The sequence below is a fragment of the Schistocerca gregaria genome, unplaced genomic scaffold, assembly GCF_023897955.1.
Source record: "Schistocerca gregaria isolate iqSchGreg1 unplaced genomic scaffold, iqSchGreg1.2 ptg000481l, whole genome shotgun sequence".
In the NCBI taxonomy this organism is placed as follows: Eukaryota; Metazoa; Arthropoda; class Insecta; order Orthoptera; family Acrididae; genus Schistocerca; species Schistocerca gregaria.
Window position 1 is genome coordinate 652384 of NW_026061891.1, and position 72089 is coordinate 724472.

Sequence of the window (72089 nt, forward strand, 5' to 3'; positions counted from 1 at the left end):
AATGTCGCAATTAACTGTCAAATTTGCGTCGGATTTGAAAACAAGACTGACCAAGAGCGAACATCCGGTGACCGAGGCACCAATAGACCCTTATAGATAGTTACGCTACACATCAATGTACTGAATCACGACGCTATTTGTGTGTTCCGTCGTCTATACCAGGATCTGACGGTGAGAATTAGCTGAGAGTTTTGAGTCGGAGACAAGAAACTTGACAGCCAAATTGTACATCCATCTGGTATGAAGCAGCGTTAGACCCTCGGAGATAAGTCGGCTAGTGACCAATGTATAGAATCGCGACGCAATTTCTGTGTTGCATCGTCATTAGGATGGTGGGAATGTCGCAATTAACTGTCAAATTTGCGTCGGATTCCCGAAACTTTACTCGTAGGACAACGTTCATGTGGTGACCCAGGCAGTAATAGATGCTTGGAGATAAATCTGCTGGTAGACGATGTACTGAAAACCATCGCAGTATGTGTTCTATCGTAATTGAGAGGATGAGAGAAAATAAAATTAACTGTCTGTTTTGCGTCGGATTTGAAAACTAGATGACAAAACGCGACCATCGGGTGACCGAGGCACCAATAGACCCTTGTAGATAGTTACGCTGGACATCGATCTATTGAATCGCGACGCTATTTGTCTGTTCCATCGTCAATACCAGGATCTGACGGTAAGAATTAACTGTGAGTTATGAGGGAGAAAACAAACTTGACTGCCAAAGAGTACGTCCATCTGGTATGAGGCAGCGATAGACCCTCGGAGATAAGTCGGCTAGTGACCAATGTATTTAATCGCGACGCAATTTCTGTGTTGCAACGTCGTTAGGATGGTGGGAATGTCGCAATTAATTGTCAAATTTGCGTCGGATTTGAAAACTAGACTGACCAAGAGCGAACATCCGGTGACCGAGGCACCAATAGACCCTTATAGATAGTTACGCTACACATCAATGTACTGAATCACGACGCTATTTGTGTGTTCCGTCGTCCATACCAGGATCTGACGGTGAGAATTAGCTGAGAGTTTTGAGTCGGAGACAAGAAACTTGACAGCCAAATTATACATCCATCTGGTAAGAAGCAGCGTTAGACCCTCGGAGATAAGTCGGCTAGTGACCAATGTATTGAATCGCGACGCAATTTCTGTGTTGCATCGTCATTAGGATGCTGGGAATGTCGCAATTAACTGTCAAATTTGCGTCGGATTCCCGAAACTTTACTCGTAGGACAACGTTCATGTGGTGACCCAGGCTGTAATAGATGCTTGGAGATAAATCTGCTGGTAGACGATGTACTGAAAACCATCGCAGTATGTGTTCTATCGTCATTGAGAGGATGAGAGAAAATAAAATTAACTGTCACTTTTTGCGTCGGATTTGAAAACTAGATGACAAAACGCGACCATCCGGTGACCGAGGCACTAATAGACCCTTGTAGATAGTTGCGCTGGACATCGATCTATTGAATCGCGACGCTATTTGTGTGTTCCATCGTTAATACCAGGATCTGACGGTAAGAATTAACTGTGAGTTATGAGGGAGAAAACAAACTTGACTGCCAAAGAGTACGTCCATCTGGTATGAGGCAGCGATAGACCCTCGGAGATAAGTCGGCTAGTGACCAATGTATTTAATCGCGACGCAATTTCTGTGTTGCAACGTCGTTAGGATGGTGGGAATGTCGCAATTAATTGTCAAATTTGCGTCGGATTTGAAAACTAGACTGACCAAGAGCGAACATCCGGTGACCGAGGCACCAATAGACCCTTGTAGATAGTTACGCTAGACATCGATGTACTGAATCGCGACGCTATTTGTGTGTTCCATGGCCGATACCAGGATCTGACAGTAAGAATTAACTGTGAGTTATGAGTCGGAGACAAGAAACTTGACAGCAAAATTGTACATCCATCTGGTATGAGGCAGCGTTAGACCCTCGGAGATAAGTAGGCTAGTGACCAATGTATTGAATCGCGACGCAATTTCTGTGTTGCATCGTCATTAGGATGGTGCTAATGTCGCAATTAACTGTCAAATTTGCGTCGGATTCCCGAAACTTTACTCGTAGGACAACGATCATGTGGTGACCCAGGCATGCTCGGAGATAAATCTGCTGGAAGACAATGTTCTGAAAACCATCGCAGTATTTGTGTTCCATCGTAATTGAGAGTATGGGAGGAATAAAATTAACTGCCAATCTTGCGTCGGATTTTTAAACTAGACTGACAAAACGCGACCATCCGGTGACCGAGGCACAAATAGACCCTTGTAGATAGTTACGCTGGACATCGATCTATTGAATCGCGACGCCATTTGTGTGTTCCATCGTCAATACCAGGATCTGACGGTAAGAATTAACTGTGAGTTATGAGAGGGAGAAAACAAACTTGACTGCCAAAGAGTACGTCCATCTGGTATGAGGCAGCGATAGACCCTCGGAGATAAGTCGACTAGTGACCAATGTATTGAATCGCGACGCAATTTCTGTGTTGCATCGTCATTAGGATGGTGGGAATGTCGCAATTAACTGTCAAATTTGTGTCGGATTCCCGAAACTTTACTCGTAGGACAACGTTCATGTGGTGACCCAGGCAGTAATAAATGCTTGGAGATAAATCTGCTGGTAGACGATGTACTGAAAACCATCGCAGTATGTGTTCTATCGTCATTGAGAGGATGAGAGAAAATAAAATTAACTGTCAGTTTTGCGTCGGATTTGAAAACTAGATGACAAAACGCGACCATCCGGTGACCGAGGCACCAACAGACCCTTGTAGATAGTTACGCTGGTCATCGATCTATTGAATCGCGATGCTATTTGTGTGTTCCACCGTTAATCCCAGGATCTGACGGTAAGAATTAACTGTGAGATATGAGGGAGAAAACAAACTTGACTGCCAAAGAGTACGTCCATCTGGTATGAGGCAGCGATAGACCCTTGGAGATAAGTCGGCTAGTGACCAATGTATTTAATCGCGACGCAATTTCTGTGTTGCAACGTCGTTAGGATGGTGGGAATGTCGCAATTAATTGTCAAATTTGCGTCGGATTTGAAAACTAGACTGACAAAGAGAGAAAATCCGGTGACCGAGGCACCAATGGACCCTTGTAGATAGTTACGCTAGACATCGATGTACTGAATCGCGACGCTATTTGTGTGTTCCATGGTCGATACCAGGATCTGACGGTAGGAATTAACTGTGAGTTATGAGTCGGAGACAAGAAACTTGACAGCCAAATTGTACATCCATCTGGTATGAGGCAGCGTTAGACCCTCGGAGATAAGTAGGCTAGTGACCAATGTATGGAATCGCGACGCAATTTCTGTGTTGCATCGTCATTAGGATCGAGCGAATGTCGCAATTAACTGTCAAATTTGCGTCGGATTCCCGAAACTATACTCGTAGGACAACGATCATGTGGTGACCAAGGCATGCTCGGAGATAAATCTGCTGGAAGACGATGTTCTGAAAAACATCGCAGTATGTGTGTTCCATCGTAATTGAGAGTATGAGAGGAAAATATTAACTGCCAATCTTGCGTCGGATATGTAAACTAGACAGACAAAACGCGACAATCCGGTGACCGAGGCACCAATAGACCCTTGTAGATAGTTACGCTATACATCGATCTATTGAATCGCGACGCCATTTGTGTGTTACATTGTCAATACCAAGATCTGACAATAAGAATTAACTGTGAGTTATGAGAGGGAGAAAACTTGACTGCCAAAGAGTACGTCCATCTGGTATGAGGCAGCGTTAGACCCTCGGAGATAAGTCGGCTAGTGACCAATGTATTGAATCGCGACGCAATTTCTGTGATGCAACGTCGTTAGGATGGTGGGAATGTCGCAATTAACTGTCAAATTTGCGTCGGATTTGAAAACAAGACTGACCAAGAGCGAACATCCGGTGACCGAGGCACCAATAGACCCTTATAGATAGTTACGCTACACATCAATGTACTGAATCACGACGCTATTTGTGTGTTCCGTCGTCTATACCAGGATCTGACGGTGAGAATTAGCTGAGAGTTTTGAGTCGGAGACAAGAAACTTGACAGCCAAATTGTACATCCATCTGGTATGAAGCAGCGTTTGACCCTCGGAGATAAGTCGGCTAGTGACCAATGTATAGAATCGCGACGCAATTTCTGTGTTGCATCGTCATTAGGATGGTGGGAATGTCGCAATTAACTGTCAAATTTGCGTCGGATTCCCGAAACTTTACTCGTAGGACAACGTTCATGTGGTGACCCAGGCAGTAATAGATGCTTGGAGATAAATCTGCTGGTAGACGATGTACTGAAAACCATCGCAGTATGTGTTCTATCGTCATTGAGAGGATGAGAGAAAATAAAATTAACTGTCTGTTTTGCGTCGGATTTGAAAACTAGATGACAAAACGCGACCATCGGGTGACCGAGGCACCAATAGACCCTTGTAGATAGTTACGCTGGACATCGATCTATTGAATCGCGACGCTATTTGTCTGTTCCATCGTCAATACCAGGATCTGACGGTAAGAATTAACTGTGAGTTATGAGGGAGAAAACAAACTTGACTGCCAAAGAGTACGTCCATCTGGTATGAGGCAGCGATAGACCCTCGGAGATAAGTCGGCTAGTGACCAATGTATTTAATCGCGACGCAATTTCTGTGTTGCAACGTCGTTAGGATGGTGGGAATGTCGCAATTAATTGTCAAATTTGCGTCGGATTTGAAAACTAGACTGACAAAGAGAGAACATCCGGTGACCGAGGCACCAATAGACCCTTGTAGATAGTTACGCTAGACATCGATGTACTGAATCGCGACGCTATTTGTGTGTTCCATAGTCGATACCAGGATCTGACGGTAAGAATTAACTGTGAGTTATGAGTCGGAGACAAGAAACTTGACTGCAAAATTGTACATCCATCTGGTATGAGGCAGCGTTAGACCCTCGGAGATAAGTAGGCTAGTGACCAATGTATTGAATCGCGACGTTATTTCTGTGTTGCATCGTCATTAGGATGGTGCGAATGTCGCAATTAACTGTCAAATTTGCGTCGGATTCCCGAAACTTTACTCGTAGGACAACGATCATGTGGTGATCCAGGCATGCTCGGAGATAAATCTGCTGGAAGACAATGTTCTGAAAACCATCGCAGTATTTGTGTTCCATCGTAATTGAGAGTATGGGAGGAATAAAATTAACTGCCAATCTTGCATCGGATTTGTAAACTAGACTGACAAAACGCGACCATCCGGTGACCAAGGCACCAACAGACCCTTGTAGATAGTTACGCTGGACATCGATCTATTGAATCGCGATGCTATTTGTGTGTTCCACCGTTAATCCCAGGATCTGACGGTAAGAATTAACTGTGAGATATGAGGGAGAAAACAAACTTGACTGCCAAAGAGTACGTCCATCTGGTATGAGGCAGCGATAGACCCTCGGAGATAAGTCGGCAAGTGACCAATGTATTTAATCGCGACGCAATTTCTGTGTTGCAACGTCGTTAGGATGGTGGGAATGTCGCAATTAATTGTCAAATTTGCGTCGGATTTGAAAACTAGACTGACAAAGAGAGAACATCCGGTGACCGAGGCACCAATAGACCCTTGTAGATAGTCACGCTAGACATCGATGTACTGAATCGCGACGCTATTTGTGTGTTCCATGGTCGATACCAGGATCTGACGGTAAGAATTAACTGTGAGTTATGAGTCGGAGACAAGAAACTTGACAGCCAAATTGTACATCCATCTGGTATGAGGCAGCGGTAGACCCTCGGAGATAAGTCGGCTAGTGACCAATGTATTGAATCGCGACGCAATTTCTGTGTTGCATCGTCATTAGGATCGTGCGAATGTCGCAATTAACTGTCAAATTTGCGTCGGATTCCCGAAACTATACTCGTAGGACAACGATCATGTGGTGACCAAGGCATGCTCGGAGATAAATCTGCTGGAAGACGATGTTCTGAAAAACATCGCAGTATGTGTGTTCCATCGTAATTGAGAGTATGGGAGGAAAAATTTTAACTGCCAATCTTGCGTCGGATATGTAAACTAGACTGACAAAACGCGACAATCCGGTGACCGAGGCACCAATAGACCCTTGTAGATAGTTACGCTATACATCGATCTATTGAATCGCGACGCCATTTGTGTGTTCCATCGTCAATACCAAGTTCTGACAATTAGAATTAACTGTGAGTTATGAGAGGGAGAAAACAAACTTGACTGCCAAAGAGTACGTCCATCTGGTATGAGGCAGCGTTAGACCCTCGGAGATAAGTCGGCTAGTGACCAATGTATTGAATCGCGACGCAATTTCTGTGATGCAACGTCGTTAGGATGGTGGGAATGTCGCAATTAACTGTCAAATTTGCGTCGGATTTGAAAACAAGACTGACCAAGAGCGAACATCCGGTGACCGAGGCACCAATAGACCCTTATAGATAGTTACGCTACACATCAATGTACTGAATCACGACGCTATTTGTGTGTTCCGTCGTCCATACCAGGATCTGACGGTGAGAATTAGCTGAGAGTTTTGAGTCGGAGACAAGAAACTTGACAGCCAAATTATACATCCATCTGGTAAGAAGCGGCGTTAGACCCTCGGAGATAAGTCGGCTAGTGACCAATGTATTGAATCGCGACGCAATTTCTGTGTTGCATCGTCATTAGGATGGCGCGAATGTCGCAATTAACTGTCAAATTTGCGTCGGATTCCCGAAACTTTACTCGTAGGACAACGATCATGTGGTGACCCAGGCAGTAATAAATGCTTGGAGATAAATCTGCTGGTAGACGATGTACTGAAAACCATCGCAGTATGTGTTCTATCGTCATTGAGAGGATGAGAGAAAATAAAATTAACTGTCAGTTTTGCGTCGGATTTGAAAACTAGATGACAAAACGCGACCATCCGGTGACCGAGGCACCAATAGACCCTTGTAGATAGTTACGCTGGACATCGATCTATTGAATCGCGACGCTATTTGTGTGTTCCATCGTCAATACCAGGATCTGACGGTAAGAATTAACTGTGAGTTATGAGAGGGAGAAAACAAACTTGACTGCCAAAGAGTACGTCCATCTGGTATGAGGCAGCGATAGACCCTCGGAGATAAGTCGGCTAGTGACCAATATATTTAATCGCGACGCAATTTCTGTGTTGCAACGTCGTTAGGATGGTGGGAATGTCGCAATTAATTGTCAAATTTGCGTCGGATTTGAAAACTAGACTGACAAAGAGAGAACATCCGGTGACCGAGGCACCAATAGACCCTTGTAGATAGTTACGCTAGACATCGATGTACTGAATCGCGACGCTATTTGTGTGTTCCATGGTCGATACCAGGACCTGACGGTAAGAATTAACTGTGAGTTACGAGTCGGAGACAAGAAACTTGACAGCCAAATTGTACATCCATCTGGTATGAGGCAGCGTTAGACCCTCGGAGATAAGTCGGCTAGTGACCAATGTATTGAATCGCGACGCGATTTCTGTGTTGCATCGGCATTAGGATGGTGGGATAGTCGCAATTAACTCTCAAATTTGCGTCGGATCCCCGAAACTTTACTCGTAGGACAACGATCATGTGGTGACCCAGGCAGTAATAGATGCTTGGAGATAAATCTGCTGGAAGACGATGTTCTGGAAACCATCGCAGAATGTGTGTTCCATCGTAATTGAGAGTATGAGAGGAATACAATTAACTGTCAGTTTTGCGTCGGATTTGAAAACTAGACTGACAAAGCGCGACCATCCAGTGACCGAAGCACAAATAGACTCTTCTAGATAGTTACGCTAGACATCAATGTACTGAATCGAGACGCTATTTGTGTGTTCCGTCGTCCATACCAGGATCTGACGGTGAGAATTAGCTGAGAGTTTTGAGTCGGAAACAAGAAACTTGACAGACAAATTATACATCCATCTGGTATGAAACAGCGTTAGACCCTCGGAGATAAGTCGGCTAGTGACCAATGTATTGAATCGCGACGCAATTTCTGTGTTGCATCGTCATTAGGATGATGCGAATGTCGCAATTAACTGTCAAATTTGCGTCGGATTCCCGAAACTTTACTCGTAGGACAACGATCATGTGGTGACCCAGGCATGCTCGGAGATAAATCTGCTGGAAGACAATGTTCTGAAAACCATTGCAGTATGTGTGTTCCATCGTAATTGAGAGTATGGGAGGAATAACATTAACTGCCTATCTTGCGTCGGATTTGTAAACGAGACTGACAAAACGCGACCATCCGGTGACCGAGGCACCAATAGACCCTTGTAGATAGTTACGCTGGCCATCGATCTATTGAATCGCGACGCTATTTGTGTGTTCCATCGTCAATACCATGATCTGACGGTAGGAATTAACTGTGAGTTATGAGAGGGAGAAAACAAACTTGACTGCCAAAGAGTACGTCCATCTGGTATGGGGCAGCGATAGACCCTCGGAGATAAGTCGGCTAGTGACCAATGTATTTAATCGCGACGCAATTTCTGTGTTGCAACGTCGTTAGGATGGTGGGAATGTCGCAATTAATTGTCAAATTTGCGTCGGATTTGAAAACTAGACTAACAAAGAGAGAACATCCGGTGACCGAGGCACCAATAGACCCTTGTAGATAGTTACGCTAGACATCGATGTACTGAATCGCGACGCTATTTGTGTGTTCCATGGTCGATACCATGATCTGACGGTAAGAATTAACTGTGAGTTATGAGTCGGAGACAAGAAACTTGACAGCCAAATTGTACGTCCATCAATTATGAGGCAGCGTTAGACCCTCGGAGATAAGTCGGCTAGTGACCAATGTATTGAATCGCGACGCAATTTCTGTGTTGCATCGTCATTAGGATGGTGGGAATGTCGCAATTAACTGTCAAATTTGCGTCGGATTCCCGAAACTTTACTCGTAGGACAACGATCATGTGGTGACCCAGGCATGCTCGGAGATAAATCTGCTGGAAGACAATGTTCTGAAAACCATCGCTGTATGTGTGTTCCATCGTAATTGAGAGTATGGGAGGAATAAAATTAACTGCCAATCTTGCGTCGGATTTGTAAACTAGACTGACAAAACGCGACCATCCGGTGACCGAGGCACCAGTAGACCCTTGTAGATAGTTACGCTGGACATCGATCTATTGAATCGCGACGCCATTTGTGTGTTCCATCGTCAATACCAGGATATGACGGTAAGAATTAACTGTGAGTTACGAGTCGGAGACAAGAAACTTGACAGCCAAATTGTACATCCATCTGGTATGAGGCAGCGTTAGACCCTCGGAGATAAGTCGGCTAGTGACCAATGTATTGAATCGCGACGCGATTTTTGTGTTGCATCGGCATTAGAATGGTGGGATAGTCGCAATTAACTCTCAAATTTGCGTCGGATCCCCGAAACTTTACTCGTAGGACAACGATCATGTGGTGACCCAGGCAGTAATAGATGCTTGGAGATAAATCTGCTGGAAGACGATGTTCTGGAAACCATCGCAGAATGTGTGTTCCATCGTAATTGAGAGTATGAGAGGAATACAAATAACTGTCAGTTTTGCGTCGGATTTGAAAACTAGACTGACAAAGCGCGACCATCCGGTGACCGAAGCACAAATAGACTCATCTAGATAGTTACGCTAGACATCAATGTACTGAATCGAGACGCTATTTGTGTGTTCCGTCGTCCATACCAGGATCTGGCGGTGAGAATTAGCTGAGAGTTTTGAGTCGGAGACAAGAAACTTGACAGCCAAATTGTACATCCATCTGGTATGAAGCAGCGTTAGACCCTCGGAGATAAGTCGGCTAGTGACCAATGTATTGAATCGCGACGCAATTTCTGTGTTGCATCGTCATTAGGATGGTGGGAATGTCGCAATTAACTGTCAAATTTGCGTCGGATTCCCGAAACTTTACTCGTAGGACAACGTTCATGTGGTGACCCAGGCAGTAATAAATCCTTGGAGATAAATCTGCTGGTAGTCGATGTACTGAAAACCATCGCAGTATGTGTTCTATCGTCATTGAGAGGATGAGAGAAAATAAAATTAACTGTCAGTTTTGCGTCGGATTTGAAAACTAGATGACAAAACGCGACCATCTGGTGACCGAGGCACCAATAGACCCTTGTAGATAGTTACGCTGGACATCGATCTATTAAATCGCGAAGCCATTTGAATGTTCCATCGTCAATACCAGGATCTGACGGTAAGAATTAACTGTGAGTTATGAGGGAGAAAACAAACTTGACTGCCAAAGAGTACGTCCATCTGGTATGAGGCAGCGGTAGACCCTCGGAGTTAAGTCGGCTAGTGACCAATGTATTTAATCGCGACGCAATTTCTGTATTGCAACGTTGTTAGGATGGTGGGAATGTCACAATTAATTGTCAAATTTGCGTCGGATTTGAAAACTAGACTGACAAAGAGAGAACATCCGGTGACCGAGGCACCAATAGACCCTTGTAGATAGTTACGCTAGACATCGATGTACTGAATCGCGACGCTATTTGTGTGTTCCATGGTCGATACCAGGATCTGACGGTAAGAATTAACTGTGAGTTATGAGTCGGAGACAAGAAACTTGACAGCCAAATTGTACATCCATCAATTATGAGGCAGCGTTAGACCCTCGGAGATAAGTCGGCTAGTGACCAATGTATTGAATCGCGACGCGATTTCTGTGTTGCATCGTCATTAGGATGGTGGGAATGTCGCAATTAACTGTCAAATTTGCGTCGGATTCCCGAAACATTACTCGTAGGACAACGATCATGTGGTGACCCAGGCATGCTCGGAGATAAATCTGCTGGAAGACAATGTTATGAAAACCATCGCTGTATGTGTTTTCCATCGTAATTGAGAGTATGGGAGGAATAAAATTAACTGCCAATCTTGCGTCGGATTTGTAAACTAGACTGACAAAACGCGACCATCCGGTGACCGAGGCACCAATAGACCCTTGTAGATAGTTGCGCTGGACATCGATCTATTGAATCGCGACGCCATTTGTGTGTTCCTTCGTCAATACGAGGATATGACGGTAAGTATTAACTGTGAGTTATGAGAGGGAGAAAACAAACTTGACTGCCAAAGAGTACGTCCATCTGGTATGAGGCAGCGATAGACCGTCGGAGATAAGTCGACTAGTGACCAATGTATTGAATCGCGACGCAATTTCTGTGATGCAACGTCGTTAGGATGGTGGGAATGTCGCAATTAACTGTCAAATTTGCGTCGGATTTGAAAACAAGATTGACCAAGAGCGAACATCCGGTGACCGAGGCACCAATAGACCCTTATAGATAGTTACGCTACACATCAATGTACTGAATCGCGACGCTATTTGTGTGTTCCGTCGTCCATACCAGGATCTGACGGTGAGAATTAGCTGAGAGTTTTGAGTCGGAGACAAGAAACTTGACAGCCAAATTGTACATCCAACTGGTATGAAGCAGCGTTAGACCCTCGGAGATAAGTCGGCTAGTGACCAATGTATTGAATCGCGACGCAATTTCTGTGTTGCATCGTCATTAGGATGGTGGGAATGTCGCAATTAACTGTCAAATTTGCGTCTGATTCCCTAACCTTTACTCGTAGGACAACGTTCATGTGGTGACCCAGGCAGTAATAGATGCTTGGAGATAAATCTGCTGGTAGACGATGTACTGAAAACCAACGCAGTATGTGTTCTATCGTCATTGAGAGGATGAGAGAAAATAAAATTAACTGTCAGTTTTGCGTCGGATTTGAAAACTAGATGACAAAACGCGACCATCCGGTGACCGAGGCACCAATAGACCCTTGTAGATAGTTACGCTGGACATCGATCTATTGAATCGCGACGCTATTTGTGTGTTCCATCGTCAATACCAGGATCTGACAGTCAGAATTAACTGTGAGTTATGAGAGGGAGAAAACAAACTTGACTGCCAAAGAGTACGTCCATCTGGTATGAGGCAGCGATAGACCCTCGGAGATAAGTCGGCTAGTGACCAATGTATTTAATCGGTGACGCAATTACTGTGTTGCAACGTCGTTAGGATGGTGGGAATGTCGCACTTAATTGTCAAATTTGCGTCGGATTTGAAAACTAGACTGACAAAGAGAGAACATCCGGTGACCGAGGCACTAATAGACCCTTGTAGATAGTTACGCTAGACATCGATGTACTGAATCGCGACGCTATTTGTGTGTTCCATCGTCAATACCAGGATCTAACGGTAAGTATTAATTGTGAGTTACGAGTCGGAGACAAGAAACTTGACAGCCAAATTGTACATCCATCTGGTATGAGGCAGCGTTAGACCCTCGGAGATAAGTCGGCTAGTGACCAATGTATTGAATCGCGACGCGATTTCTGTGTTGCATCGGCATTAGGATGATGGGAATGTCGCAATTAACTCTCAAATTTGCGTCGGATCCCCGAAACTTTACTCGTAGGACAACGATCATGTGGTGACCCAGGCAGTAATAGATGCTTGGAGATAAATCTGCTGGAAGACGATGGTCTGGAAACCATCGCAGAATGTGTGTTACATCGTAATTGAGAGTATGAGAGGAATACAATTAACTGTCAGTTTTGCGTCGGATTTGAAAACTAGACTGACAATGCGCGACCATCCGGTGACCGAAGCACAAATAGACTCATCTAGATAGTTACGCTAGACATCAATGTACTGAATCGAGACGCTATTTGTGTGTTCCGTCGTCCATACCAGGATCTGGCGGTGAGAATTAGCTGAGAGTTTTGAGTCGGAGACAAGAAACTTGACAGCCAAATTGTACGTCCATCAATTATGAGGCAGCGTTAGACCCTCGGAGATAAGTCGGCTAGTGACCAATGTATTGAATCGCGACGCAATTTCTGTGTTGCATCGTCATTAGGATGGTGCGAATGTCGCAATTAACTGTCAAATTTGCGTCGGATTACAGAAACTTTACTCGTAGAACAACGATCATGTGGTGACCAAGGCATGCTCGGAGATAAATCTGCTGGAAGACGATGTCCTGAAAACCATCGCAGTATGTGTGTTCCATCTTTAATTGAGAGTATGGGAGGAATAATATTAACTGCCAATCTTGCGTCGGATTTGTAAACTAGACTGACAAAACGCGACCATCCGGTGACCGAGGCACCAATAGACCCTTGTAGATAGTTACGCTGGACATCGATCTATTGAATCGCGACGCTATTTGTGTGTTCCATCGTCAATACCGGGATCTGACGGTAAGAATTAACTGTGAGTTATGAGAGGGAGAAAACAAACTTAACTGCCAAAGAGTACGTCCATCTGGTATGAGGCAGCGATAGACCCTCGGAGATAAGTCGGCTAGTGACCAATGTATTGAATCACGACGCAATTTATGTTTTGCAACGTCGTTAGGATGGTGGGAATGTTGCAATTAATTGTCAAATTTGCGTCGGATTTGAAAACTAGACTGACCAAGAGCGAACATCCGGTGACCGAGGCACCAATAGACCCTTATAGATAGTTACGCTACACATCAATGTACTGAATCGCGACGCTATTTGTGTGTTCCGTCGTCAATACCAGGATCTGACGGTGAGAATTAGCTGAGAGTTTTGAGTCGGAGACAAAGAAACTTGACAGCCAAATTATACATCCATCTGGTATGAAGCAGCGTTAGACCCTCGGAGATAAGTCGGCTAGTGACCAATGTATTGAATCGCGACGCAATTTCTGTGTTGCATCGTCATTAGGATGGTGCGAATGTCGCAATTAATTGTCAAATTTGCGTCGGATTCCCGAAACTTTACTCGTAGGACAACGATCATGTGGTGACCAAGGCATGCTCGGAGATAAATCTGCTGGAAGACGATGTTCTGGAAACCATCGCAGTATGTGAGTTCCATCGTAATTGAGAGTATGGGAGGAATAATATTAACTGCCAATCTTGCGTCGGATATGTAAACTAGACTGACAAAACCCGACCATCCGGTGACCGAGGCACCAATAGACCCTTGCAGATAGTTACGCTATACATCGATCTATTGAATCGCGACGCCATTTCTGTGTTCCATCGTCAATACCAAGATCTGACAATAAGAATTTACTGTGAGTTATGAGAGGGAGAAAACAAACTTGACTGCCAAAGAGTACGTCCATCTGGTATGAGGCAGCGATATACCCTCGAAGATAAGTCGGCTAGTGACCAATGTATTGAATCGCGACGCAATTTCTGTGATGCAACGTCGTTAGGATTGTGGGAATGTCGCAATTAACTGTCAAATTTGCGTCGGATTTGAAAACAAGACTGACCAAGAGGGAACATCCGGTGACCGAGGCACCAATAGCCCCTTGTAGATAGTTACGCTATACATCGATCTATTGAATCGCGACGCTATTTGTGTGTTCCATCGTCAATACCAGGATCTGACGGTAAGAATTAACTGTGAGTTTTGAGAGGGAGAAAACAAACTTGACTGCCAAAGAGTACGTCCATCTGGTATGAGGCAGCGATAGACCCTCGGAGATAAGTCGGCTAGTGACCAATGTATTGAATCGCGACGCAATTTTTGTGTTGCAACGTCGTTAGGATCGTGGGAATGTCGCAATTAATTGTCAAATTTGCGTCGGATTTGAAAACTAGACTGACCAAGAGCGAACATCCGGTGACCGAGGCACCAATAGACCCTTATAGATAGTTACGCTACACATCAATGTACTGAATCGCGACGCTATTTGTGTGTTCCGTCCCCAATACCAGGATCTGACGGTGAGAATTAGCTGAGAGTTTTGAGTCGGAGACAAGAAACTTGACAGCCAAATTATACATCCATCTGGTAAGAAGCAGCGTTAGACCCTCGGAGATAAGTCGGCTAGTGACCAATGTATTGAATCGGGACGCAATTTCTGTGTTGCATCGTCATTAGGATGGCGCGAATGTCGCAATTAACTGTCAAATTTGCGTCGGATTCCCGAAACTTTACTCGTAGGACAACGATCATGTGGTGACCCAGGCAGTAATAAATGCTTGGAGATAAATCTGCTGGTAGACGATGTACTGAAAACCATCGCAGTATGTGTTCTATCGTCATTGAGAGGATGAGAGAAAATAAAATTAACTGTCAGTTTTGCGTCGGATTTGAAAACTAGATGACAAAACGCGACCATCCGGTGACCGAGGCACCAATAGACCCTTGTAGATAGTTACGCTGGACATCGATCTATTGAATCGCGACGCTATTTGTGTGTTCCATCGTCAATACCAGGATCTGACGGTAAGAATTAACTGTGAGTTATGAGAGGGAGAAAACAAACTTGACTGCCAAAGAGTACGTCCATCTGGTATGAGGCAGCGATAGACCCTCGGAGATAAGTCGGCTAGTGACCAATATATTTAATCGCGACGCAATTTCTGTGTTGCAACGTCGTTAGGATGGTGGGAATGTCGCAATCAATTGTCAAATTTGCGTCGGATTTGAAAACTAGACTGACAAAGAGAGAACATCCGGTGACCGAGGCACCAATAGACCCTTGTAGATAGTTACGCTAGACGTCGATGTACTGAATCGCGACGCTATTTGTGTGTTCCATGGTCGATACCAGGACCTGACGGTAAGAATTAACTGTGAGTTACGAGTCGGAGACAAGAAACTTGACAGCCAAATTGTACATCCATCTGGTATGAGGCAGCGTTAGACCCTCGGAGATAAGTCGGCTAGTGACCAATGTATTGAATCGCGACGCGATTTCTGTGTTGCATCGGCATTAGGATGGTGGGATAGTCGCAATTAACTCTCAAATTTGCGTCGGATCCCCGAAACTTTCCTCGTAGGACAACGATCATGTGGTGACCCAGGCAGTAATAGATGCTTGGAGATAAATCTGCTGGAAGACGATGTTCTGGAAACCATCGCAGAATGTGTGTTCCATCGTAATTGAGAGTATGAGAGGAATACAATTAACTGTCAGTTTTGCGTCGGATTTGAAAACTAGACTGACAAAGCGCGACCATCCAGTGACCGAAGCACAAATAGACTCATCTAGATAGTTACGCTAGACATCAATGTACTGAATCGAGACGCTATTTGTATGTTCCGTCGTCCATACCAAGATCTGACGGTGAGAATTAGCTGAGAGTTTTGAGTCGGAGACAAGAAACATGACAGACAAATTATACATCCATCTGGTATGAAACAGCGTTAGACCCTCGGAGATAAGTCGGCTAGTGACCAATGTATTGAATCGCGACGCAATTTCTGTGTTGCATCGTCATTAGGATGGTGCGAATGTCGCAATTAACTGTCAAATTTGCGTCGGATTCCCGAAACTTTACTCGTAGGACAACGATCATGAGGTGACCCAGGCATGCTCGGAGATAAATCTGCTGGAAGACAATGTTCTGAAAACCATCGAAGTATGTGTGTTCCATCGTAATTGAGAGTATGGGAGGAATAACATTAGCTGCCTATCTTGCGTCGGATTTGTAAACTAGACTGACAAAACGCGACCATCCGGTGACCGAGGCACCAATAGACCCTTGTAGATAGTTACGCTGGACATCGATCTATTGAATCGCGACGCCATTTGTGTGTTCCATCGTCAATACCAGGATCTGACGGTAAGAATTAACTGTGAGTTATGAGAGGGAGAAAACAAACTTGACTGCCAAAGAGTACGTCCATCTGGTATGAGGCAGCGATAGATCCTCGGAGATAAGTCGGCTAGTGACCAATGTATTTAATCGCGACGCAATTTCTGTGTTGCAACGTCGTTAGGATGGTGGGAATGTCGCAATTAATTGTCAAATTTGCGTCGGATTTGAAAACTAGACTAACAAAGAGAGAACATCCGGTGACCGAGGCACCAATAGACCCTTGTAGATAGTTACGCTAGACATCGATGTACTGAATCGCGACGCTATTTGTGTGTTCCATGGTCGATACCACGATCTGACGGTAAGAATTAACTGTGAGTTATGAGTCGGAGACAAGAAACTTGACAGCCAAATTGTACGTCCATCAATTATGAGGCAGCGTTAGACCCTCGGAGATAAGTCGGCTAGTGACCAATGTATTGAATCGCGACGCAATTTCTGTGTTGCATCGTCATTAGGATGGTGGGCATGTCGCAATTAACTGTCAAATTTGCGTCGGATTCCCGAAACTTTACTCGTAGGACAACGATCATGTGGTGACCCAGGCATGCTCGGAGATAAATCTGCTGGAAGACAATGTTCTGAAAACCATCGCTGTATGTGTGTTCCATCGTAATTGAGAGTATGGGAGGAATAAAATTAACTGCCAATCTTGCGTCGGATTTGTAAACTAGACTGACAAAACGCGACCATCCGGTGACCGAGGCACCAGTAGACCCTTGTAGATAGTTACGCTGGACATCGATCTATTGAATCGCGACGCCATTTGTGTGTTCCATCGTCAATACCGGATATGACGGTAAGAATTAACTGTGAGTTACGAGTCGGAGACAAGAAACTTGACAGCCAAATTGTACTTCCATCTGGTATGAGGCAGCGTTAGACCCTCGGAGATAAGTCGGCTAGTGACCAATGTATTGAATCGCGACGCGATTTTTGTGTTGCATCGGCATTAGAATGGTGGGATAGTCGCAATTAACTCTCAAATTTGCGTCGGATCCCCGAAACTTTACTCGTAGGACAACGATCATGTGGTGACCCAGGCAGTAATAGATGCTTGGAGATAAATCTGCTGGAAGACGATGTTCTGGAAACCATCGCAGAATGTGTGTTCCATCGTAATTGAGAGTATGAGAGGAATACAAATAACTGTCAGTTTTGCGTCGGATTTGAAAACTAGACTGACAAAGCGCGACCATCCGGTGACCGAAGCACAAATAGACTCATCTAGATAGTTACGCTAGACATCAATGTACTGAATCGAGACGCTATTTGTGTGTTCCGTCGTCCATACCAGGATCTGGCGGTGAGAATTAGCTGAGAGTTTTGAGTCGGAGACAAGAAACTTGACAGCCAAATTGTACATCCATCTGGTATGAAGCAGCGTTAGACCCTCGGAGATAAGTCGGCTAGTGACCAATGTATTGAATCGCGACGCAATTTCTGTGTTGCATCGTCATTAGGATGGTGGGAATGTCGCAATTAACTGTCAAATTTGCGTCGGATTCCCGAAACTTTACTCGTAGGACAACGTTCATGTGGTGACCCAGGCAGTAATAAATCCTTGGAGATAAATGTGCTGGTAGTCGATGTACTGAAAACCATCGCAGTATGTGTTCTATCGTCATTGAGAGGATGAGAGAAAATAAAATTAACTGTCAGTTTTGCGTCGGATTTGAAAACTAGATGACAAAACGCGACCATCTGGTGACCGAGGCACCAACAGACCCTTGTAGATAGTTACGCTGGACATCGATCTATTGAATCGCGAAGCCATTTGAATGTTCCATCGTCAATACCAGGATCTGACGGTAAGATTTAACTGTGAGTTATGAGGGAGAAAACAAACTTGACTGCCAAAGAGTACGTCCATCTGGTATGAGGCAGCAATAGACCCTCGGAGATAAGTCGGCTAGTGACCAATGTATTTAATCGGTGACGCAATTTCTATGTTGCAACGTCGTTAGGATGGTGGGAATGTCGCAATTAATTGTCAAATTTGCGTCGGATTTGAAAACTAGACTGACAAAGAGAGAACATCCGGTGACCGAGGCACTAATAGACCCTTGTAGATAGTTACGCTAGACATCGATGTACTGAATCGCGACGCTATTTGTGTGTTCCATCGTCAATACCAGGATCTAACGGTAAGTATTAATTGTGAGTTACGAGTCGGAGACAAGAAACTTGACAGCCAAATTGTACATCCATCTGGTATGAGGCAGCGTTAGACCCTCGGAGATAAGTCGGCTAGTGACCAATGTATTGAATCGCGACGCGATTTCTGTGTTGCATCGTCATTAGGATGGTGCGAATGTCGCAATTAACTGTCAAATTTGCGTCGGATTCCCGAAACTTTACTCGTAGGACAACGATCATGAGGTGACCCAGGCATGCTCGGAGATAAATCTGCTGGAAGACAATGTTCTGAAAACCATCGAAGTATGTGTGTTCCATCGTAATTGAGAGTATGGGAGGAATAACATTAGCTGCCTATCTTGCGTCGGATTTGTAAACTAGACTGACAAAACGCGACCATCCGGTGACCGAGGCACCAATAGACCCTTGTAGATAGTTACGCTGGACATCGATCTATTGAATCGCTACGCCATTTGTGTGTTCCATCGTCAATACCAGGATCTGACGGTAAGAATTAACTGTGAGTTATGAGAGGGAGAAAACAAACTTGACTGCCAAAGAGTACGTCCATCTGGTATGAGGCAGCGATAGATCCTCGGAGATAAGTCGACTAGTGACCAATGTATTTAATCGCGACGCAATTTCTGTGTTGCAACGTCGTTAGGATGGTGGGAATGTCGCAATTAACTGTCAAATTTGCGTCGGATTTGAAAACAAGACTGACAAAGAGCGAACATCCGGTGACCGAGTTACCAATATACCCTTATGGATAGTTACGCTAGACATCAATGTACTGAATCGCGACGCTATTTGTGTGTTCCGTCGTCCATACCAGGATCTGACGGTGAGAATTAGCTGAGAGTTTTGAGTCGGAGACAAGAAACTTGACAGCTAAATTATACATCCATCTGGTATGAAGCAGCGTTAGACCCTCGGAGATAAGTCGGCTAGTGACCAATGTATTTAATCGCGACGCAATTTCTGTGTTGCATCGTCATTAGGATGGTGGGAATGTCGCAATTAACTGTCAAATTTGCGTCGGATTCCCGAAACTTTACTCGTAGAACAACGATCATGTGGTGACCAAGGCATGCTCGGAGATAAATCTGCTGGAAGACGATGTTCTGAAAACCATCGCAGTATGTGTGTTCCATCGTAATTGAGAGTATTGGAGGAATAATATCAACTGCCAATCTTGCGTCGGATATGTAAACTAGACTGACAAAACGCGACCATCCGGTGACCGTGGCACCAATAGACCCTTGTATATAGTTACGCTATACATCGATCTATTGAATCGCGACGCCAATTGTGTGTTCCATCGTCAATACCAAGATCTGACAATAAGAATTAACTGTGAGTTATGAGAGAGAGAAAACAAACTTGACTGCCAAAGAGTACGTCCATCTGGTATGAGGCAGCGATAGACCCTCGGAGATAAGTCGGCTAGTGACCAATGTATTGAATCGCGACGCAATTTCTGTGATGCAATGTCGTTAGGATGGTGGGAATGTCGCAATTAACTGTCAAATTTGCGTCGGATTTGAAAACAAGACTGACCAAGAGCGAACATCCGGTGACCGAGGCACCAATAGACCCTTATAGATAGTTACGCTACACATCAATGTACTGAATCGCGACGCTATTTGTGTGTTCCGTCGTCCATACCAGGATCTGACGGTAAGAATTAGCTGATAGTTTTGAGTCGGAGACAAGAAACTTGACAGCCAAATTGTACATCCATCTGGTATGAAGCAGCGTTAGACCCTCGGAGATAAGTCGGCTAGTGACCAATGTATTGAATCGCGACGCAATTTTTGTGTTGCATCGTCATTAGGATGGTGGGAATGTCGCAATTAACTGACAAATTTGCGTCGGATTCCCGAAACTTTACTCGTAGGACAACGTTCATGTGGTGACCCAGGCAGTAATAGATGCTTGGAGATAAATCTGCTGGTAGACGATGTACTGAAAACCATCGCAGTATGTGTTCTATCGTCATTGAGAGGATGAGAGAAAATAAAATTAACTGTCAGTTTTGCGTCGGATTTGAAAACTACATGACAAAACGCGACCATCCGGTGACCGAGGCACCAATAGACCCTTGTAGATAGTTACGCTATACATCGATCTATTGAATCGCGACGCCATTTGTGTGTTCCATCGTCAATACCAAGATCTGACAATAAGAATTAACTGTGAGTTATGAGAGGGAGAAAACAAACTTGACTGCCAAAGAGTACGTCCATCTGGTATGAGGCAGCGATAGACCCTCGGAGATAAGTCGGCTAGTGACCAATGTATTTAATCGCGACGCAATTTCTGTGTTGCAACGTCGTTAGGATGGTGGGAATGTCGCAATTAATTGTCAAATTTGCGTCGGATTTGAAAACTAGACTAACAAAGAGAGAACATCCGGTGACCGAGGCACCAATAGACCCTTGTAGATAGTTACGCTAGACATCGATGTACTGAATCGCGACGCTATTTGTGTGTTCCATGGTCGATACCACGATCTGACGGTAAGAATTAACTGTGAGTTATGAGTCGGAGACAAGAAACTTGACAGCCAAATTGTACGTCCATCAATTATGAGGCAGCGTTAGACCCTCGGAGATAAGTCGGCTAGTGACCAATGTATTGAATCGCGACGCAATTTCTGTGTTGCATCGTCATTAGGATGGTGGGCATGTCGCAATTAACTGTCAAATTTGCGTCGGATTCCCGAAACTTTACTCGTAGGACAACGATCATGTGGTGACCCAGGCATGCTCGGAGATAAATCTGCTGGAAGACAATGTTCTGAAAACCATCGCTGTATGTGTGTTCCATCGTAATTGAGAGTATGGGAGGAATAAAATTAACTGCCAATCTTGCGTCGGATTTGTAAACTAGACTGACAAAACGCGACCATCCGGTGACCGAGGCACCAGTAGACCCTTGTAGATAGTTACGCTGGACATCGATCTATTGAATCGCGACGCCATTTGTGTGTTCCATCGTCAATACCGGATATGACGGTAAGAATTAACTGTGAGTTACGAGTCGGAGACAAGAAACTTGACAGCCAAATTGTACTTCCATCTGGTATGAGGCAGCGTTAGACCCTCGGAGATAAGTCGGCTAGTGACCAATGTATTGAATCGCGACGCGATTTTTGTGTTGCATCGGCATTAGAATGGTGGGATAGTCGCAATTAACTCTCAAATTTGCGTCGGATCCCCGAAACTTTACTCGTAGGACAACGATCATGTGGTGACCCAGGCAGTAATAGATGCTTGGAGATAAATCTGCTGGAAGACGATGTTCTGGAAACCATCGCAGAATGTGTGTTCCATCGTAATTGAGAGTATGAGAGGAATACAAATAACTGTCAGTTTTGCGTCGGATTTGAAAACTAGACTGACAAAGCGTGACCATCCGGTGACCGAAGCACAAATAGACTCATCTAGATAGTTACGCTAGACATCAATGTACTGAATCGAGACGCTATTTGTGTGTTCCGTCGTCCATACCAGGATCTGGCGGTGAGAATTAGCTGAGAGTTTTGAGTCGGAGACAAGAAACTTGACAGCCAAATTGTACATCCATCTGGTATGAAGCAGCGTTAGACCCTCGGAGATAAGTCGGCTAGTGACCAATGTATTGAATCGCGACGCAATTTCTGTGTTGCATCGTCATTAGGATGGTGGGAATGTCGCAATTAACTGTCAAATTTGCGTCGGATTCCCGAAACTTTACTCGTAGGACAACGTTCATGTGGTGACCCAGGCAGTAATAAATCCTTGGAGATAAATGTGCTGGTAGTCGATGTACTGAAAACCATCGCAGTATGTGTTCTATCGTCATTGAGAGGATGAGAGAAAATAAAATTAACTGTCAGTTTTGCGTCGGATTTGAAAACTAGATGACAAAACGCGACCATCTGGTGACCGAGGCACCAATAGACCCTTGTAGATAGTTACGCTGGACATCGATCTATTGAATCGCGAAGCCATTTGAATGTTCCATCGTCAATACCAGGATCTGACGGTAAGATTTAACTGTGAGTTATGAGGGAGAAAACAAACTTGACTGCCAAAGAGTACGTCCATCTGGTATGAGGCAGCGATAGACCCTCGGAGATAAGTCGGCTAGTGACCAATGTATTTAATCGGTGACGCAATTTCTATGTTGCAACGTCGTTAGGATGGTGGGAATGTCGCAATTAATTGTCAAATTTGCGTCGGATTTGAAAACTAGACTGACAAAGAGAGAACATCCGGTGACCGAGGCACTAATAGACCCTTGTAGATAGTTACGCTAGACATCGATGTACTGAATCGCGACGCTATTTGTGTGTTCCATCGTCAATACCAGGATCTAACGGTAAGTATTAATTGTGAGTTACGAGTCGGAGACAAGAAACTTGACAGCCAAATTGTACATCCATCTGGTATGAGGCAGCGTTAGACCCTCGGAGATAAGTCGGCTAGTGACCAATGTATTGAATCGCGACGCGATTTCTGTGTTGCATCGGCATTAGGATGGTGGGAATGTCGCAATTAACTCTCAAATTTGCGTCGGATCCCCGAAACTTTACTCGTAGGACAACGATCATGTGGTGACCCAGGCAGTAATAGATGCTTGGAGATAAATCTGCTGGAAGACGATGGTCTGGAAACCATCGCAGAATGTGTGTTACATCGTAATTGAGAGTATGAGAGGAATACAATTAACTGTCAGTTTTGCGTCGGATTTGAAAACTAGACTGACAAAGCGCGACCATCCGGTGACCGAAGCACAAATAGACTCATCTAGATAGTTACGCTAGACATCAATGTACTGAATCGAGACGCTATTTGTGTGTTCCGTCGTCCATACCAGGATCTGGCGGTGAGAATTAGCTGAGAGTTTTGAGTCGGAGACAAGAAACATGACAGCCAAATTGTACATCCATCTGGTATGAAGCAGCGTTAGACCCTTGGAGATAAGTCGGCTAGTGACCAATGTATTGAATTGCGACGCAATTTCTGTGTTGCATCGTCATTAGGATGGTGGGAATGTCGCAATTAACTGTCAAATTTGCGTCGGATTCCCGAAACTTTACTCGTAGGACAACGTTCATGTGGTGACCCAGGCAGTAATAAATCCTTGGAGATAAATCTGCTGGTAGTCGATGTACTGAAAACCATCGCAGTATGTGTGTTCCATCGTAATTGAGAGTATGGGAGGAATAAAATTAACTGCCAATCTTGCGTCGGATTTGTAAACTAGACTGACAAAACGCGACCATCCGGTGACCGAGGCACCAATAGACCCTTGTAGATAGTTACGCTGGACATCGATCTATTGAATCGCGACGCTATTTGTGTGTTCCATCGTCAATACCAGGATCTGACGGTAAGAATTAACTGTGAGTTATGAGAGGGAGAAAACAAACTTGACTGCCAAAGAGTACGTCCATCTGGTATGAGGCAGCGATAGACCCTCGGAGATAAGTCGGCTAGTGACCAATGTATTTAATCGCGACGCAATTTCTGTGTTGCAACGTCGTTAGGATGGTGGGAATGTCGCAATTAATTGTCAAATTTGCGTCGGATTTGAAAACTAGACTGGCAAAGAAGGAACATCCGGTGACCGAGGCATCAATAGACCCTTGTAGATAGTTACGCTAGACATCGATGTACTGAATCGCGACGCTATTTGTGTGTTCCATGGTCGATACCAGGATCTGACGGTAAGAATTAACTGTGAGTTATGAGTCGGAGACAAGAAACTTGACAGCCAAATTGTACATCCATCAATTATGAGGCAGCGTTAGACCCTCGGAGATAAGTCGGCTAGTGACCAATGTATTGAATCGCGACGCGATTTCTGTGTTGCATCGTCATTAGGATGGTGGGAATGTCGCAATTAACTGTCAAATTTGCGTCGGATTCCCGAAACATTACTCGTAGGACAACGATCATGTGGTGACCCAGGCATGCTCGGAGATAAATCTGCTGGAAGACAATGTTCTGAAAACCATCGCTGTATGTGTGTTCCATCGTAATTGAGAGTATGGGAGGAATAAAATTAACTGCCAATCTTGCTTCGGATTTGTAAACTAGACTGACAAAACGCGACCATCCGGTGACCGAGGCACCAATAGACCCTTGTAGATAGTTGCGCTGGACATCGATCTATTGAATCGCGACGCCATTTGTGTGTTCCTTCGTCAATACGAGGATATGACGGTAAGTATTAACTGTGAGTTATGAGAGGGAGAAAACAAACTTGACTGCCAAAGAGTACGTCCATCTGGTATGAGGCAGCGATAGACCGTCGGAGATAAGTCGACTAGTGACCAATGTATTGAATCGCGACGCAATTTCTGTGATGCAACGTCGTTAGGATGGTGGGAATGTCGCAATTAACTGTCAAATTTGCGTCGGATTTGAAAACAAGACTGACAAAGAGCGAACATCCGGTGACCGAGGCACCAATAGACCCTTATAGATAGTTACGCTACACATCAATGTACTGAATCGCGACGCTATTTGTGTGTTCCGTCGTCCATACCAGGATCTGACGGTGAGAATTAGCTGAGAGTTTTGAGTGGGAGACAAGAAACTTGACAGCTAAATTGTACATCCATCTGGTATGAAGCAGCGTTAGACCCTCGGAGATAAGTCGGCTAGTGACCAATGTATTTAATCGCGACGCGATTTCTGTGTTGCATCGTCATTAGGATGGTGGGAATGTCGCAATTAACTGTCAAATTTGCGTCGGATTCCCTAACCTTTACTCGTAGGACAACGTTCATGTGGTGACCCAGGCAGTAATAGATGCTTGGAGATAAATCTGCTGGTAGACGATGTACTGAAAACCAACGCAGTATGTGTTCTATCGTCATTGAGAGGATGAGAGAAAATAAAATTAACTGTCAGTTTTGCGTCGGATTTGAAAACTAGATGACAAAACGCGACCATCCGGTGACCGAGGCACCAATAGACCCTTGTAGATAGTTACGCTGGACATCGATCTATTGAATCGCGACGCTATTTGTGTGTTCCATCGTCAATACCAGGATCTGACAATAAGAATTAACTGTGAGTTATGAGAGGGAGAAAACAAACTTGACTGCCAAAGAGTACGTCCATCTGGTATGAGGCAGCGATAGACCCTCGGAGATAAGTCGGCTAGTGACCAATGTATTTAATCGCGACGCAATTTCTGTGTTGCAACGTCGTTAGGATGGTGGGAATGTCGCAATTAATTGTCAAATTTGCGTCGGATTTGAAAACTAGACTGGCAAAGAAGGAACATCCGGTGACCGAGGCATCAATAGACCCTTGTAGATAGTTACGCTAGACATCGATGTACTGAATCGCGACGCTATTTGTGTGTTCCATGGTCGATACCACGATCTGACGGTAAGAATTAACTGTGAGTTACGAGTCGGAGACAAGAAACTTGACAGCCAAATTGTACATCCATCTGGTATGAGGCAGCGTTAGACCCTCGGAGATAAGTCGGCTAGTGACCAATGTATTGAATCGCGACGCAATTTCTGTGTTGCATCGTCATTAGGATGGTGCGAATGTCGCAATTAACTGTCAAATTTGCGTCGGATTACAGAAACTTTACTCGTAGAACAACGATCATGTGGTGACCAAGGCATTCTCGGAGATAAATCTGCTGGAAGACGATGTTCTGAAAACCATCGCAGTATGTGTGTTCCATCTTTAATTGAGAGTATGGGAGGAATAATATTAACTGCCAATCTTGCGTCGGATTTGTAAACTAGACTGACAAAACGCGACCATCCGGTGACCGAGGCACCAATAGACCCTTGTAGATAGTTACGCTGGACATCGATCTATTGAATCGCGACGCTATTTGTGTGTTCCATCGTCAATATGGGATCTGACGGTAAGAATTAACTGTGAGTTATGAGAGGGAGAAAACAAACTTGACTGCCAAAGTGTACGTCCATCTGGTATGAGGCAGCGATAGACCCTCGGAGATAAGTCGGCTAGTGACCAATGTATTGAATCGCGACGCAATTTCTGTGTTGCATTGTCATTAGGATGGTGCGAATGTCGCAATTAATTGTCAAATTTGCGTCGGATTCCCGAAACTTTACTCGTAGGACAACGATCAGGTGGTGACCAAGGCATGCTCGGAGATAAATCTGCTGGAAGACGATGTTCTGAAAACCATCGCAGTATGTGTGTTCCATCGTAATTGAGAATATGGGAGGAATAATATTAACTGCCAATCTTGCGTCTGATTTGTAAACTAGACTGACAAAACGCGACCATCCGGTGACCGAGGCACCAATAGACCCTTGTAGATAGTTACTCTATACATCGATCTATTGAATCACGACGCCATTTGTGTGTTCCATCGTCAATACCAGGATCTGACGGTAGGAATTAACTGTGAGTTATGAGAGGGAGAAAACAAACTTGACTGCCAAAGAGTACGTCCATCTGGTATGAGGCAGTGATAGACCGTCGGAGATAAGTCGACTAGTGACCAATGTATTGAATCGCGACGCAATTTCTGTGATGCAACGTCGTTTGCGTCGGATTTGAAAACAAGACTGACAAAGAGCGAACATCCGGTGACCGAGGCACCAATAGACCCTTATAGATAGTTACGCTACACATCAATGTACTGAATCGCGACGCTATTTGTGTGTTCCGTCGTCCATACCAGGATCTGACGGTGAGAATCAGCTGAGAGTTTTGAGTCGGAGACAAGAAACTTGACAGCCAAATTGTACATCCATCTGGTATGAAGCAGCGTTAGACCCTCGGAGATAAGTCGGCTAGTGACCAATGTATTGAATCGCGACGCAATTTCAGTGTTGCATCGTCATTAGGATGGTGGGAATGTCGCAATTAACTGTCAAATTTGCGTCGGATTCCCTAACCTTTACTCGTAGGACAACGTTCATGTGGTGACCCAGGCAGTAATAGATGCTTGGAGATAAATCTGCTGGTAGACGATGTACTGAAAACCATCGCAGTATGTGTTCTATCGTCATTGAGAGGATGAGAGAAAATAAAATTAACTGTCAGTTTTGCGTCGGATTTGAAAACTAGATGACAAAACGCGACCATCCGGTGACCGAGGCACCAATAGACCCTTGTAGATAGTTACGCTGGACATCGATCTATTGAATCGCGACGCTATTTGTGTGTTCCATCGTCAATACCAGGATCTGACAGTAAGAATTAACTGTGAGTTATGAGAGGGAGAAAACAAACTTGACTGCCAAAGAGTACGTCCATCTGGTATGAGGCAGCGATAGACCCTCGGAGATAAGTCGGCTAGTGACCAATGTATTTAATCGCGACGCAATTTCTGTGTTGCAACGTCGTTAGGATCGTGGGAATGTCGCAATTAATTGTCAAATTTGCGTCGGATTTGAAAACTAGACTGACAAAGAGAGAACATCCGGTGACCGAGGCACTAATAGACCCTTGTAGATAGTTACGCTAGACATCGATGTACTGAATCGCGACGCTATTTGTGTGTTCCATGGTCGATACTAGGATCTGACGGTAAGAATTAACTGTGAACTTGACAGCCAAATTGTACATCCATCTGGTATGAGGCAGCGTTAGACCCTCGGAGATAAGTCGGCTAGTGACCAATGTATTGAATCGCGACGCGATTTTTGTGTTGCATCGGCATTAGAATGGTGGGATAGTCGCAATTAACTCTCAAATTTGCGTCGGATCCCCGAAACTTTACTCGTAGGACAACGATCATGTGGTGACCCAGGCAGTAATAGATGCTTGGAGATAAATCTGCTGGAAGACGATGTTCTGGAAACCATCGCAGAATGTGTGTTACATCGTAATTGAGAGTATGAGAGGAATACAATTAACTGTCAGTTTTGCGTCGGATTTGAAAACTAGACTGACAAAGCGCGACCATCCGGTGACCGAAGCACAAATAGACTCATCTAGATAGTTACGCTAGACATCAATGTACTGAATCGAGACGCTATTTGTGTGTTCCGTCGTCCATACCAGGATCTGGCGGTGAGAATTAGCTGAGAGTTTTGAGTCGGAGACAAGAAACTTGACAGCCAAATTGTACATCCATCTGGTATGAAGCAGCGTTAGACCCTCGGAGATAAGTCGGCTAGTGACCAATGTATTGAATCGCGACGCAATTTCTGTGTTGCATCGTCATTAGGATTGTGGGAATGTAGCAATTAACTGTCAAATTTGCGTCGGATTCCCGAAACTTTACTCGTAGGACAACGTTCATGTGGTGACCCTGGCAGTAATAAATCCTTGGAGATAAATCTGCTGGTAGTCGATGTACTGAAAACCATCGCAGTATGTGTTCTATCGTCATTGAGAGGATGAGAGAAAATAAAATTAACTGTCAGTTTTGCGTCGGATTTGAAAACTAGATGACAAAACGCGAACATCCGGTGACCGAGGCACCAATAGACAATTATAGATAGTTACGCTACACATCAATGTACTGAATCACGACGCTATTTGTGTGTTCCGTCGTCCATACCAGGATCTGACGGTAAGAATTAGGTGAGAGTTTTGAGTCGGAGACAAGAAACTTGACAGCCAAATTATACATCCATCTGGTATGAAGCAGCGTTAGACCCTCGGAGATAAGTCGGCTCGTGAACAATGTATTGAATCGCGACGCAATTTCTGTGTTGCATCGTCATTAGGATGGTGCGAATGTCGCAATTAACTGTCAAATTTGCGTCGGATTCCCGAAACTTTACTCGTAGGACAACGATCATGTGGTGACCCAGGCATGCTCGGAGATATATCTGCTGGAAGACAATGTTCTGAAAACCATCGCAGTATCTGTGTTCCATCGTAATTGAGAGTATGGGAGGAATAAAATTAACTGCCAATCTTGCGTCGGATTTGTAAACTAGACTGACAAAACGCGACCATCCGGTGACCGAGGCACCAATAGACCCTTGTAGATAGTTACGCTGGACATCGATGTATTGAATCGGGACGCTATTTGTGTGTTCCATCGTCAATACCAGGATCTGACGGTAAGAATTAACTGTGAGTTATGAGAGGGAGAAAACAAACTTGACTGCCAAAGAGTACGTCCATCTGGTATGAGGCAGCGATAGACCCTCGGTGATAAGTCGGCTAGTGACCAATGTATTGAATCGCGACGCAATTTCTGTGTTGCAACGTCGTTAGGATGGTGGGAATGTCGCAATTAATTTGTCAAATTTGCGTCGGATTTGAAAACTAGACTGGCAAAGAAGGAACATCCGGTGACCGAGGCATCAATAGACCCTTGTAGATAGTTACGCTAGACATCGATGTACTGAATCGCGACGCTATTTGTGTGTTCCATTGTCGATACCAGGATCTGACGGTAAGAATTAACTGTGAGTTACGAGTCGGAGACAAGAAACTTGACAGCCAAATTGTACATCCATCTGGTATGAGGCAGCGTTAGACCCTCGGAGATAAGTCGGCTAGTGACCAATGTATTGAATCGCGACGCAATTTCTGTGTTGCATCGTCATTAGGATGGTGCGAATGTCGCAATTAACTGTCAAATTTGCGTCGGATTACAGAAACTTTACTCGTAGAACAACGATCATGTGGTGACCAAGGCATGCTCGGAGATAAATCTGCTGGAAGACGATGTTCTGAAAACCATCGCAGTATGTGTGTTCCATCTTTAATTGAGAGTATGGGAGGAATAATATTAACTGCCAATCTTGCGTCGGATATGTAAACTAGACTGACAAAACGCGACCATCCGGTGACCGAGGCACCAATAGACCCTTGTAGATAGTTACGCTATACATCGATCTATTGAAACGCGACGCCATTTGTGTGTTCCATCGTCAATACCAAGATCTGACAATAAGAATTAACTGTGAGTTATGAGAGGGAGAAAACAAACTTGACTGCCAAAGAGTGCGTCCATCTGGTATGAGGCAGCGATAGACCCTCGGAGAAAAGTCGGCTAGTGACCAATGTATTGAATCGCGACGCAATTTCTGTGATGCAACGTCGTTAGGATGGTGGGTATGTCGCAATTAACTGTCAAATTTGCGTCGGATTTGAAAACAAGACTGACCAAGAGCGAACATCCGGTGACCGAGGCACCAATAGACCCTTGTAGATAGTTACGCTGGACATCGATCTATTGAATCGCGACGCTATTTGTGTGTTCCATCGTCAATACCAGGATCTGACGGTAAGAATTAACTGTGAGTTATGAGAGGGAGAAAACAAACTTGACTGCCAAAGAGTACGTCCATCTGGTATGAGGCAGCGATAGACCCTCGGAGATAAGTCGGCTAGTGACCAATGTATTTAATCGCGACGCAATTTCTGTGTTGCAACGTCGTTAGGATGGTGGGAATGTCGCAATTAATTGTCAAATTTGCGTCGGATTTGAAAACTAGACTGGCAAACAAGGAACATCCGGTGACCGAGGCACCAATAGACCCTTGTAGATAGTTACGCTAGACATCGATGTACTGAATCGCGTCGCTATTTGTGTGTTCCATGGTCGATACCAGGATCTGACGGTAAGAATTAACTGTGAGTTACGAGTCGGAGACAAGAAACTTGACAGCCAAATTGTACATCCATCTGGTATGAGGCAGCGTTAGACCCTCGGAGATAAGTCGGCTAGTGACCAATGTATTGAATCGCGACGCGATTTCTGTATTGCATCGGCTTTAGGATGGTGGGATATTCGCAATTAACTCTCAAATTTGCGTTGGATCCCCGAAACTTTACTCGTAGGACAACGATCATGTGGTGACCCAGGCAGTAATCGATGCTTGGAGATAAATCTGCTGGAAGACGATGTTCTGGAAACCATCGCAGAATGTGTGTTCCATCGTAATTGAGAGTATGAGAGGAATACAATTAACTGTCAGTTTTGCGTCGGATTTCAAAACTAGACTGACAAAGCGCGACCATCCGGTGACCGAAGCACAAATAGACTCATCTAGATAGTTACGCTAGACATCAATGTACTGCATCGAGACGCTATTTGTGTGTTCCGTCGTCCATACCAGGATCTGACGGTGAGAATTAGCTGAGAGTTTTGAGTCGGAGACAAGAAACTTGACAGCCAAATTGTACATACATCTGGTATGAAGCAGCGTTAGACCCTCGGAGATAAGTCGGTTAGTGACCAATGTATTGAATCGCGACGCAATTTCTGTGTTGCATCGTCATTAGGATGGTGGGAATGTCGCAATTAACTGTCAAATTTGCGTCGGATTCCCGAAACTTTACTCGTAAGACAACGATCATGTGGTGACCAAGGCATGCTCGGAGATAAATCTACTGGAAGACGATGTTCTGAAAACCATCGCAGTATGTGTGTTCCATCGTAATTGAGAGTATGGGAGGAATAATATTAACTGCCAATCTTGCGTCGGATTTGTAAACTAGACTGACAAAACGCGACCACCCGGTGACCGAGGCACCAATAGACCCTTGTAGATAGTTACGCTATACATCGATCTATTGAATCGCGACGCCATTTGTGTGTTCCATCGTCAATACCAAGATCTGACAATAAGAATTAACTGTGAGTTATGAGAGGGAGAAAACAAACTTGACTGCCAAAGAGTACGTCCATCTGGTATGAGGCAGCGTTAGACCCTCGGAGATAAGTCGGCTAGTGACCAATGTTCTTAATCGCGACGCAATTTCTGTGTTGCAACGTCGTTAGGATGGTGGGAATGTCGCAATTAATTGTCAAATTTGCGTCGGATTTTAATACTAGACTGGCAAACAAGGAACATCCGGTGACCGAGGCACCAATAGACCCTTGTAGATAGTTACGCTAGACATCGATGTACTGAATCGCGACGCTATTTGTGTGTTCCATGGTCGATACCAGGATCTGACGGTAAGAATTAACTGTGAGTTACGAGTCTGAGACAAGAAGCTTGACAGAAAAATTGTACATCCATCTGGTATGAAGCAGCGTTAGACCCTCGGAGATAAGTCGGCTAGTGACCAATGTATTGAATCGCGACGCAATTTCTGTGTTGCATCGTCATTAGGATGGTGGGAATGTCGCAATTAACTGTCAAATTTGCGTCGGATTCCCGAAACTTTACTCGTAAGACAACGATCATGTGATGACCAAGGCATGCTCGGAGATAAATCTGCTGGAAGACGATGTTCTGAAAACCATCGCAGTATGTGTGTTCCATCGTAATTGAGAGTATGGGAGGAATAATATTAACTGCCAATCTTGCGTCGGATTTGTAAACTAGACTGACAAAACGCGACCACCCGGTGACCGAGGCACCAATAGACCCTTGTAGATAGTTACGCTATACATCGATCTATTGAATCGCGACGCCATTTGTGTGTTCCATCGTCAATACCAAGATCTGACAATAAGAATTAACTGTGAGTTATGAGAGGGAGAAAACAAACTTGACTGCCAAAGAGTACGTCCATCTGGTATGAGGCAGCGTTAGACCCTCGGAGATAAGTCGGCTAGTGACCAATGTTTTTAATCGCGACGCAATTTCTGTGTTGCAACGTCGTTAGGATGGTGGGAATGTCGCAATTAATTGTCAAATTTGCGTCGGATTTTAATGCTAGACTGGCAAACAAGGAACATCCGGTGACCGAGGCACCAAAAGACCCTTGTAGATAGTTACGCTAGACATCGATGTACTGAATCGCGACGCTATTTGTGTGTTCCATGGTCGATACCAGGATCTGACGGTAAGAATTAACTGTGAGTTACGAGTCGGAGACAAGAAACTTGACAGCCAAATTATACATCCATCTGATATGAAGCAGCGTTAGACCCTCGGAGATAAGTCGGCTAGTGACCAATGTATTGAATCGCGACGCAATTTCTGTGTTGCATCGTCATTAGGATGGTGCGAATGTCGCAATTAACTGTCAAATTTGCGTCGGATTCCCGAAACTTTACTCGTAGGACAACGATCATGTGGTGACCAAGGCATGCTCGGAGATAATTCTGCTGGAAGACGATGTTCTGGAAACCATCGCAGTATGTGAGTTCCATCGTAATTGAGAGTATGGGAGGAATAATATTAACTGCCAATCTTGCGTCGGATATGTAAACTAGACTGACAAAACGCGACCATCCGGTGACCGAGGCACCAATAGACCCTTGTAGATAGCTACTCTATACATCGATCTATTGAATCACGACGCCATTTGTGTGTTCCATCGTCAATACCAGGATCTGATGGTAGGAATTAACTGTGAGTTATGAGAGGGAGAAAACAAACTTGACTGCCAAAGAGTACGTCCATCTGGTATGAGGCAGTGATAGACCGTCGGAGATAAGTCGACTAGTGACCAATGTATTGAATCGCGACGCAATTTCTGTGATGCAACGTCGTTAGGATGGTGGGAATGTCGCAATTAACTGTCAAATTTGCGTCGGATTTGAAAACAAGACTGACAAAGAGCGAACATCCGGTGACCGAGGCACCAATAGACCCTTATAGATAGTTACGCTACACATCAATGTACTGAATCGCGACGCTATTTGTGTGTTCCGTCGTCCATACCAGGATCTGACGGTGAGAATCAGCTGAGAGTTTTGAGTCGGAGACAAGAAACTTGACAGCCAAATTGTACATCCATCTGGTATGAAGCAGCGTTAGACCCTCGGAGATAAGTCGGCTAGTGACCAATGTATTGAATCGCGACGCAATTTCAGTGTTGCATCGTCATTAGGATGGTGGGAATGTCGCAATTAACTGTCAAATTTGCGTCGGATTCCCTAACCTTTACTCGTAGGACAACGTTCATGTGGTGACCCAGGCAGTAATAGATGCTTGGAGATAAATCTGCTGGTAGACGATGTACAGAAAACCATCGCAGTATGTGTTCTATCGTCATTGAGAGGATGAGAGAAAATAAAATTAACTAACAGTTTTGCGTCGGATTTGAAAACTAGATGACAAAACGCGACCATCCGGTGACCGAGGCACCAATAGACCCTTGTAGATAGTTACGCTGGACATCGATCTATTGAATCGCGACGCTATTTGTGTGTTCCATCGTCAATACCAGGATCTGACAGTAAGAATTAACTGTGAGTTATGAGAGGGAGAAAACAAACTTGACTGCCAAAGAGTACGTCCATCTGGTATGAGGCAGCGATAGACCCTCGGAGATAAGTCGGCTAGTGACCAATGTATTTAATCGCGACGCAATTTCTGTGTTGCAACGTCGTTAGGATCGTGGGAATGTCGCAATTAATTGTCAAATTTGCGTCGGATTTGAAAACTAGACTGACAAAGAGAGAACATCCGGTGACCGAGGCACTAATAGACCCTTGTAGATAGTTACGCTAGACATCGATGTACTGAATCGCGACGCTATTTGTGTGTTCCATGGTCGATACTAGGATCTGACGGTAAGAATTAACTGTGAACTTGACAGCCAAATTGTACATCCATCTGGTATGAGGCAGCGTTAGACCCTCGGAGATAAGTCGGCTAGTGACCAATGTATTGAATCGCGACGCGATTTTTGTGTTGCATCGGCATTAGAATGGTGGGATAGTCGCAATTAACTCTCAAATTTGCGTCGGATCCCCGAAACTTTACTCGTAGGACAACGATCATGTGGTGACCCAGGCAGTAATAGATGCTTGGAGATAAATCTGCTGGAAGACGATGTTCTGGAAACCATCGCAGAATGTGTGTTACATCGTAATTGAGAGTATGAGAGGAATACAATTAACTGTCAGTTTTGCGTCGGATTTGAAAACTAGACTGACAAAGCGCGACCATCCGGTGACCGAAGCACAAATAGACTCATCTAGATAGTTACGCTAGACATCAATGTACTGAATCGAGACGCTATTTGTGTGTTCCGTCGTCCATACCAGGATCTGGCGGTGAGAATTAGCTGAGAGTTTTGAGTCGGAGACAAGAAACTTGACAGCCAAATTGTACATCCATCTGGTATGAAGCAGCGTTAGACCCTCGGAGATAAGTCGGCTAGTGACCAATGTATTGAATCGCGACGCAATTTCTGTGTTGCATCGTCATTAGGATTGTGGGAATGTAGCAATTAACTGTCAAATTTGCGTCGGATTCCCGAAACTTTACTCGTAGGACAACGTTCATGTGGTGACCCTGGCAGTAATAAATCCTTGGAGATAAATCTGCTGGTAGTCGATGTACTGAAAACCATCGCAGTATGTGTTCTATCGTCATTGAGAGGATGAGAGAAAATAAAATTAACTGTCAGTTTTGCGTCGGATTTGAAAACTAGATGACAAAACGCGAACATCCGGTGACCGAGGCACCAATAGACCCTTATAGATAGTTACGCTACACATCAATGTACTGAATCACGACGCTATTTGTGTGTTCCGTCGTCCATACCAGGATCTGACGGTGAGAATTAGGTGAGAGTTTTGAGTCGGAGACAAGAAACTTGACAGCCAAATTATACATCCATCTGGTATGAAGCAGCGTTAGACCCTCGGAGATAAGTCGGCTCGTGAACAATGTATTGAATCGCGACGCAATTTCTGTGTTGCATCGTCATTAGGATGGTGCGAATGTCGCAATTAACTGTCAAATTTGCGTCGGATTCCCGAAACTTTACTCGTAGGACAACGATCATGTGGTGACCCAGGCATGCTCGGAGATATATCTGCTGGAAGACAATGTTCTGAAAACCATCGCAGTATGTGTGTTCCATCGTAATTGAGAGTATGGGAGGAATAAAATTAACTGCCAATCTTGCGTCGGATTTGTAAACTAGACTGACAAAACGCGACCATCCGGTGACCGAGGCACCAATAGACCCTTGTAGATAGTTACGCTGGACATCGATGTATTGAATCGGTACGCTATTTGTGTGTTCCATCGTCAATACCAGGATCTGACGGTAAGAATTAACTGTGAGTTATGAGAGGGAGAAAACAAACTTGACTGCCAAAGAGTACGTCCATCTGGTATGAGGCAGCGATAGACCCTCGGAGATGAGTCGGCTAGTGACCAATGTATTGAATCGCGACGCAATTTCTGTGTTGCAACGTCGTTAGGATGGTGGGAATGTCGCAATTAATTTGTCAAATTTGCGTCGGATTTGAAAACTAGACTGGCAAAGAAGGAACATCCGGTGACCGAGGCATCAATAGACCCTTGTAGATAGTTACGCTAGACATCGATGTACTGAATCGCGACGCTATTTGTGTGTTCCATTGTCGATACCAGGATCTGACGGTAAGAATTAACTGTGAGTTACGAGTCGGAGACAAGAAACTTGACTGCCAAAGAGTACGTCCATCTGGTATGAGGCAGCGATAGACCCTCGGAGATGAGTCGGCTAGTGACCAATGTATTGAATCGCGACGCAATTTCTGTGTTGCAACGTCGTTAGGATGGTGGGAATGTCGCAATTAATTTGTCAAATTTGCGTCGGATTTGAAAACAAGACTGACCAAGAGCGAACATCCGGTGACCGAGGCACCAATAGACCCTTGTAGATAGTTACGCTGGACATCGATCTATTGAATCGCGACGCTATTTGTGTGTTCCATCGTCAATACCAGGATCTGACGGTAAGAATTAACTGTGAGTTATGAGAGGGAGAAAACAAACTTGACTGCCAAAGAGTACGTCCATCTGGTATGAGGCAGCGATAGACCCTCGGAGATAAGTCGGCTAGTGACCAATGTATTTAATCGCGACGCAATTTCTGTGTTGCAACGTCGTTAGGATGGTGGGAATGTCGCAATTAATTGTCAAATTTGCGTCGGATTTGAAAACTAGACTGGCAAACAAGGAACATCCGGTGACCGAGGCACCAATAGACCCTTGTAGATAGTTACGCTAGACATCGATGTACTGAATCGCGTCGCTATTTGTGTGTTCCATGGTCGATACCAGGATCTGACGGTAAGAATTAACTGTGAGTTACGAGTCGGAGACAAGAAACTTGACAGCCAAATTGTACATCCATCTGGTATGAGGCAGCGTTAGACCCTCGGAGATAAGTCGGCTAGTGACCAATGTATTGAATCGCGACGCGATTTCTGTATTGCATCGGCTTTAGGATGGTGGGATATTCGCAATTAACTCTCAAATTTGCGTTGGATCCCCGAAACTTTACTCGTAGGACAACGATCATGTGGTGACCCAGGCAGTAATGGATGCTTGGAGATAAATCTGCTGGAAGACGATGTTCTGGAAACCATCGCAGAATGTGTGTTCCATCGTAATTGAGAGTATGAGAGGAATACAATTAACTGTCAGTTTTGCGTCGGATTTCAAAACTAGACTGACAAAGCGCGACCATCCGGTGACCGAAGCACAAATAGACTCATCTAGATAGTTACGCTAGACATCAATGTACTGCATCGAGACGCTATTTGTGTGTTCCGTCGTCCATACCAGGATCTGACGGTGAGAATTAGCTGAGAGTTTTGAGTCGGAGACAAGAAACTTGACAGCCAAATTGTACATACATCTGGTATGAAGCAGCGTTAGACCCTCGGAGATAAGTCGGTTAGTGACCAATGTATTGAATCGCGACGCAATTTCTGTGTTGCATCGTCATTAGGATGGTGGGAATGTCGCAATTAACTGTCAAATTTGCGTCGGATTCCCGAAACTTTACTCGTAAGACAACGATCATGTGGTGACCAAGGCATGCTCGGAGATAAATCTGCTGGAAGACGATGTTCTGAAAACCATCGCAGTATGTGTGTTCCATCGTAATTGAGAGTATGGGAGGAATAATATTAACTGCCAATCTTGCGTCGGATTTGTAAACTAGACTGACAAAACGCGACCACCCGGTGACCGAGGCACCAATAGACCCTTGTAGATAGTTACGCTATACATCGATCTATTGAATCGCGACGCCATTTGTGTGTTCCATCGTCAATACCAAGATCTGACAATAAGAATTAACTGTGAGTTATGAGAGGGAGAAAACAAACTTGACTGCCAAAGAGTACGTCCATCTGGTATGAGGCAGCGTTAGACCCTCGGAGATAAGTCGGCTAGTGACCAATGTTCTTAATCGCGACGCAATTTCTGTGTTGCAACGTCGTTAGGATGGTGGGAATGTCGCAATTAATTGTCAAATTTGCGTCGGATTTTAATACTAGACTGGCAAACAAGGAACATCCGGTGACCGAGGCACCAATAGACCCTTGTAGATAGTTACGCTAGACATCGCGACGCTATTTGTGTGTTCCATGGTCGATACCAGGATCTGACGGTAAGAATTAACTGTGAGTTACGAGTCTGAGACAAGAAGCTTGACAGCCAAATTGTACATCCATCTGGTATGAAGCAGCGTTAGACCCTCGGAGATAAGTCGGCTAGTGACCAATGTATTGAATCGCGACGCAATTTCTGTGTTGCATCGTCATTAGGATGGTGGGAATGTCGCAATTAACTGTCAAATTTGCGTCGGATTCCCGAAACTTTACTCGTAAGACAACGATCATGTGATGACCAAGGCATGCTCGGAGATAAATCTGCTGGAAGACGATGTTCTGAAAACCATCGCAGTATGTGTGTTCCATCGTAATTGAGAGTATGGGAGGAATAATATTAACTGCCAATCTTGCGTCGGATTTGTAAACTAGACTGACAAAACGCGACCACCCGGTGACCGAGGCACCAATAGACCCTTGTAGATAGTTACGCTATACATCGATCTATTGAATCGCGACGCCATTTGTGTGTTCCATCGTCAATACCAAGATCTGACAATAAGAATTAACTGTGAGTTATGAGAGGGAGAAAACAAACTTGACTGCCAAAGAGTACGTCCATCTGGTATGAGGCAGCGTTAGACCCTCGGAGATAAGTCGGCTAGTGACCAATGTTTTTAATCGCGACGCAATTTCTGTGTTGCAACGTCGTTAGGATGGTGGGAATGTCGCAATTAATTGTCAAATTTGCGTCGGATTTTAATGCTAGACTGGCAAACAAGGAACATCCGGTGACCGAGGCACCAATAGACCCTTGTAGATAGTTACGCTAGACATCGATGTACTGAATCGCGACGCTATTTGTGTGTTCCATGGTCGATACCAGGATCTGACGGTAAGAATTAACTGTGAGTTACGAGTCGGAGACAAGAAACTTGACAGCCAAATTATACATCCATCTGATATGAAGCAGCGTTAGACCCTCGGAGATAAGTCGGCTAGTGACCAATGTATTGAATCGCGACGCAATTTCTGTGTTGCATCGTCATTAGGATGGTGCGAATGTCGCAATTAACTGTCAAATTTGCGTCGGATTCCCGAAACTTTACTCGTAGGACAACGATCATGTGGTGACCAAGGCATGCTCGGAGATAATTCTGCTGGAAGACGATGTTCTGGAAACCATCGCAGTATGTGAGTTCCATCGTAATTGAGAGTATGGGAGGAATAATATTAACTGCCAATCTTGCGTCGGATATGTAAACTAGACTGACAAAACGCGACCATCCGGTGACCGAGGCACCAATAGACCCTTGCAGATAGTTACGCTATACATCGATCTATTGAATCGCGACGCCATTTGTGTGTTCCATCGTCAATACCAAGATCTGACAATAAGAATTAACTGTGAGTTATGAGAGGGAGAAAACAAACTTGACTGCCAAAGAGTACGTCCATCTGGTATGAGGCAGCGATAGACCCTCGAAGATAAGTCGGCTAGTGACCAATGTATTGAATCGCGACGCAATTTCTGTGATGCAACGTCGTTAGGATGGTGGGAATGTCGCAATTAACTGTCAAATTTGCGTCGGATTTGAAAACAAGACTGACCAAGAGCGAACATCCGGTGACCGAGGCACCAATAGATCCTTGTAGATAGTTACGCTATACATCGATCTATTGAATCGCGACGCCATTTGTGTGTTCCATCGTCAATACCAAGATCTGACAATAAGAATTAACTGTGAGTTATGACAGGGAGAAAACAAACTTGACTGCCAAAGAGTACGTCCATCTGGTATGAGGCAGCGATAGACCCTCGGAGATAAGTCGGCTAGTGACCAATGTATTTAATCGCGACGCAATTTCTGTGTTGCAACGTCGTTAGGATGGTGGGAATGTCGCAATTAACTGTCAAATTTGCGTCGGATTTTAATACTAGACTGGCAAACAAGGAACATCCGGTGACCGAGGCACCAATAGACCCTTGTAGATAGTTACGCTAGACATCGATGTACTGAATCGCGACGCGATTTGTGTGTTCCATGGTCGATACCAGGATCTGACGGTAAGAATTAACTGTGAGTTACGACTCGGAGACAAGAAACTTGACAGCCAAATTGTACATCCATCTGGTATGAAGCAGCGTTAGACCCTCGGAGATAAGTCGGCTAGTGACCAATGTATTGAATCGCGACGCAATTTCTGTGTTGCATCGTCATTAGGATGGTGGGAATGTCGCAATTAACTGTCAAATTTGCGTCGGATTCCCGAAACTTTACTCGTAGGACAACGTTCTTGTGGTGACCCAGGCAGTAATAGATGCTTGGAGATAAATCTGCTGGTAGACGATGTACTGAAAACCATCGCAGTATGTGTTCTATCGTCATTGAGAGGATGAGAGAAAATAAAATTAACTGTCAGTTTTGCGTCGGATTTGAAAACTAGATGACAAACCGCGACCATCCGGTGACCGAGGCACCAATGGACCCTTGTAGATAGTTACGCTGGACATCGATCTATTGAATCGCGACGCTATTTGTGTGTTCCATCGTCAATACCAGGATCTGACGGTAAGAATTAACTGTGAGTCATGAGAGGGAGAAAACAAACTTGACTGCCAAAGAGTACGTCCATCTGGTATGAGGCAGCGATAGACCCTCGGAGATAAGTCGGCTAGTGACCAATGTATTGAATCGCGACGCAATTTCTGTGTTGCATCGTCATTAGAATGGTGGGAATGTCTCAATTAACTGTCAAATTTGCGTAGGATTCCCGAAACTTTACTCGCAGGAGAACGATCATGTGGTGACCCAGGCATGCTTGGAGATAAATCTGCTGGAAGACGATGTTCTGAAAACCATCGCAGTATGTGTGTTCCATCGTAATTGAGAGTACTTGAGGAATAAAATTAACTATCAGTTTTGCGTCGGATTTGAAAACTAGACTGACAAAGCGCGACCATCCGGTGACCGAGGCACCAATAGACCCTTGTAGATAGTTACGCTGGACATCGATCTATTGAATCGCGACGCCATTTTTGTGTTCCATCGTCCATACCAGGATCTGACGGTGTGAATTAGCTGAGAGTTTTGAGTCGGAGACAAGAAACTTGACAGCCAAATTGTACAACATCTGGTATGAGGCAGCGTTAGACCCTCGGAGATAAGTCGGCTAGTGACCAATGTATTGGATCGCGAGTCAATTTCTGTGTTGCATCGTCATTAGGATGGTGGGAATGTCGCAATTAACTGTCAAATTTGCGTCGGATTCCCGAAACTTAACTCGCAGGAGAACGATCATGTGGTGAACCAGGCATGCTCGGAGATAAATCTGCTGGAAGACGATGTTCTGAAAACCATCGCAGTATGTGTGTTCCATCGTAATTGAGAGTATGGGAGGAATAAAATTAACTGCCAATCTTGCGTCGGATTTGTAAACTAGACTGACAAAACGCGACCATCCGGTGACCGAGGCACTAATAGACCCTTGTAGATAGTTACGCTGGACATCGATCTATTGAATCGCGACGCCATTTTTGTGTTCCATCGTCAATACCAAGATCTGACGGTAAGAATTAACTGTGAGTTATGAGAGGGAGAAAACAAACTTGACTGCCAAAGAGTACGTCCATCTGGTATGAGGCAGCGATAGACCCTCGGAGATAAGTCGGCTAGTGACCAATGTATTTAATCGCGACGCAATTTCTGTGTTGCAACGTCGTTAGGATGGTGGGAATGTCGCAATTAATTGTCAAATTTGCGTCGGATTTGAAAACTAGACTGGCAAACAAGGAACATCCGGTGACCGAGGCACCAATAGACCCTTGTAGAAAGTTACGCTAGACATCGATGTACTGAATCGCGTCGCTATTTGTGTGTTCCATGGTCGATACCAGGATCTGACGGTAAGAATTAACTGTGAGTTACGAGTCGGAGACAAGAAACTTGACAGCCAAATTGTACATCCATCTGGTATGAGGCAACGTTAGACCCTCGGAGATAAGTCGGCTAGTGACCAATGTATTGAATCGCGACGCGATTTCTGTGTTGCATCGGCTTTAGGATGGTGGGATAGTCGCAATTAACTCTCAAATTTGCGTTGGATCCCCGAAACTTTACTCGTAGGACAACGATCATGTGGTGACCCAGGCAGTAATCGATGCTTGGAGATAAATCTGCTGGAAGACGATGTTCTGGAAACCATCGCAGAATGTGTGTTCCATCGTAATTGAGAGTATGAGAGGAATACAATTAACTGTCAGTTTTGCGTCGGATTTGAAAACTAGACTGACAAAGCGCGACCATCCGGTGACCGAAGCACAAATAGACTCATCTAGATAGTTACGCTAGACATCAATGTACTGCATCGAGACGCTATTTGTGTGTTCCGTCGTCCATACCAGGATCTGACGGTGAGAATTAGCTGAGAGTTTTGAGTCGGAGACAAGAATCTTGACAGCCAAATTGTACATCCATCTGGTATGAAGCAGCGTTAGACCCTCGGAGATAAGTCGGTTAGTGACCAATGTATTGAATCGCGACGCAATTTCTGTGCTGCATCGTCATTAGGATGGTGGGAATATCGCAATTAACTGTCAAATTTGCGTCGGATTACAGAAACTTTACTCGTAGGACAACGATCATGTGGTAACCAAGGCATGCTCGGAGATAAATCTGCTGGAAGACGATGTTCTGAAAACCATCGCAGTATGTGTGTTCCATCTTTAATTGAGAGTATGGGAGGAATAATATTAACTGCCAATCTTGCGTCGGATATGTAAACTAGACTGACAAAACGCGACCATCCGGTGACCGAGGTACCAATAGACCCTTGTAGATAGTTATGCTATACATCGATCTATTGAATCGCGACGCCATTTGTGTGTTCCATCGTCAATACCAAGATCTGACAATAAGAATTAACTGTGAGTTATGAGAGGGAGAAAACAAACTTGACTGCCAAAGAGTACGTCCATCTGGTATGAGGCAGCGATAGACCCTCGGAGATAAGTCGGCTAGTGACCAATGTATTTAATCGCGACGCAATTTCTGTGTTGCAACTTCGTTAGGATGGTGGGAATGTCGCAATTAATTGTCAAATTTGCGTCGGATTTGAATACTAGACTGGCAAACAAGGAACATCCGGTGACCGAGGCACCAATAGACCCTTGTAGATAGTTACGCTAGACATCGATGTACTGAATCGCGACGCTATTTGTGTGTTCCATGGTCGATACCAGGATCTGACGGTAAGAATTAACTGTGAGTTACGAGTCGGAGACAAGAAACTTGACAGCCAAATTGTACATCCATCTGGTATGAAGCAGCGTTAGACCCTCGGGGATAAGTCGGCTAGTGACCAATGTATTGAATCGCGACGCAATTTCTGTGTTGCATCGTCATTAGGATGGTGGGAATGTCGCAATTAACTGTCAAATTTGCGTCGGATTCCCGAAACTTTACTCGTAAGACAACGATCATGTGGTGACCAAGGCATGCTCGGAGATAAATCTGCTGGAAGACGATGTTCTGAAAACCATCGCAGTATGTGTGTTCCATCGTAATTGAGAGTATGGGAGGAATAATATTAACTGCCAATCTTGCGTCGGATTTGTAAACTAGACTGACAAAACGCGACCACCCGGTGACCGAGGCACCAATAGACCCTTGTAGATAGTTACGCTATACATCGATCTATTGAATCGCGACGCCATTTGTGTGTTCCATCGTCAATACCAAGATCTGACAATAAGAATTAACTGTGAGTTATGAGAGGGAGAAAACAAACTTGACTGCCAAAGAGTACGTCCATCTGGTATGAGGCAGCGATAGACCCTCGGAGATAAGTCGGCTAGTGACCAATGTATTTAATCGCGACGCAATTTCTGTGTGCAACGTCGTTAGGATGGTGGGAATGTCGCAATTAATTGTCAAATTTGCGTCGGATTTGAAAACTAGACTGGCAAACAAGGAACATCCGGTGACCGAGGCACCAATAGACCCTTGTAGATAGTTACGCTAGACATCGATGTACTGAATCGCGTCGCTATTTGTGTGTTCCATGGTCGATACCAGGATCTGACGGTAAGAATTAACTGTGAGTTACGAGTCGGAGACAAGAAACTTGACAGCCAAATTGTACATCCATCTGGTATGAGGCAGCGTTAGACCCTCGGAGATAAGTCGGCTAGTGACCAATGTATTGAATCGCGACGCGATTTCTGTGTTGCATCGGCTTTAGGATGGTGGGATAGTCGCAATTAACTCTCAAATTTGCGTTGGATCCCCGAAACTTTACTCGTAGGACAACGATCATGTGGTGACCCAGGCAGTAATCGATGCTTGGAGATAAATCTGCTGGAAGACGATGTTCTGGAAACCATCGCAGAATGTGTGTTCCATCGTAATTGAGAGTATGAGAGGAATACAATTAACTGTCAGTTTTGCGTCGGATTTGAAAACTAGACTGACAAAGCGCGACCATCCGGTGACCGAAGCACAAATAGACTCATCTAGATAGTTACGCTAGACATCAATGTACTGCATCGAGACGCTATTTGTGTGTTCCGTCGTCCATACCAGGATCTGACGGTGAGAATTAGCTGAGAGTTTTGAGTCGGAGACAAGAAACTTGACAGCCAAATTGTACATCCATCTGGTATGAAGCAGCGTTAGACCCTCGGAGGTAAGTCGGTTAGTGACCAATGTATTGAATCGCGACGCAATTTCTGTGCTGCATCGTCATTAGGATGGTGGGAATATCGCAATTAACTGTCAAATTTGCGTCGGATTACAGAAACTTTACTCGTAGGACAACGATCATGTGGTAACCAAGGCATGCTCGGAGATAAATCTGCTGGAAGACGATGTTCTGAAAACCATCGCAGTATGTGTGTTCCATCTTTAATTGAGAGTATGGGAGGAATAATATTAACTGCCAATCTTGCGTCGGATATGTAAACTAGACTGACAAAACGCGACCATCCGGTGACCGAGGCACCAATAGACCCTTGTAGATAGTTATGCTATACATCGATCTATTGAATCGCGACGCCATTTGTGTGTTCCATCGTCAATACCAAGATCTGACAATAAGAATTAACTGTGAGTTATGAGAGGGAGAAAACAAACTTGACTGCCAAAGAGTACGTCCATCTGGTATGAGGCAGCGATAGACCCTCGGAGATAAGTCGGCTAGTGACCAATGTATTTAATCGCGACGCAATTTCTGTGTTGCAACTTCGTTAGGATGGTGGGAATGTCGCAATTAATTGTCAAATTTGCGTCGGATTTGAATACTAGACTGGCAAACAAGGAACATCCGGTGACCGAGGCACCAATAGACCCTTGTAGATAGTTACGCTAGACATCGATGTACTGAATCGCGACGCTATTTGTGTGTTCCATGGTCGATACCAGGATCTGACGGTAAGAATTAACTGTGAGTTACGAGTCGGAGACAAGAAACTTGACAGCCAAATTGTACATCCATCTGGTATGAAGCAGCGTTAGACCCTCGGGGATAAGTCGGCTAGTGACCAATGTATTGAATCGCGACGCAATTTCTGTGTTGCATCGTCATTAGGATGGTGGGAATGTCGCAATTAACTGTCAAATTTGCGTCGGATTCCCGAAACTTTACTCGTAAGACAACGATCATGTGGTGACCAAGGCATGCTCGGAGATAAATCTGCTGGAAGACGATGTTCTGAAAACCATCGCAGTATGTGTGTTCCATCGTAATTGAGAGTATGGGAGGAATAATATTAACTGCCAATCTTGCGTCGGATTTGTAAACTAGACTGACAAAACGCGACCACCCGGTGACCGAGGCACCAATAGACCCTTGTAGATAGTTACGCTATACATCGATCTATTGAATCGCGACGCCATTTGTGTGTTCCATCGTCAATACCAAGATCTGACAATAAGAATTAACTGTGAGTTATGAGAGGGAGAAAACAAACTTGACTGCCAAAGAGTACGTCCATCTGGTATGAGGCAGCGATAGACCCTCGGAGATAAGTCGGCTAGTGACCAATGTATTTAATCGCGACGCAATTTCTGTGTGCAACGTCGTTAGGATGGTGGGAATGTCGCAATTAATTGTCAAATTTGCGTCGGATTTTAATACTAGACTGGCAAACAAGGAACATCCGGTGACCGAGGCACCAATAGACCCTTGTAGATAGTTACGCTAGACATCGATGTACTGAATCGCGATGCTATTTGTGTGTTCCATGGTCGATACCAGGATCTGACGGTAAGAATTAACTGTGAGTTACGAGTCGGAGACAAGAAACTTGACAGCCAAATTATACATCCGTCTGATATGAAGCAGCGTTAGACCCTCGGAGATAAGTCGGCTAGTGACCAATGTATTGAATCGCGACGCAATTTCTGTGTTGCATCGTCATTAGGATGGTGCGAATGTCGCAATTAACTGTCAAATTTGCGTCGGATTCCCGAAACTTTACTCGTAAGACAACGATCATGTGGTGACCAAGGCATGCTCGGAGATAAATCTGCTGGAAGACGATGTTCTGAAAACCATCGCAGTATGTGTGTTCCATCGTAATTGAGAGTATGGGAGGAATAATATTAACTGCCAATCTTGCGTCGGATTTGTAAACTAGACTGACAAAACGCGACCACCCGGTGACCGAGGCACCAATAGACCCTTGTAGATAGTTACGCTATACATCGATCTATTGAATCGCGACGCCATTTGTGTGTTCCATCGTCAATACCAAGATCTGACAATAAGAATTAACTGTGAGTTATGAGAGGGAGAAAACAAACTTGACTGCCAAAGAGTACGTCCATCTGGTATGAGGCAGCGATAGACCCTCGGAGATAAGTCGGCTAGTGACCAATGTATTTTATCGCGACGCAATTTCTGTGTTGCAACGTCGTTAGGATGGTGGGAATGTCGCAATTAATTGTCAAATTTGCGTCGGATTTTAATACTAGACTGGCAAACAAGGAACATCCGGTGACCGAGGCACCAATAGACCCTTGTAGATAGTTACGCTAGACATCGATGTACTGAATCGCGACGCTATTTGTGTGTTCCATGGTCGATACCAGGATCTGACGGTAAGAATTAACTGTGAGTTACGAGTCGGAGACAAGAAACTTGACAGCCAAATTATACATCCATGTGGTATGAAGCAGCGTTAGACCCTCGGAGATAAGTCGGCTAGTGACCAATGTATTGAATCGCGACGCAATTTCTGTGTTGCATCGTCATTAGGATGGTGGGAATGTCGCAATTAACTGTCAAATTTGCGTCGGATTCCCGAAACTTTACTCGTAAGACAACGATCATGTGGTGACCAAGGCATGCTCGGAGATAAATCTGCTGGAAGACGATGTTCTGAAAACCATCGCAGTATGTGTGTTCCATCGTAATTGAGAGTATGGGAGGAATAATATTAACTGCCAATCTTGCGTCGGATTTGTAAACTAGACTGACAAAACGCGACCACCCGGTGACCGAGGCACCAATAGACCCTTGTAGATAGTTACGCTGGACACCGATGTACTGAATCGCGTCGCTATTTGTGTGTTCCATGGTCGATACCAGGATCTGACGGTAAGAATTAACTGTGAGTTACGAGTCGGAGACAAGAAACTTGACAGCCAAATTGTACATCCATCTGGTATGAGGCAGCGTTAGACCCTCGGAGATAAGTCGGCTAGTGACCAATGTATTGAATCGCGACGCGATTTCTGTGTTGCATCGGCTTTAGGATGGTGGGATAGTCGCAATTAACTCTCAAATTTGCGTTGGATCCCCGAAACTTTACTCGTAGGACAACGATCATGTGGTGACCCAGGCAGTAATCGATGCTTGGAGATAAATCTGCTGGAAGACGATGTTCTGGAAACCATCGCAGAATGTGTGTTCCATCGTAATTGAGAGTATGAGAGGAATACAATTAACTGTCAGTTTTGCGTCGGATTTGAAAACTAGACTGACAAAGCGCGACCATCCGGTGACCGAAGCACAAATAGACTCATCTAGATAGTTACGCTAGACATCAATGTACTGCATCGAGACGCTATTTGTGTGTTCCGTCGTCCATACCAGGATCTGACGGTGAGAATTAGCTGAGAGTTTTGAGTCGGAGACAAGAAACTTGACAGCCAAATTGTACATCCATCTGGTATGAAGCAGCGTTAGACCCTCGGAGATAAGTCGGTTAGTGACCAATGTATTGAATCGCGACGCAATTTCTGTGCTGCATCGTCATTAGGATGGTGGGAATATCGCAATTAACTGTCAAATTTGCGTCGGATTACAGAAACTTTACTCGTAGGACAACGATCATGTGGTAACCAAGGCATGCTCGGAGATAAATGTGCTGGAAGACGATGTTCTGAAAACCATCGCAGTATGTGTGTTCCATCTTTAATTGAGAGTATGGGAGGAATAATATTAACTGCCAATCTTGCGTCGGATATGTAAACTAGACTGACAAAACGCGACCATCCGGTGACCGAGGCACCAATAGACCCTTGTAGATAGTTATGCTATACATCGATCTATTGAATCGCGACGCCATTTGTGTGTTCCATCGTCAATACCAAGATCTGACAATAAGAATTAACTGTGAGTTATGAGAGGGAGAAAACAAACTTGACTGCCAAAGAGTACGTCCATCTGGTATGAGGCAGCGATAGACCCTCAGAGATAAGTCGGCTAGTGATAAATGTATTTAATCGCGACGCAATTTCTGTGTTGCAACTTCGTTAGGATGGTGGGAATGTCGCAATTAATTGTCAAATTTGCGTCGGATTTTAATACTAGACTGGCAAACAAGGAACATCCGGTGACCGAGGCACCAATAGACCCTTGTAGATAGTTACGCTAGACATCGATGTACTGAATCGCGATGCTATTTGTGTGTTCCATGGTCGATACCAGGATCTGACGGTAAGAATTAACTGTGAGTTACGAGTCGGAGACAAGAAACTTGACAGCCAAATTATACATCCGTCTGATATGAAGCAGCGTTAGACCCTCGGAGATCAGTCGGCTAGTGACCAATGTATTGAATCGCGACGCAATTTCTGTGTTGCATCGTCATTAGGATGGTGCGAATGTCGCAATTAACTGTCAAATTTGCGTCGGATTCCCGAAACTTTACTCGTAAGACAACGATCATGTGGTGACCAAGGCATGCTCGGAGATAAATCTGCTGGAAGACGATGTTCTGAAAACCATCGCAGTATGTGTGTTCCATCGTAATTGAGAGTATGGGAGGAATAATATTAACTGCCAATCTTGCGTCGGATTTGTAAACTAGACTGACAAAACGCGACCACCCGGTGACCGAGGCACCAATAGACCCTTGTAGATAGTTACGCTATACATCGATCTATTGAATCGCGACGCCATTTGTGTGTTCCATCGTCAATACCAAGATCTGACAATAAGAATTAACTGTGAGTTATGAGAGGGAGAAAACAAACTTGACTGCCAAAGAGTACGTCCATCTGGTATGAGGCAGCGATAGACCCTCGGAGATAAGTCGGCTAGTGACCAATGTATTTAATCGCGACGCAATTTCTGTGTTGCAACGTCGTTAGGATGGTGGGAATGTCGCAATTAATTGTCAAATTTGCGTCGGATTTTAATACTAGACTGGCAAACAAGGAACATCCGGTGACCGAGGCACCAATAGACCCTTGTAGATAGTTACGCTAGACATCGATGTACTGAATCGCGACGCTATTTGTGTGTTCCATGGTCGATACCAGGATCTGACGGTAAGAATTAACTGTGAGTTACGAGTCGGAGACAAGAAACTTGACAGCCAAATTATACATCCATCTGGTATGAAGCAGCGTTAGACCCTCGGAGATAAGTCGGCTAGTGACCAATGTATTGAATCGCGACGCAATTTCTGTGTTGCATCGTCATTAGGATGGTGGGAATGTCGCAATTAACTGTCAAATTTGCGTCGGATTCCCGAAACTTTACTCGTAAGACAACGATCATGTGGTGACCAAGGCATGCTCGGAGATAAATCTGCTGGAAGACGATGTTCTGAAAACCATCGCAGTATGTGTGTTCCATCGTAATTGAGAGTATGGGAGGAATAATATTAACTGCCAATCTTGCGTCGGATTTGTAAACTAGACTGACAAAACGCGACCACCCGGTGACCGAGGCACCAATAGACCCTTGTAGATAGTTACGCCGGACATCGATGTACTGAATCGCGTCGCTATTTGTGTGTTCCATGGTCGATACCAGGATCTGACGGTAAGAATTAACTGTGAGTTACGAGTCGGAGACAAGAAACTTGACAGCCAAATTGTACATCCATCTGGTATGAGGCAGCGTTAGACCCTCGGAGATAAGTCGGCTAGTGACCAATGTATTGAATCGCGACGCGATTTCTGTGTTGCATCGGCTTTAGGATGGTGGGATAGTCGCAATTAACTCTCAAATTTGCGTTGGATCCCCGAAACTTTACTCGTAGGACAACGATCATGTGGTGACCCAGGCAGTAATCGATGCTTGGAGATAAATCTGCTGGAAGACGATGTTCTGGAAACCATCGCAGAATGTGTGTTCCATCGTAATTGAGAGTATGAGAGGAATACAATTAACTGTCAGTTTTGCGTCGGATTTGAAAACTAGACTGACAAAGCGCGACCATCCGGTGACCGAAGCACAAATAGACTCATCTAGATAGTTACGCTAGACATCAATGTACTGCATCGAGACGCTATTTGTGTGTTCCGTCGTCCATACCAGGATCTGACGGTGAGAATTAGCTGAGAGTTTTGAGTCGGAGACAAGAAACTTGACAGCCAAATTGTACATCCATCTGGTATGAGGCAGCGTTAGACCCTCGGAGATAAGTCGGTTAGTGACCAATGTATTGAATCGCGACGCAATTTCTGTGCTGCATCGTCATTAGGATGGTGGGAATATCGCAATTAACTGTCAAATTTGCGTCGGATTACAGAAACTTTACTCGTAGGACAACGATCATGTGGTAACCAAGGCATGCTCGGAGATAAATCTGCTGGAAGACGATGTTCTGAAAACCATCGCAGTATGTGTGTTCCATCTTTAATTGAGAGTATGGGAGGAATAATATTAACTGCCAATCTTGCGTCGGATATGTAAACTAGACTGACAAAACGCGACCATCCGGTGACCGAGGCACCAATAGACCCTTGTAGATAGTTATGCTATACATCGATCTATTGAATCGCGACGCCATTTGTGTGTTCCATCGTCAATACCAAGATCTGACAATAAGAATTAACTGTGAGTTATGAGAGGGAGAAAACAAACTTGACTGCCAAAGAGTACGTCCATCTGGTATGAGGCAGCGATAGACCCTCAGTGATAAGTCGGTTAGTGACCAATGTATTTAATCGCGACGCAATTTCTGTGTTGCAACTTCGTTAGGATGGTGGGAATGTCGCAATTAATTGTCAAATTTGCGTCGGATTTGAATACTAGACTGGCAAACAAGGAACATCCGGTGACCGAGGCACCAATAGACCCTTGTAGATAGTTACGCTAGACATCGATGTACTGAATCGCGACGCTATTTGTGTGTTCCATGGTCGATACCAGGATCTGACGGTAAGAATTAACTGTGAGTTACGAGTCGGAGACAAGAAACTTGACAGCCAAATTGTACATCCATCTGGTATGAAGCAGCGTTAGACCCTCGGAGATAAGTCGGCTAGTGACCAATGTATTGAATCGCGACGCAATTTCTGTGTTGCATCGTCATTAGGATGGTGGGAATGTCGCAATTAACTGTCAAATTTGCGTCGGATTCCCGAAACTTTACTCGTAAGACAACGATCATGTGGTGACCAAGGCATGCTCGGAGATAAATCTGCTGGAAGACGATGTTCTGAAAACCATCGCAGTATGTGTGTTCCATCGTATTTGAGAGTATGGGAGGAATAATATTAACTGCCAATCTTGCGTCGGATTTGAAAACTAGACTGACAAAACGCGACCACCCGGTGACCGAGGCACCAATAGACCTTTGTAGATAGTTACGCTATACATCGATCTATTGAATCGCGACGCCATTTGTGTGTTCCATCGTCAATACCAAGATCTGACAATAAGAATTAACTGTGAGTTATGAGAGGGAGAAAACAAACTTGACTGCCAAAGAGTACGTCCATCTGGTATGAGGCAGCGATAGACCCTCGGAGATAAGTCGGCTAGTGACCAATGTATTTAATCGCGACGCAATTTCTGTGTGCAACGTCGTTAGGATGGTGGGAATGTCGCAATTAATTGTCAAATTTGCGTCGGATTTTAATACTAGACTGGCAAACAAGGAACATCCGGTGACCGAGGCACCAATAGACCCTTGTAGATAGTTACGCTAGACATCGATGTTCTGAATCGCGATGCTATTTGTGTGTTCCATGGTCGATACCAGGATCTGACGGTAAGAATTAACTGTGAGTTACGAGTCGGAGACAAGAAACTTGACAGCCAAATTATACATCCGTCTGATATGAAGCAGCGTTAGACCCTCGGAGATAAGTCGGCTAGTGACCAATGTATTGAATCGCGACGCAATTTCTGTGTTGCATCGTCATTAGGATGGTGGGAATGTCGCAATTAACTGTCAAATTTGCGTCGGATTCCCGAAACTTTACTCGTAAGACAACGATCATGTGGTGACCAAGGCATGCTCGGAGATAAATCTGCTGGAAGACGATGTTCTGAAAACCATCGCAGTATGTGTGTTCCATCGTAATTGAGAGTATGGGAGGAATAATATTAACTGCCAATCTTGCGTCGGATTTGTAAACTAGACTGACAAAACGCGACCACCCGGTGACCGAGGCACCAATAGACCCTTGTAGATAGTTACGCTATACATCGATCTATTGAATCGCGACGCCATTTGTGTGTTCCATCGTCAATACCAAGATCTGACAATAAGAATTAACTGTGCGTTATGAGAGGGAGAAAACAAACTTGACTGCCAAAGAGTACGTCCATCTGGTATGAGGCAGCGATAGACCCTCGGAGATAAGTCGGCTAGTGACCAATGTATTTAATCGCGACGCAATTTCTGTGTTGCAACGTCGTTAGGATGGTGGGAATGTCGCAATTAATTGTCAAATTTGCGTCGGATTTTAATACTAGACTGGCAAACAAGGAACATCCGGTGACCGAGGCACCAATAGACCCTTGTAGATAGTTACGCTAGACATCGATGTACTGAATCGCGACGCTATTTGTGTGTTCCATGGTCGATACCAGGATCTGACGGTAAGAATTAACTGTGAGTTACGAGTCGGAGACAAGAAACTTGACAGCCAAATTATACGTCCATCTGGTATGAAGCAGCGTTAGACCCTCGGAGATAAGTCGGCTAGTGACCAATGTATTGAATCGCGACGCAATTTCTGTGTTGCATCGTCATTAGGATGGTGGGAATGTCGCAATTAACTGTCAAATTTGCGTCGGATTCCCGAAACTTTACTCGTAAGACAACGATCATGTGGTGACCGAGGCATGCTCGGAGATAAATCTGCTGGAAGACGATGTTCTGAAAACCATCGCAGTATGTGTGTTCCATCGTAATTGAGAGTACTTGAGGAATAAAATTAACTGCCAATCTTGCGTCGGATTTGTAAACTAGACTGACAAAACGCGACCACCCGGTGACCGAGGCACCAATAGACCCTTGTAGATAGTTACGCTGGACATCGATCTATTGAATCGCGACGCCAATTGTGTGTTCCATCGTCAATACCAGGATCTGACGGTAAGAATTAACTGTGAGTTATGAGAGGGAGAAAACAAACTTGACTGCCAAAGAGTACGTCCATCTGGTATGAGGCAGCGATAGACCCTCGGAGATAAGTCGACTAGTGACCAATGTATTGAATCGCGACGCAATTTCTGTGATGCAACGTCGTTAGGATGGTGGGAATGTCGCAATTAACTGTCAAATTTGCGTCGGATTTGAAAACAAGACTGACAAAGAGCGAACATCCGGTGACCGAGGCACCAATAGACCCTTATAGATAGTTACGCTAGACATCTATGTAATGAATCGCGACCCTATTTGTGTGTTCCATCGTCCATACCAGGATCTGACGGTGAGAATTAGCTGAGAGTTTTGAGTCGGAGACAAGAAACTTGACAGCCAAATTGTACATCCATCTGGTATGAAGCAGCGTTAGACCCTTGGAGATAAGTCGGCTAGTGACCAATGTATTGAATCGCGACGCAATTTCTGTGTTGCATCGTCATTAGGATGGTGGGAATGTCGCAATTAACTGTCAAATTTGCGTCGGATTCCCGAAACTTTACTCGTAGGACAACGTTCTTGTGGTGACCCAGGCAGTAATAGATGCTTGGAGATAAATCTGCTGGTAGACGATGTACTGAAAACCATCGCAGTATGTGTTCTATCGTCATTGAGAGGATGAGAGAAAATAAAATTAACTGTCAGTTTTGCGTCGGATTTGAAAACTAGATGACAAAACGCGACCATCCGGTGACCGAGGCACCAATGGACCCTTGTAGATAGTTACGCTGGACATCGATCTATTGAATCGCGACGCTATTTGTGTGTTCCATCGTCAATACCAGGATCTGACGGTAAGAATTAACTGTGAGTCATGAGAGGGAGAAAACAAACTTGACTGCCAAAGAGTACGTCCATCTGGTATGAGGCAGCGATAGACCCTCGGAGATAAGTCGGCTAGTGACCAATGTATTTAATCGCGACGCAATTTCTGTGTTGCAACGTCGTTAGGATGGTGGGAATGTCGCAATTAATTGTCAAATTTGCGTCGGATTTGAAAACTAGACTGACAAAGAGAGAACATCCGCTGACCGAGGCACCAATAGACCATTGTAGATAGTTACGCTAGACATCGATGTACTGAATCGCGACGCTATTTGTGTGTTCCATGGTCGATACCAGGATCTGACGGTAAGAATTAACTGTGAGTTACGAGTCGGAGACAAGAAACTTGACAGCCAAATTATACATCCATCTGGTATGAAGCGGCGTTAGACCCTCGGAGATAAGTCGGCTAGTGACCAATGTATTGAATCGCGACGCAATTTCTGTGTTGCATCGTCATTAGGATGGTGGGAATGTCGCAATTAACTGTCAAATTTGCGTCGGATTCCCGAAACTTTACTCGTAAGACAACGATCATGTGGTGACCAAGGCATGCTCGGAGATAAATCTGCTGGAAGACGATGTTCTGAAAACCATCGCAGTATGTGTGTTCCATCGTAATTGAGAGTATGGGAGGAATAATATTAACTGCCAATCTTGCGTCGGATTTGTAAACTAGACTGACAAAACGCGACCACCCGGTGACCGAGGCACCAATAGACCTTTGTAGATAGTTACGCTGGACATCGATCTATTGAATCGCGACGCCAATTGTGTGTTCCATCGTCAATACCAGGATCTGACGGTAAGAATTAACTGTGAGTTATGAGAGGGAGAAAACAAACTTGACTGCCAAAGAGTACGTCCATCTGGTATGAGGCAGCGATAGACCCTCGGAGATAAGTCGACTAGTGACCAATGTATTGAATCGCGACGCAATTTCTGTGATGCAACGTCGTTAGGATGGTGGGAATGTCGCAATTAACTGTCAAATTTGCGTCGGATTTGAAAACAAGACTGACAAAGAGCGAACATCCGGTGACCGAGGCACCAATAGACCCTTATAGATAGTTACGCTAGACATCTATGTAATGAATCGCGACCCTATTTGTGTGTTCCGTCGTCCATACCAGGATCTGACGGTGAGAATTAGCTGAGAGTTTTGAGTCGGAGACAAGAAACTTGACAGCCAAATTGTACATCCATCTGGTATGAAGCAGCGTTAGACCCTCGGAGATAAGTCGGCTAGTGACCAATGTATTGAATCGCGACGCAATTTCTGTGTTGCATCGTCATTAGGATGGTGGGAATGTCGCAATTAACTGTCAAATTTGCGTCGGATTCCCGAAACTTTACTCGTAGGACAACGTTCTTGTGGTGACCCAGGCAGTAATAGATGCTTGGAGATAAATCTGCTGGTAGACGATGTACTGAAAACCATCGCAGTATGTGTTCTATCGTCATTGAGAGGATGAGAGAAAATAAAATTAACTGTCAGTTTTGCGTCGGATTTGAAAACTAGATGACAAAACGCGACCATCCGGTGACCGAGGCACCAATGGACCCTTGTAGATAGTTACGCTGGACATCGATCTATTGAATCGCGACGCTATTTGTGTGTTCCATCGTCAATACCAGGATCTGACGGTAAGAATTAACTGTGAGTCATGAGAGGGAGAAAACAAACTTGACTGCCAAAGAGTACGTCCATCTGGTATGAGGCAGCGATAGACCCTCGGAGATAAGTCGGCTAGTGACCAATGTATTTAATCGCGACGCAATTTCTGTGTTGCAACGTCGTTAGGATGGTGGGAATGTCGCAATTAATTGTCAAATTTGCGTCGGATTTGAAAACTAGACTGACAAAGAGAGAACATCCGCTGACCGAGGCACCAATAGACCATTGTAGATAGTTACGCTAGACATCAATGTACTGAATCGCGACGCTATTTGTGTGTTCCATGGTCGATACCAGGATCTGACGGTAAGAATTAACTGTGAGTTATTAGTCGGAGACAAGAAACTTGACAGACAAATTGTACATCCATCTGGTATGAGGCAGCGTTAGACCCTCGGAGATAAGTCGGCTAGTGACCGATGTATTGAATCGCGACGCAATTTCTGTGTTGCATCGTCATTAGGATGGTGGGAATGTCTCAATTAACTGTCAAATTTGCGTTGGATAACCGAAACTTTACTCGCAGGAGAACGATCATGTGGTGACCCAGGCATGCTTGGACATAAATCTGCTGGAAGACGATGTTCTGAAAACCATCGCAGTATGTGTGTTCCATCGTAATTGAGAGTACTTGAGGAATAAAATTAACAATTAGTTTTGCGTCGGATTTGAAAACTAGACTGACAAAGCGCGACCATCCGGTGACCGAGGCACCAATAGACCCTTGTAGATAGTTACGCTAGACATTGATGTATTGAATCCCGACGCTATTTGTGTGTTCCATAGTAGATACCAGGATCTGACGGTAAGAATTAACTGTGAGTTTTGAAACGGAGACAAGAAACTTGACAGCCAAATTGTACATCCATCTGGTATGAAGCAGCGTTAGACCCTCGGAGATAAGTCGGCTAGTGACCAATGTATTGAATCGCGAAGCAATTTCTGTGTTGCATCGTCATTAGGATGGTGCGAATGTCGCAATTAACTGTCAAATTTGCGTCGGATTCCCGAAACTTTACTCGTAGGACAACGATCATGTGGTGACCAAGGCATGCTCGGAGATAAATCTGCTGGAAGACGATGTTCTGAAAACCATCGCAGTATGTGTGTTCCATCGTCATTGAGAGGATGAGAGAACATAAATTAACTGTTAGTTTTGCGTCGGATTTGAAAACTAGATGACAAAACGCGACCATCCGGTGACCGAGGCACCAGTAGACCCTTGTAGATAGTTACGCTGGACATCGATCTATTGAATCGCGACGCTATTTGTGTGTTCCATCGTCAATACCAGGATCCGACGGTAAGAATTAACTGTGAGTTATGAGAGGGAGAAAACAAACTTGCCTGCCAAAGAGTACGTCCATCTGGTATGAGGCGGCGATAGACCCTCGGAGATAAGTCAGCTAGTGACCAATGTATTGAATCGCGACGCAATTTCTGTGTCGCAACGTCGTTAGGATGGTGGGAATGACGCAATTAACTGTCAAATTTGCGTCGGATTTGAAAACAAGACTGACAAAGAGCGAACATCCGGTGACCGAGGCACCAATAGACCCTTATAGATAGTTACGCTAGACAACAATGTATTAAATCGCGACGCTATTTGTGTGTTCGATCGTCCATACCAGGATCTGACGGTGAGAATTAGCTGAGAGTTTTGAGTCGGAGACAAGAAACTTGACAGCCAAATTGTACAACATCTGGTAGGAGGCAGCGTTAGACCCTCGGAGATAAGTCGGCTAGTGACCAATGTATTGAATCGCGACGCAATTTCTGTGTTGCATCGTCATTAGGATGGTGGGAATGTCGCAATTAACTGTCAAATTTGCGTCGGATTCCCGAAACTTTACTCGTAGGACAACGATCATGTGGTGACCCAGGCATGCTCGGAGATAAATCTGCTGGAAGACAATGTTCTGAAAACCATCGCAGTATGTGTGTTCCATCGTAATTGAGAGTATGGGAGGAATAACATTAACTGCCTATCTTGCGTCGGATTTGTAAACTAGACTGACAAAACGCAACCATCCGGTGACCGAGGCACCAATAGACCCTTGTAGATAGTTACGCTGGACATCGATCTATTGAATCGCGACGCCATTTGTGTGTTCCATCGTCAATACCAGGATCTGACGGTAAGAATTAACTGTGAGTTATGAGAGGGAGAAAACAAACTTGACTGCCAAAGAGTACGTCCATCTGGTATGAGGCAGCGTTAGAACCTCGGAGATAAGTCGGCTAGTGACCAATGTATTGAATCGCGACGCGATTTCTGTGTTGCATCGGCATTAGGATGGTGGGATAGTCGCAATTAACTCTCAAATTTGCGTCGGATCCCCGAAACTTTACTCGTAGGACAACGATCATGTGGTGACCCAGGCAGTAATAGATGCTTGGAGATAAATCTGCTGGAAGACGATGTTCTGGAAACCATCGCAGAATGTGTGTTCCATCGTAATTGAGAGTATGAGAGGAATACAATTAACTGTCAGTTTTGCGTCGGATTTGAAAACTAGGTGACCGAAGCACAAATAGACTCTTCTAGATAGTTACGCTAGACATCAATGTACTGAATCGAGACGCTATTTGTGTGTTCCGTCGTCCATACCAGGATCTGACGGTGAGAATTAGCTGAGAGTTTTGAGTCGGAGACAAGAAACTTGACAGCCAAATTGTACATCCATCTGGTATGAAGCAGCGTTAGACCCTCGGAGATAAGTCGGCTAGTGACCAATGTATTGAATCGCGACGCAATTTCTGTGTTGCATCGTCATTAGGATGGTGGGAATGTCGCAATTAATTGTCAAATTTGCGTCGGATTTGAAAACTAGACTGACAAAGAGAGAACATCCGCTGACCGAGGCACCAATAGACCATTGTAGATAGTTACGCTAGACATCGATGTACTGAATCGCGACGCTATTTGTGTGTTCCATGGTCGATACCAGGATCTGACGGTAAGAATTAACTGTGAGTTATTAGTCGGAGACAAGAAACTTGACAGACAAATTGTACATCCATCTGGTATGAGGCAGCGTTAGACCCTCGGAGATAAGTCGGCTAGTGACCAATGTATTGAATCGCGACGCAATTTCTGTGTTGCATCGTCATTAGGATGGTGGGAATGTCTCAATTAACTGTCAAATTTGCGTTGGATAACCGAAACTTTACTCGCAGGAGAACGATCATGTGGTGACCCAGGCATGCTTGGACATAAATCTGCTGGAAGACGATGTTCTGAAAACCATCGCAGTATGTGTGTTCCATCGTAATTGAGAGTACTTGAGGAATAAAATTAACAATTAGTTTTGCGTCGGATTTGAAAACTAGACTGACAAAGCGCGACCATCCGGTGACCGAGGCACCAATAGACCCTTGTAGATAGTTACGCTAGACATTGATGTATTGAATCCCGACGCTATTTGTGTGTTCCATAGTAGATACCAGGATCTGACGGTAAGAATTAACTGTGAGTTTTGAAACGGAGACAAGAAACTTGACAGCCAAATTGTACATCCATCTGGTATGAAGCAGCGTTAGACCCTCGGAGATAAGTCGGCTAGTGACCAATGTATTGAATCGCGAAGCAATTTCTGTGTTGCATCGTCATTAGGATGGTGCGAATGTCGCAATTAACTGTCAAATTTGCGTCGGATTCCCGAAACTTTACTCGTAGGACAACGATCATGTGGTGACCAAGGCATGCTCGGAGATAAATCTGCTGGAAGACGATGTTCTGAAAACCATCGCAGTATGTGTGTTCCATCGTAATTGAGAGTATGGGAGGAATAAAATTAACTGCCAATCTTGCGTCGGATTTGTAAACTAGACTGACAAAACGCGACCATCCGGTGACCGACGCACCAATAGACCCTTGTAGATAGTTACGCTGGACATCGATCTATTGAATCGCGACGCCATTTTTGTGTTCCATCGTCAATACCAAGATCTGACGGTAAGAATTAACTGTGAGTTATGAGAGGGAGAAAACAAACTTGACTGCCAAAGAGTACGTCCATCTGGTATGAGGCAGCGATAGACCCTCGGAGATAAGTCGACTAGTGACTAATGTATTGAATCGCGACGCAATTTCTGTGATGCAACGTCGTTAGGATGGTGGGAATGTCGCAATTAACTGTCAAATTTGCGTCGGATTCCCGAAACATTACTCGTAGGACAACTTTCATGTGGTGACCCAGGCAGTAATAAATGCTTGGAGATAAGTCTGCTGGTAGACGATGTACTGAAAACCATCGCAGTATGTGTTCTATCGTCATTGACAGGATGAGAGAAAATAAAATTAACTGTCAGTTTTGCGTCGGATTTGAAAACTAGGTGACTAAACGCGACCATCCGGTGACCGAGGTACCAATAGACCCTTGTAGATAGTTACGCTAGACATCGATCTATTGAATCGCGACGCTATTTGTGTGTTCCATCGTCAATACCAGGATCTGACGGTAAGAATTAACTGTGAGTTATGAGAGGGAGAAAACAAACTTGACTGCCAAAGAGTACGTCCCTCTGGTATGAGGCAGCGATAGACCCTCGGAGATAAGTCGGCTAGTGACCAATGTATTGAATCGCGACGCAATTTCTGTGTTGCAACGTCGTTAGGATGGTGGGATTGTCGCAATTATGTGTCAAATTTGCGTCGGATTTGAAAACTAGACTGACAAAGAGAGAACATCCGGTGACCGAGGCACCAATAGACCCTTGTAGATAGTTACGCTGGACATCGATCTATTGAATCGCTACGCCATTTTTGTGTTCCATCGTCAATACCAGGATCTGACGGTAAGAATTAACTGTGAGTTATGAGAGGGAGAAAACAAACTTGACTGCCAAAGAGTACGTCCATCTGGTATGAGGCAGCGATATTTGTGTGTTCCGTCGTCCATACCAGGATCTGACGGTGAGAATTAGCTGAGAGTTTTGAGTCGGAGACAAGAAACTTGACAGTCAAATTGTACATCCATCTGGTATGAAGCAGCGTTAGACCCTCGGAGATAAGTCGGCTAGTGACCAATGTATTGAATCGCGACGCAATTTCTGTGTTGCATCGTCATTAGGATGGTGGGAATGTCGCAATTAACTGTCAAATTTCCGTCGGATTCCCGATACTTTACTCGTAGGACAACGTTCATGTGGTGACCCAGGCAGTAATAAATGCTTCGAGATAAATCTGCTGGTAGACGATGTACTGAAAACCATCGCAGTATGTGTGTTCCATCGTCATTGAGAGGATGAGAGAACATAAATTAACTGTCAGTTTTGCGTCGGATTTGAAAACTAGATGACAAAACGCGACCATCCGGTGACCGAGGCACCAGTAGACCCTTGTAGATAGTTACGCTGGACATCGATCTATTGAATCGCGACGCTATTTGTGTGTTTCATCGTCAATACCAGGATCTGACGGTAAGAATTAACTGTGAGTTATGAGAGGGAGAAAACAAACTTGACTGCCAAAGAGTACGTCCATCTGGTATGATGCAGCGATAGACCCTCGGCTAGTGATCAATGTATTGAATCGCGACGCAATTTCTGTGTTGCAACGTCGTTAGTATGGTGGGAATGGCGATTAACTGTCAAATTTGCGTCGGATTTGAAAACAAGACAGACAAAGAGCGAACATCCGGTGACCGAGGCACCAATAGACCCTTATAGGTAGTTACGCTGGACATCGATGTATTAAATCGTGACGCTATTTGTGTGTTCCATCGTCCAAACCAGGATCTGACGGTGAGAATTAGCTGAGAGTTTTGGGTCGGAGACAAGAAACTTGACAGCCAAATTGTACAACATCTGGTAGGAGGAAGCGTTAGACCCACGGAGATAAGTCGGCTAGTGACCAATGTATTGAATCGCGACGCAATATCTGTGTTGCATCGTCAATAGGATGGTGGGAATGTCTCAATTAACTGTCAAATTTGCGTCGGATTCCCGAAACATTACTCGCAGGAGAACGATCATGTGGTGAACCAGGCATGCTCGGAGATAAATCTGCTGGAAGACGATGTTCTGAAAACCATCGCAGTATGTGTGTTCCATCGTAATTGACAGTATGGGAGGAATAAAATTAACTGCCAATCTTGCGTCGGATTTGTAAACTAGACTGACAAAACGCGACCATCCGGTGACCGAGGCACCAATAGACCCTTGTAGATAGTTACGCTGGACATCGATCTATTGAATCGCGACGCTATTTGTGTGTTCCATCAATACCAGGATCTGACGGTAAGAATTAACTGTGAGTTATGAGAGGGAGAAAACAAACTTGACTGCCAAAGAGTACGTCCATCTGGTATGAGGCAGCGATAGACCCTCGGAGATAAGTCGGCTAGTCACCAATGTATTTAATCGCGACGCAATTTCTGTGTTGCAACGTCGTTAGGATGGTGGGAATGTCGCAATTAATTGTCAAATTTGCGTCGGATTTGAAAACTAGACTGACAAAGAGAGAACATCCGGTGACCGAGGCACCAATAGACCCTTGTAGATAGTTACGCTTGACATCAATGTACTGAATCGCGACGCTATTTGTGTGTTCCGTCGTCCATACCAGGATCTGACGGTGAGAATTAGCTGAGAGTTTTGAGTCGGAGACAAGAAACTTGACACCCAAATTATACATCCATCTGGTATGAGGCAGCGTTAGACCCATGGAGATAAGTCGGCTAGTGACCAATGTATTGAATCGCGACGCAATTTCTGTGTTGCATCGTCATTAGGATGGTGGGAATGTCGCAATTAACTGTCAAATTTGCGTCGGATATACGAAACTTTACTCGCAGGAGAACGATCATGTGGTGACCCAGGCATGCTTGGAGATAAATCTGCTGGAAGACGATGTTCTGAAAACCATCGCAGTTGTGTGTTCCATCGTCATTGACAGGATGAGAGAACATAAATTAACTGTCAGTTTTGCGTCGGATTTGAAAACTAGATGACAAAACGCGACCATCCGGTGACCGAGGCACCAGTAGACCCTTGTAGATAGTTACGCTGGACATCGATCTATTGAATCGCGACGCTATTTGTGTGTTCCATCGTCAATACCAGGATCTGACGGTAAGATTTAACTGTGAGTTATGAAAGGGAGAAAAAAAACTTGACTGCCAAAGAGTACGTCCATCTGGTATGAGGCAGCGATAGACCCTCGGAGATAAGTCGGCTAGTGACCAATGTATTGAATCGCGACGCAATTTCTGTGTTGCATCGTCATTAGGATGGTGGGAATGTCGCAATTAACTGTCAAATTTGCGTCGGATTTGAAAACAAGACTGACAAAGAGCGAACATCCGGTGACCGAGGCACCAATAGACCCTTATAGATAGTTACGCTAGACATCAGTGTACTGAATCGCGACCCTATTTGTGTGTTCCGTCGTCCATACCATGATCTGACGGTGAGAATTAGCTGAGAGTTTTGAGTCGGAGTCAAGAAACTTGAGAGCCAAATTGTACATCCATCTGGTATGAAGTAGCGTTAGAACCTCGGAGATAAGTCGGCTAGTGACCAATGTATTGAATCGCGACGTAATTTCTGTGTTGCATCGTCATTAGGATGGTGGGAATGTCGCAATTAACTGTCAAATTTGCGTCGGATTCCCGAAACTTTACTCGTAGGACAACGATCATGTGGTGACCCAGGCATGCTTGGAGATAAATCTGCTGGAAGACGATGTTCTGAAAACCATCGCAGTATGTGTGTTCCATCATCATTGAGAGGATGAGAGAACATAAATTAACTGTCAGTTTTGCGTCGGATTTGAAAACTAGATGACAAAACGCGACCATCCGGTGACAGAGGCACCAGTAGACCCTTGTAGATAGTTACGCTGGACATCGATCTATTGAATCGCGACGCTATTTGTGTGTTCCATCGTCAATACCAGGATCTGACGGTAAGATTTAACTGTGAGTTATGAGAGGGAGAAAACAAACTTGACTGCCAAAGAGTACGTCCATCTGGTATGAGGCAGCGATAGACCCTCGGAGATAAGTCGACTAGTGACCAATGTATTGAATCGCGACGCAATTTCTGTGTTGCATCTTCATTAGGATGGTGGGAATGTCTCAATTAACTGTCAAATTTGCGTCGGATTCCCGAAACATTACTCGCAGGAGAACGATCATGTGGTGAACCATTCATGCTCGGAGATAAATCTGCTGGAAGACGATGTTCTTAAAACCATCGCAGTATGTGTGTTCCATCGTAATTGAGAGTATGGGAGGAATAAAATTAACTGCCAATCTTGCGTCGGATATGTAAACTAGACTGACAAAACGCGACCATCCGGTGACCGAGGCACCAATAGACCCTTGAAGATAGTTACGCTATACATCGATCTATTGAATCGCGACGCCATTTGTGTGTTCCATCGTCAATACCAAGATCTGACAATAAGAATTAACTGTGAGTTATGAGAGGGAGAAAACAAACTTGACTGCCAAAAAGTACGTCCATCTGGTATGAGGCAGCGATAGACCCTCGGAGATAAGTCGGCTAGTGACCAATGTATTGAATCGCGACGCAAATTCTGTGATGCAACGTCGTTAGAATGGTGGGAATGTCCCAATTAACTGTCAAATTTGCGTCGGATTTCAAAACAAGACTGACCAAGAGCGAACATCCGGTGACCGAGGCACCAATAGACCCTTATAGATAGTTACGCTACACATCAATGTACTGAATCACGACGCTATTTGTGTGTTCCGTCGTCCATACCAGGATCTGACGGTGAGAATTAGCTGAGAGTTTTGAGTCGGAGACAAGAAACTTGACAGCCAAATTGTACATCCATCTGGTATGAAGCAGCGTTAGACCCTCGGAGATAAGTCGGCTAGTGACCAATGTATTGAATCGCGACGCAATTTCTGTGTTGCATCGTCATTAGGATGGTGGGAATGTCGCAATTAACTGTCAAATTTGCGTCGGATTCCCGAAACCTTACTCGTAGGACAACGATCATGTGGTGACCAAGGCATGCTCGGAGATAAATCTGCTGGAAGATGATGTTCTGAAAACCATCGCAGTATGTGTGTTCCATCGTAATTGAGAGTATGGGAGGAATAAAATTAACTGCCAATCTTGCGTCGGATATGTAAACTAGACTGACAAAACGCGACCATCCGGTGACCGAGGCACCAATAGACCCTTGTAGATAGTTACGCTATACATCGATCTATTGAATCGCGACGCCATTTGTGTGTTCCATCGTCAATACCAAGATCTGACAATAAGAATTAACTGTAAGTTATGAGAGGGGGAAAACAAACTAGACTGCCAAAGAGTACGTCCATCTGGTATGAGGCAGCGATAGACCCTCGGAGATAAGTCGGCTAGTGACCAATGTATTGAATCGCGACGCAATTTCTGTGTTGCAACGTCGTTAGGATGGTGGGAATGTCTCAATTAACTGTCAAATTTGCGTCGGATTCCCGAACCTTTACTCGCAGGAGAACGATCATGTGGTGAACCAGGCATGCTCGGAGATAAATCTGCTGGAAGACTATGTTCTGTAAACCATCGCAGTATGTGTGTTCCATCGTAATTGAGAGTATGGGAGGAATAAAATTAACTGCCAATCTTGCGTCGGATTTGTAAACTAGACTGACAAAACGCGACCATCCGGTGACCGAGGCACCAATAGACCCTTGTAGATAGTTACGCTGGACATCGATCTATTGAATCGCGACGCCATTTTTGTGTTCCATCGTCAATACCAAGATCTGACGGTAAGAATTAACTGTGAGTTATGAGAGGGAGAAATCAAACTTGACTGTCAAAGAATACGTCCATCTGGTATGATGCAGCGATAGACCCTCGGAGATAAGTCGGCTAGTGACCTATGTATTGAATCGCGACGCAATTTCTGTGTTGCAACGTCGTTAGGATGGTGGGAATGTCGCAATTAACTGTCAAATTTGCGTCGGATTTGAAAACAAGACTGACAAATAGCGAACATCCGGTGACCGAGGCTCCAATAGACCCTCATAGATAGTACGCTAGACATCAGTGTACTGAATCGCGACGCTATTTGTGTGTTCCGTCGTCCATACCAGGATCTGACGGTGAGAATTAGCTGAGAGTTTTGAGTCCGTGACAAGATACTTGACAGGCAAATTGTACATCCATCTGGTATGAAGCAGCGTTAGACTCTCGGGGATAATTCGGCTAGTGACCAATGTATTGAATCGCGACGCAATTTCTGTGTTGCATCGTCATTAGGATGGTGGGAATGTAGCAATTAACTGTCAAATTTGCGTCGGATTCCCGAAACCTTACTCGTAGGACAACGATCATGTGGTGACCAAGGCATGCTCGGAGATAAATCTGCTGGAAGACGATGTTCTGAAAACCATCGCAGTATGTGTGTTCCATCGTAATTGAGAGTATGGGAGGAACAAAATTAACTGCCAATCTTGCGTCGGATATGTAAACTAGACTGACAAAACGCGACCATCCGGTGACCGAGGCACCAATAGACCCTTGAAGATAGTTACGCTATACATCGATCTATTGAATCGCGACGCCATTTGTGTGTTCCATCGTCAATACCAAGATCTGACAATAAGAATTAACTGTGAGTTATGACAGGGAGAAAACAAACTTGACTGCCAAAAAGTACGTCCATCTGGTATGAGGCAGCTTATAGACCCTCGGAGATAAGTCGGCTAGTGACCAATGTATTGAATCGCGACGCAAATTCTGTGATGCAACGTCGTTAGAATGGTGGGAATGTCCCAATTAACTGTCAAATTTGCGTCGGATTTCAAAACAAGACTGACCAAGAGCGAACATCCGGTGACCGAGGCACCAATAGACCCTTATAGATAGTTACGCTACACATCAATGTACTGAATCACGACGCTATTTGTGTGTTCCGTCGTCCATACCAGGATCTGACGGTGAGAATTAGCTGAGAGTTTTGAGTCGGAGACAAGAAACTTGACAGCCAAATTGTACATCCATCTGGTATGAAGCAGCGTTAGACCCTCGGAGATAAGTCGGCTAGTGACCAATGTATTGAATCGCGACGCAATTTCTGTGTTGCATCGTCATTAGGATGGTGCGAATGTCGCAATTAACTGTCAAATTTGCGTCGGATTCCCGAAACTTTACTCGCAGGAGAACGTTGATGTGGTGAACCAGGCATGCTCGGAGATAAATCTGCTGGAAGACGATGTTCTGAAAACCATCGCAGTATGTGTGTTCCATCGTAATTGAGAGTATGGGAGGAATAAAATTAACTGCCAATCTTGCGTCGGATTTGTAAACTAGACTGACAAAACGCGACCATCCGGTGACCGAGGCACCAACAGACCCTTGTAGATAGTTACACTGGACATCGATCTATTGAATCGCGACGCCATTTGTGTGTTCCATCGTCAATACCAGGATCTGACGGTAAGAATTAACTGTGAGTTATGAGAGGGAGAAAACAAACTTGACTGCCAAAGAGTACGTCCATCTGGTATGAGGCAGCGATAGACCCTCGGAGATAAGTCGACTAGTGACCAATGTATAGAATCGCGACGCAATTTCTGTGATGCAACGTCGTTAGGATGGTGGGAATGTCGCAATTAACTGTCAAATTTGCGTCGGATTTGAAAACAAGACTGAGAAAGAGCGAACATCTGGTGACCGAGGCACCAATAGACCCTTATAGATAGTTACGCTAGACATCAATGTACTGAATCGCGACGCTATTTGTGTGTTCCGTCGTCCATACCAGGATCTGACGGTGAGAATTAGCAGAGAGTTTTGAGTCGGAGACAAGAAACTTGACAGCCAAATTGTACATCCATCTGGTATGAAGCAGCGTTAGACCCTCGGAGATAAGTCGGCTAGTGACCAATGTATTGAATCGCGATGCAATTTCTGTGTTGCATCGTCATTAGGATGGTGGGAATGTCGCAATTAACTGTCAAATTTGCGTCGGATTTGAAAACTAGACTGACAAAGAGAGAACATCCGGTGACCGAGGCACCAATAGACCCTTGTAGATAGTTACGCTTGACATCAATGTACTGAATCGCGACGCTATTTGTGTGTTCCGTCGTCCATACCAGGATCTGACGGTGAGAATTAACTGAGAGTTTTGAGTCGGAGACAAGAAACTTGACACCCAAATTATACATCCATCTGGTATGAGGCAGCGTTAGACCCATGGAGATAAGTCGGCTAGTGACCAATGTATTGAATCGCGACGCAATTTCTGTGTTGCATCGTCATTAGGATGGTGGGAATGTCGCAATTAACTGTCAAATTTGCGTCGGATATCCGAAACTTTACTCGCAGGAGAACGATCATGTGGTGACCCAGGCATGCTTGGAGATAAATCTGCTGGAAGACGATGTTCTGAAAACCATCGCAGTTGTGTGTTCCATCGTCATTGACAGGATGAGAGAACATAAATTAACTGTCAGTTTTGCGTCGGATTTGAAAACTAGATGACAAAACGCGACCATCCGGTGACCGAGGCACCAGTAGACCCTTGTAGATAGTTACGCTGGACATCGATCTATTGAATCGCGACGCTATTTGTGTGTTCCATCGTCAATACCAGGATCTGACGGTAAGATTTAACTGTGAGTTATGAAAGGGAGAAAAAAAACTTGACTGCCAAAGAGTACGTCCATCTGGTATGAGGCAGCGATAGACCCTCGGAGATAAGTCGGCTAGTGACCAATGTATTTAATCGCGACGCAATTTCTGTGTTGCAACGTCGTTAGGATGGTGGGAATGTCGCAATTAACTGTCAAATTTGCGTCGGATTTTAATACTAGACTGGCAAACAAGGAACATCCGGTGACCGAGGCACCAATAGACCCTTGTAGATAGTTACGCTAGACATCGATGTACTGAATCGCGACGCGATTTGTGTGTTCCATGGTCGATACCAGGATCTGACGGTAAGAATTAACTGTGAGTTACGACTCGGAGACAAGAAACTTGACAGCCAAATTGTACATCCATCTGGTATGAAGCAGCGTTAGACCCTCGGAGATAAGTCGGCTAGTGACCAATGTATTGAATCGCGACGCAATTTCTGTGTTGCATCGTCATTAGGATGGTGGGAATGTCGCAATTAACTGTCAAATTTGCGTCGGATTTGAAAACAAGACTGACAAAGAGCGAACATCCGGTGACCGAGGCACCAATAGACCCTTATAGATAGTTACGCTAGACATCAGTGTACTGAATCGCGACGCTATTTGTGTGTTCCGTCGTCCATACCATGATCTGACGGTGAGAATTAGCTGAGAGTTTTGAGTCGGAGTCAAGAAACTTGAGAGCCAAATTGTACATCCATCTGGTATGAAGTAGCGTTAGAACCTCGGAGATAAGTCGGCTAGTGACCAATGTATTGAATCGCGACGTAATTTCTGTGTTGCATCGTCATTAGGATGGTGGGAATGTCGCAATTAACTGTCAAATTTGCGTCGGATTCCCGAAACTTTACTCGTAGGACAACGATCATGTGGTGACCCAGGCATGCTTGGAGATAAATCTGCTGGAAGACGATGTTCTGAAAACCATCGCAGTATGTGTGTTCCATCATCATTGAGAGGATGAGAGAACATAAATTAACTGTCAGTTTTGCGTCGGATTTGAAAACTAGATGACAAAACGCGACCATCCGGTGACCGAGGCACCAGTAGACCCTTGTAGATAGTTACGCTGGACATCGATCTATTGAATCGCGACGCTATTTGTGTGTTCCATCGTCAATACCAGGATCTGACGGTAAGATTTAACTGTGAGTTATGAGAGGGAGAAAACAAACTTGACTGCCAAAGAGTACGTCCATCTGGTATGAGGCAGCGATAGACCCTCGGAGATAAGTCGACTAGTGACCAATGTATTGAATCGCGACGCAATTTCTGTGTTGCATCTTCATTAGGATGGTGGGAATGTCTCAATTAACTGTCAAATTTGCGTCGGATTCCCGAAACATTACTCGCAGGAGAACGATCATGTGGTGAACCATTCATGCTCGGAGATAAATCTGCTGGAAGACGATGTTCTTAAAACCATCGCAGTATGTGTGTTCCATCGTAATTGAGAGTATGGGAGGAATAAAATTAACTGCCAATCTTGCGTCGGATATGTAAACTAGACTGACAAAACGCGACCATCCGGTGACCGAGGCACCAATAGACCCTTGTAGATAGTTACGCTGGACATCGATCTATTGAATCGCGACGCCATTTTTGTGTTCCATCGTCAATACCAAGATCTGACGGTAAGAATTAACTGTGAGTTATGAGAGGGAGAAAACAAACTTGACTGCCAAAAAGTACGTCCATCTGGTATGAGGCAGCGATAGACCCTCGGAGATAAGTCGGCTAGTGACCTATGTATTGAATCGCGACGCAATTTCTGTGTTGCAACGTCGTTAGGATGGTGGGAATGTCGCAATTAACTGTCAAATTTGCGTCGGATTTGAAAACAAGACTGACAAATAGCGAACATCCGGTGACCGAGGCTCCAATAGACCCTCATAGATAGTACGCTAGACATCAGTGTACTGAATCGCGACGCTATTTGTGTGTTCCGTCGTCCATACCAGGATCTGACGGTGAGAATTAGCTGAGAGTTTTGAGTCCGTGACAAGATACTTGACAGCCAAATTGTACATCCATCTGGTATGAAGCAGCGTTAGACCCTCGGGGATAAGTCGGCTAGTGACCAATGTATTGAATCGCGACGCAATTTCTGTGTTGCATCGTCATTAGGATGGTGGGAATGTAGCAATTAACTGTCAAATTTGCG